The 71,416-nt window shown below is 48.6% G+C and overlaps 2 protein-coding genes and 1 pseudogene across 3 annotated transcripts; 1 reads left to right on the top strand and 2 right to left on the bottom strand.

Moving 5' to 3' along the window:
• Positions 1 to 6,282: 6,282 nt before the first annotated feature.
• LOC306654143 (proteasome activator complex subunit 2-like) lies at positions 6,283 to 7,364 on the bottom strand (annotated as a pseudogene). Its single transcript has one exon. The product of its transcript is annotated as a proteasome activator complex subunit 2-like (transcript).
• A 17,786-nt stretch (positions 7,365 to 25,150) lies between these two features.
• Positions 25,151 to 25,600, top strand: GTSF1L (gametocyte specific factor 1 like; the record flags this gene model as incomplete). Its single annotated transcript, XM_079124690.1, has 1 exon — positions 25,151 to 25,600. One exon carries the CDS (start codon positions 25,151 to 25,153, stop codon positions 25,598 to 25,600), a length of 450 nt encoding a protein of 149 aa, XP_078980816.1.
• A 9,043-nt stretch (positions 25,601 to 34,643) lies between these two features.
• MYBL2 (MYB proto-oncogene like 2) lies at positions 34,644 to 71,133 on the bottom strand. The gene is made up of 14 exons (XM_079129421.1): positions 70,905 to 71,133; positions 67,588 to 67,681; positions 63,143 to 63,214; positions 62,208 to 62,300; positions 60,420 to 60,640; positions 55,334 to 55,496; positions 49,141 to 49,428; positions 47,514 to 47,936; positions 44,740 to 44,879; positions 39,548 to 39,647; positions 38,012 to 38,125; positions 37,003 to 37,107; positions 35,616 to 35,762; positions 34,644 to 35,176 (listed from the first exon to the last, which is right to left on the bottom strand). Exons 1-14 carry the CDS (start codon positions 70,922 to 70,924, stop codon positions 35,048 to 35,050), a joined length of 2,109 nt encoding a protein of 702 aa, XP_078985547.1. The 5' UTR covers positions 70,925 to 71,133; the 3' UTR covers positions 34,644 to 35,047.
• Positions 71,134 to 71,416: the final 283 nt, after the last annotated feature.

Below are 71,416 nucleotides of genomic sequence, written 5' to 3'. Positions count from 1 at the left end.
CCCTTGCTACAGCCAAGGCCAACTGTGGGACGTCCAGACAGCAGCCTCCGCGTAAGAAGTGCCCACCGCAAACTCGCACAGCGCGGCCGGGCACAAATGCCAAACTCCAAGTTCCGGCTTCTGATCAGGAGGCTTGATCTTCTGGAACAGACACGCTTTTCCCCAAACACAGGCAGCGGATCGGTGGTGGCCAACGTGCGGGCGTGGGAGGACCGGGTCCCTGCCACGCAGGGCTGGAGGAAGGAGACTTCGTGCCAGGGGCCCGGGGAGAAAGCCTCTGGGGACAGCTTTCCCTGCTCCACCCTCCTCAACAGGAGAGGGAAACCGGGGCCTAGCAACGCGGGAGGTGGCGCGGGAGGTCACACGCGGCCGTCCACTGCCTGACGTCTAATGGCATTCTCCCCCGGGACAGACTGTGTCTCCCACGGAAACCCTGCCAAGTGGGCGAGCCACTGCAGGCTGGGGACGTGGAGGCCACCAGAGGCTGGGCAGGTCCCCTAGGCTCCTCCGCGCTAGGGAAGTCCACCTCCGCCCTTTCCAGCCGCCCCAAGGCTGTGACGTGGCACCGCCTGCTGCGCACTGGGCGCTGCAGACCTGGGTGGGGGTGGAGGCAGGTCAGACCCACAGCCAGGCAGTGGCCAAAGCCACCCATTCAGCCTGACTCCGCAGGGCTCCATTTCCTCTCTGAGCCAGACGGAGGCAGAAGACAGGCAGAGACATCTGTGGGCCCTTCTGCTCACTCACAAGGTCTCCACAGGTTTGCTAGGAAGCTCACATGTCCCCAGCCACTTCCAGGAAGTGAAAGTTTGCTTTTTGTAAGACACGGTCCCCAAAGAAACCCGACCGCTTGTGTCCAGAACGGCACTGAGGAGGAAGTGAAGAAAAAGTGCCACCCAGGGAAGCTGTCGTGGCAGGAAGGCGGAGCATGAGCGTGGTCTGGGCAGCACCGGCTCAGATCCCCCCCCAGCAGCTTCGACATGGCTCCACCGCACCCAGAGACGCAGCCCCAGAAGCCTCCAGCTAGGGCTCCCGCAAAAGTGTTTATCAACAAAAGTTCCTTCATTCTCTGGATCCTTCAATCAACTCAGCCATGGCTGCTGTGTCCTCCCATGGCCCAGGAGCTAGCCTCGGCTCTAGCCATGTAGCAGGGAATAGGGCAAAGTCACCGTTTTCATTGGGAAGGATCATAAACAGATCCCAGGTCAGGTGGAGATAAAATATGAAGACCCATGAGACAGGAAGGGGATACAGAGTGAACGAAGCTGTGGCATTCCACTTTAGGAAGCTGACACTATACAGAGACCGATCAAGAGGAGCAACTCCAAAGGGGAGAGCTGAGCAGAGGCCTAAAGAGGCAAGGAGGAAGCTGAGCAGACATCCAGTGGGAGAGCAAGTGCAAAGGCCCTGTGGTGGAAGGGATAGCAAGGAGGTTGGAGGGGCGGGAACCAGATGAGCACAGGAGGGACGCTGGCCCTGACTCAGGGTGAAAGGGAAACCACAGACAGGTTGTGAACAGGAACCCCAGGATCTGCACCAGGCCCTGCAACTGCTGTGTGGAGGATCACACAGGGGAAGCAGGTCTGTGCTGGTGGCTTGGGCGAGGGTGTCAAGGGGAAGTGGCGAGAAACAGGTTTGGGATGTAATTTGAAAATCACATGCCCATGTCCAGGGACTCTTCACAGCCACCACCCCTAGAGGACCTTCTTCGAGCAAGGATCTTTTTTTTTTTTTTTTTTTTTTTTTTTTTTTTTTTTTTTTTTAGATGTTGATAGATCTTTATTTTATTCATGTATTTATATGTGGTGCTGAGAATCGAACCCAGGGCCTCACACATGCTAGGCAAGCACTCCACCCCTGAGCCACAACCCCAGCCCCTCGAGCAAGGATCTTTCAGTGGTGTTGAGCAACTTGCAATTTTGGAAATACTGCTTTACATGATGCGTTGTACTTAAGCACATCACTGACAGTACCCAGCGTGGCTGGCATGCAGTTTTGAGTACAGTTGTCATTTTGGTATGAACGCCCCGCCGGCCACCGTCTGCATGGGAGATGACCTGTGACACTCCTGCTATTTGGAGGTGAGGTCTGAGTGCAGACAACCAGTCACGAACTCGAAGGCAGATATCCCAGCGGCTCAGGAGGCTGAGGCAGGAGGATCACAAGTTCAATGCCAGCTTCAGCAACTGAGAGAGGCCTAAGCAATCTAGTGAGACCCTGTCTTTTATTTCATTTTTAAAAATAAAATTCAAAGGGCTGGGGATGCGGCTCAGTGGTGAAGCTCTTTGGAAGACCAACAAAGTGGCTGGACACAGACACCGCCCTACAGGACGCTCTCCCACCATTCAGCTGGTCCACAGGAAGCCTCATGCCATCCACATGGCCACAGCAGGGGCCGGATGCAGCCCCTCGGACAGTGAGAAGTCCCTGCCTTCTGAGCCAGACGGAGGCAGAGGACAGGCTGAGACATCTGTGGGCCCTTCTGCCCACCCACAAGGTCTCCTTGGCTTTGCTAGGAAGCTCTGCCTCACTTGTGCTGCTAATGGCCCCTGCATGGGTGTAAGGGTCCCGGTCCCAGGAGACGCTGGCAGTGTCTGCAAAGCTGGGGAGGGCGGAATGGACAGGCCTGTGAGCAGCCTCTGCCCCTTCCTCACTGCACGGCCTCGGGCAAGCTCTCAGCCCCACCGGCTCTCGGGGGGAATAGGGACGTTGGCCCCACAGGGTCGCTGTGAGGAGCTCGTGGGATCCTCAGCAGCCCAGTGTCCACACTGCGCTTGGCACTTGGAAGCCCCCACCCATCTCTGGCCCCAACGCTAGCTCCATGGCTGCTCCCTTGCTAGTCCCAGAAATGGAAAGTGACTTCTTTTTTTTTTTTTTTAAGTGACTTTACTTTTATTGGTTAGAACAACTAAGTGAATATTTAAATCTAGATCCAAGGCAAGTTTATTTTAAATGGATGCTGACTATCCAATACCTGAAAAATTAAAATGAGAGCTTTTATTATTTTTTATTTTTATTTATTTATTTTTTGCTGGAAAGTAACTTCCGAAGGGCTGGAGGGGCCTTCGGGGCCCCTTGGGGCATGAGCGTCAGAACCCACGCCCCCAGGTTAGACCCAGCAGACCTCGAGTTCCCACAGTGGACCACCACCCCGGCTGGAGCGCAGTGACCTGCTGCATCTCCAGAGGAACCCGTGGACCCTGCGGGGAGAAGCCAGAGGGCTTTGCTCCTGAGGGGTCTGCGGTGGAGGACTGAGTCACCGGACTTGGCCAGGGAAGGGAGCACCATGCAGAGCCACGTGAAGGAGCCTCTCCAGGACCCTAAAATGACCAAGAGGAGACGAGAGCGCCGAGCCCTCCCCAGCCACCCACTGAGAAGCTCCGCAGGACAGCACTGCAGAGGCCCTCGAAGATCACGTCAGCCTCCACTGTCCAGATGGGGAAACGGAGGCCCGGAGCGGAGGGAACTAGCCAAAGCCACACAGTCACAGGGGACAAAGCCAAACCTGGACGGGCTCCCAGACTCCAGGTCGGGGCCCCGCCCTGTGCTAGCCGTCAGGTCAGGCGCCCCGGGCCGCCTGCAGGGCTCTCCTGGGCGCCCGCGAGCCGCCCGAGACACTCTGGGGAGCAGTTGCTGAGCATTTAGTTTTGAGTCACGCCTGTGGTGACAGCTGAGTTAAACAGAAGGTTCACAGTCATTAGGGCCAGAACCCGCGCACACGCTCCAGCCTGGGGTTTCAGGATGAATCAGGGCGCCATGCTCTCCGCCCTCCGTCTCATGGCATGTCTGTATATGGTAACCTTTCAAAATGAGTCTGATAATTAGTCATCTTGGCCCAGTGAAGGAAAACAGAATGTTCTCCAATTTCACTTTGCTTTCAACAAGAGCGCGATGCCAACGGTAATTTTCACCCTGCTGAAAACACGCTTCTCAGCTGGTCCTACAGCCAACAGTGACAGCAGTGGCCGTGCACCTATTGGGGCTCCCCCCCCAGCGGTGCCTCTGCCCAGAAGACCCCCACTTGGTCACATCCAGGTTTGCCCCCGTAGTGACGCCAACTGTGTTCTGGACAGGACACTGGGAGTTTCCAGCTCCTCTTCGCACTCAGTCCTCTTTGCAAGGCAGACTTGACTGCCCCATTTCGAAGAGCAGCCAGAGAACCTGAGCATACGGACTCCGCCTCCTGCCTGGACCCCAGGTCCAGTCACCCTGCCCTTTCTCCTTGCTCCAGCCATGCTGGCCTTCCCCCCAGAGTGAGCGGGACTTTGCACATGACGTGCCTCTGCCTGGAATACTCTTCCTCCTGGCTCTTTGCCTGGTGAACTACTTCTTCACCCTTCGGATCTCCCTTCAAGCATAGTTTCCTCGGGGGAGAATCCCCACACCCTCCCTCCAGCCACTGAACCCCGCTTCACTCACACAGCAGCCTGCAAGGCTGCTCTTCCAAGGTGGCTGCCATAGCTGCCATTTCATATTTAAGGGACATTTGCTATTATCCAGCTCATCCCGAAAAGCAGGGACTGTAGGAGGGAAGGAGTGGTGTCTGTCTGGTTCACCACTGTGGCCCCACATCTAGAAAGAACACAGGCAAGGGTTTAGTTACTACCCACTGGATGGATGGATGGATGGATGGATGGATGGATGGATGGATGGAGATATGGAGGGATGGATGGATGGATAGAGAGATGGATGGATGGATGGATAGATGGAGAGATGGAGAAATGGAGAGATGGAGGGAGGGTTGGAGAGATGGATGGATGGATGGAGGGATGGATGGATGGATGGATGGATGGATGGATGGATGGATGGAGAGATGGAGAGATGGAGAAATGGAGAGATGGAGGGAGGGATGGAGAAATGGAGAGATGGAGGGAGGGATGGATAAATGGAGAGATGGATGGATGGATGGATGGATGGATGGATGGATGGATGGATGGAGAGATGGAGGGATGGATGGATACATGGAGAGATGGAGAAATGGAGAGATGGAGAGAGGGATGGATAGATGGATGAATAAATGGAGAGATGGATGGCAGATGGATAGATGGATTGAGAGATGGTTGGATGGAGAAATGGATGGCTGGATGAATGGATGAATGGATAAATGGAGAGACAGATGGATGGATAAAGAGATGGATAGACAGACAGTGGATGGATGAATGATGGGTGGGTTTTTTAAATGCTTAAATGCTCCCCCCACACACACACACACACTCCCAAAAAATCTGACCCTGTAAGCTGGTGCCCACCTCCCTAGATCCCTGTTCCCAAATGTTTTCTGGCCATAACCCCCAGCCTCCTATCTCACACACCAGGAGCTTCAGAGATGCTAATTTAATGAACCCAAGAGGGTTCCAAAATCTACATTAACAAGCCTCTGGTAATTTTGAAGGGAGTGTGTCCCAGACCTCCATTTAAGGGTCCTTAGGCTGGGGTGAGTCTGGGCAAATTCGTGTTCCCAGCAGGAGCCGCCCCATGCGCGCCCCCGCCAGACGCTGCCGGGCATCAGAAGCTGGGGCCGTGCTGCCCTCTGGTGGCGCGAGGCGGCGCTGCAGCAGCATGGCGCCTGCCGCCTGCAAGCGGCATCTGGGTTCCAGACTCTGACCCTCCAGTGACCTCTCCAAGACTCTCTTTCTTCACAAATGGAACCTAATCAGTGTTTTCCAAGCTTCAGTTCTTTGGGTACCGCCTTAATTTTGGCCCTCATACAGGTGCTACCTGAACTATTTTTGTTTTCTAAATGCACTTGTGTGAATAATTCACTGCATGGGGAACATTAGATTTTGAGAAGTGTGAAGTGTTTTAGGAGGTCGGGTAGAGATGGGCCACAGCCAGAGGCAGAAGAAAGGTTAAAGTTTGTTTTTCTTTCTTTCCTGAAAGAGGTGGGAAAAGAGATTCAAAGTTTAAGAAGCTGAGAAAGAAAAAAACAAAAGCAATGAATCCTCATTAATAAAATATAGTTCATTTTGATGTGTGCATGGGTTTGTCGGGGTGAACCCAACTACTATGTATAACCAGAAAGCTCTAATAAATAAATAATTCATTTTAAAAGAGAAGTGTGAACACCCACCGTAGCTGGGAAAGCCAGTTTCGATGGCCATAAGGGGGAGGGGAGGAGACATGGAGAAGTGAAAACATGAAAAATCAGGATTATCAATATTTTTTTAAAAATAAAAGGATCCCCACTTACAAACAATGGCTTCCCTAGGCGGTGGAACTATAAAGAACAGCAAAGAGATTATTAGTAGCACATACGAGTCAGAGCGTGGCTCTAGGGGCTGAGGGGACAGGGTCACTGGGAAGGGGTGGTGAGGGTCCTGGGAATGGGCATGGCGGTGTGGTGGTGACTGCACGTAGGAGCTGCATGCATTTTCTCCCTAATTTTTTCTTCCATAGTTAGGTCATTTATTTTCCTTCTAATCTTGGGCTTAGTACATAGATGGTTTCTTGTCACCCTTTGGTGACAGTTTTCTCTCGGTTGCTGCTAATGATATGATAAAGCTGAGCATAGAAGGCCCTGAGGTCCAGAACCTCGGCCCTGAGCTCCCCACAGGCTGCCTCATCTCCTCCGAGCACCAAGGCCCTGTGGTCCATCCCCCGGGTCTCCTTGGAGGCCTTGGCCACAGCATCCCCACGTTCTGAGAAGTCTTGGAGAGGGATGTCTGAAAGGCCTCCGCTTTGGTCTTCACAGCGTTCACCCTCTCCAGCACCTTCTCCAGGATTGCCTCTCCCAAATCATTTCCATCCTCAATCTTAAGGATCAGGTGCTGGATCCAAGCGATCACCAGACTGCACTTCTCTTTGAGAGTCCAAACTTCTGGCTTCACTAGAGCAAGCAGGGCCTGGACCTTCTCATTCCCAGGGAGAAAGCCACACTTGGGGATGTCTTTCTTCTGCTTATCTGTTTCCATCTCATTGTCCATGGGTGGGGGGTCTGGGATGGGGATGTGCAGGGGGGCTTGGAGGGAGGTCAGCTCAGCCACACAGAGGGAGTCCTCGTGCACAAGCTGACTCAGGTCTACGATTTTCTGTGGCAGAACTCCGTAGAGGAATTCCTCAGCCCTCTGGAAGATTTTGTCTGAAGACATCCACCTGTTTTCGGGCCTCCCCACTCCGGCACACACCACAAGTCTTGGCCATACTGCTCCAGTACCCACAAGGCTTGGTCATACTGCTCCAGTACCCACAAGGCTTGGTCATAATACTCCAGTTGCTAGATCTCGGCTCACTAGCCTTGGCTTTCGCTTTCCCTCCCTTCTCCCTAAATTCTATAGCACGATTAAAAACGTCATGGAAGCAACGAGTCACCAGTGAAACACAAGTGCCTTACCAAGGTAGAGCTGCCAGCAGCAAGATGAAACTGAGCCTCTGCTGGTCAAGGGCAGATGGCTGCAAGGGAGGGAACGTCTCTGGGTCAAAGTCTCTGATCGTGCAGCACCTCCAAGGTGATCCGGGGTGAGAGGTGGGCTCCAGGGACAGCCCATCATCCTTCCTTCCTCTTCCTCAGGACTCCAGAATCCACGCTCAGAGCCAATGTGGAAAACAACACGCGCTACACACACCCACCCATGGGGAACCCTCGCTCCGCCATCGCCAGCCGGGTGGAGAAACCCAAGCTCTTCTCACTTCAGTTCCAGGCAGCTGGGACACTCCAGCACCTGCTCTGACTGGTTGACCTGGTTCCGTTCCAGTTGTCAAACAGGCCTCCGACCAGCCCTGCTGCTGTGCATTGAGACACGTATGTGGCGGGCATGCAGCTCGGTGGCTGGGCATGTACCCAGCACACGAGAAGCCCTGGGCTCCATCCCCAGAACCACACATGCAAAAAAATATTAAAATCAAACTGTCCATTGCAACGCCATTGAATAGCACACGCCAGTGGATATGACAGACATCCCCTGAGCCGCAGGTGATGCGCCCCATTTCCCATGGCAGATTCTGAACGTGCACAGGGGCAGAGGAAACACCACTTTGCCTCCTGGTCCAGAAAACACCAGGTATTCCCAGTACAGAGCAGAACACGGAGACACACAGGACGCAAGTGGCCCCGCAGGAGCTCCCAAGTCACCTGCTCTTTGCTTGTCTCTCCTCCTCTGCCAAGGAGCAGCTGGGGAGGCTGAGGCTGGCCGGAGCACCAGCCCTTCTCTCCCTCCACCTCTCTACTCCTCTGCTCAGGGTGACTTTTCCCAAAGAACCTTTCCTTCTTCCAAGGAACTCAGTGTGGGCCACACTCGATTCCCAGCCACCTGCTCTCCCTCTGTTCCCCGGAAGTGCATGTGTCCACCCAGAGGGAGGCCACCCGCAAGACCAGACCCAGGATGCTCTTCTCCTTTCTGGTTTCCTTCCGCAGTCAGGTTCGAAAACAGTTGCACGTTAAGGAGACTAAGCAGCACAATAGTGCGTGGCCAGCCAGAATGCAGGGACGAGGAAGCTGGGCCGCGTCCTTCGATGCTCGTGGCCTAAAGCAAGCTCCTCCCCATCTCCTCACCTCTTCCTTCAGAAGGACGCTGGCTATTCCCGCCCCAGGCCCAGCCGCACACTCTTCTGTCCTGCCGTGGACCCTGGAAGGCTGGCCCCTGTGGGCAGCGAGCCCGGACCCCCTTGCCAGCTGGCTTTAGGGGTCTGAGGCTGCGTGCTTCCTTCTTGGGTCTCATTTCTGCCCATGGCTAAGTACCCACAGCGGCCTTCCCTCGGGTGGCCCTGCTTTCAGTCTCCAGTTGGCCTGCTCCGGCAGCACTGTCCCCTCCCCTGCCCTGCGGACTGCGGCCAGGCCTGGGAAGCTCCCTCTACCCCACCCACGCCTCTGTGCAGCCCTTGGAATCCAGTCTCAAATAATGCAGGGCATTAGTCCACGGAGCAAGTAAAGGCTCCCAGACCACATCCTGCCGGGTCAAGCCTGTCCATTTCTCCATTCCTTCCTATCGCACTCCTCTGAGCTCCAAAGCTCCCATTTCCACCAAAGGGGAGAGCGGGAGAGCCTTGTGAACGCAAAGCAGAACAGCGCCCACGTGCAACTCTTCTTCCTTTAGGTAAATGTCCACTGTATTGGGACCTTTCTCTCTCTCTCTCTCTCTCTCTCTCACACACACACACACACACACACACACACACACACGCTCTGCCCAGAGCTGATGCAGCTGGTGGGGGAGGGTTTACCTGCCACACCAGCATCTGGGGTGGGCTCCCCAGCTGGGGTGGTCCTCAGCCCTCCTTCATCTCCCTGGAGACTAAGTCTCTGTGGTTCTTGCTGCTTCTGTCAAGGGTCTGCTGTGGCCCCTGCTAATCTACTGTGGGACCCTGAGGCCCACCCAGGACAGCCGTGCACTCCAGCCCCCTGCAGGCCCTCTCTCGGGCTGAGGACTCTGCTCCGCTCCCCTGCACTGTGCTTAGGCTGGGACATTCTCCAGTGCGGCCCATTCTTCTCCCTCCTGTGGCCTCTGGTGGAATGGGTGTGCTCTGGGTCTACTTGGCTTCATGCACGATAGAGCAAGCCATGCTTGGAAAAGCAGACACAAGAATGTCGCTCTCTCCAGTATCTGGCTCTTAAACCAAAGCCATGGCTTCCAAGAGCACCAAGAGACTCCCCCTCTCACATCTGACTCGCATCTCACTGGCTTCTCTGGGATCCTCCCTGCCCTGGACTCACCCTTGAGGACTACTTTTAATAATAGTGATGTTAATCCCCAGCACTGCAAAAAATGATAATTCCCCCCCATCCCCCCTCTGCCTCCTTCTTCTTCAATGGCACTTTGGTACGGTTTGAATAAGACCCTATACAAAAACCCCAAGGATTGGAAATTGAGTCCCCACTGAAATTGAACTGAGAGGTAGAACCTCTCATGAGGGTCATGAGGGTTCCACCCCCATGAATGGGTTAATGCCAACAATTAAATGGCTTGAGTCTGTAAGTCCCACCTCTTCTCTGGCACATGCCCTCTCTTGCCCTTCCGCCTTCCATCATGGGATGACAAAGTACAAAGTCCCTCACTAGGTACCAGCCCTTTGACCTTGGATGTCCTACTACTCAGAACTAAAGAAAATAAGTAAATAAATAAGTGTATTTTCTTTATAAAGTACCCAGTCTGTGGCATTCTGTTATAGCAGCACAAAATGGACTAAGACACACTTCCGGCTGCAAGCAGCTCTGAATCATTCACTTACAAACTTACTCAGTTAACAAATATTTCTTGAGCACCTGCTGTGTGCCAGATGTTATATTGGGCTTGGGGATACAGTCATGAATTGAAAAGGACAAGGTGCCTGCTTTGGGGGGCTGAGTCAAGTTCTGTGAAGGAAAAGTTCCAAGGCTGTGAGGATGAAGAATGGAGGGATCATCCAGGCACCGTGGTACAGGCCTGTAATCCCAGCAATTCAGGAGGCTGAAACGGGAGGACCACATGTTCAAGACCAACCTGGGCAACTTAGCAGCCCTGTCTCAAGCCAGGGGTAGAGATGCCCTGGTGAGAGTTCAGGGGAGGAAGCTCCAAAGGCCAGGCAGGAACTTGAGGGTGCAGAGAAGGAAGACAAGAGCAAAGCAGGGGATGCATGGATCGGTGCTGGCAGAGGGCAGAGGCCATGGGAGAAGATGGGGGGCGGGGGGTGGCTGGAGTACAGACAGGAGAGGAAACACCTGCCAGGAATGGCCAGGGTAGACAGTCCTCAGGGGTGAAGGGCACCTGAGGGACCCTGACCACAGCAGAGCAGGAAGCAGAGGAGGGACAGTGTGCTGCCTTGCTAGTTGTTCCCTCAAGGTCTGGTCTAGACAAGAGAGGCTCGGGTGAGGTGGGAAGAGGAGTTAGGAGACTAGAACATGAGCCAGTCGCTAGGAGTCGCGAGGACCAGTGTGACGAGGAAGCGGAGATTTGGAAAGATTCCGGTTGTTAAGTTAGAGCAGCAGGACTCGGGGGTGCATGAGCCTGGGGTGGGGGCAGGACTCAGGACTGGTTTGCAGGAGGGAATGAAAACGGGCAGGCGAGGGCATGCTCCGCTGAGATGTTAGTGCATGTGTCACCATGACTGGGCTAGAGGGGGTCCAGATTCGACACTTTCTTGGTGGGTCTGTGAGGGTTTTTCCAGTTGAGATTCGCGTTTGAACTGATGGACTCAGAAGCAGATGGCACTCCCTCATGTGCCTGGGTGTCTTCAATCCAGCCAGGGCCTCACAGCTGGTGCTGGGACGGCTCATCTCCTGCCTTGGACAGGGATTCACACCAGCACCCTCCCTTGGTTCTCAGGCCTTTGAACTTGAATTTAATTATATCACCAGTTTTCCAGGGTCTCCAGCTTGCAGAGAGCAAGTACTGGGACTTCTCAGCCTTCAGGATGACATGAGCCACTTCCTCATGTTATCTCTCCATCTATCTACCTACTTATCTCACTGTCCATCCATCCATTCTATTGGTTCTGTTTCTCTGGAGGGCCCTCACCAATACATGTCAACACGGTAGGGTAGGAAGGTCATTTACAGATTGGTTTGGGGCAGGCTGAATATTAGATACCTTTGCAATGTCCAAGGGGAGCTACCCATTTGCAAGAGGAATTTATGGAATTGTGTTAAGCAGATGGTTTAGATCTCAAGATGTGTACTGGAGACTTATGTACATCTTGACAATAAACGCGAGAAGGGAAAACTGAACCCAGAGACACCAACATTCAATGGCCCACTAGCAGAGCCTAACACTGAGGAATCTAAATAACAAATTCAAGAATAGGAAATAGGGGCTGGGGATGTAGCTCAGTTGATAGAGTGCTCGCCTCGCAAGCACAAGGTCCTGGGTTCAATCCCCAGCACTGCAAAAATAAAATTAAAAAAAAGTCATACAAAGGAAATAGAAAACATAAACTAAAATGTAAAAACATAGACCCGACTACAAAAACAAGACATGAAACTTTCTGCAGATGCTGTAAATAAATATTAAATCTGAAGATACATGATAGTTTAAAATAATGTATTATCAATGAGCTTGATGGCAATCATCTGGTTCTGAAAATTCCAAATAATTTCCCCAAACATGAAATATGTGAAAGGAAATAAAAATATGGGGTGGGAATCAATGCTGTTTCACTTTCACTGTGTGATGAATAAAGAAAATGGTTTCACCAGGCGTGGTGGCTTATGCCGTAATCCCAGCTACTTGAGAGGCTGAGGCAGGAGGATCATGAGTTCAAGGATAGCTTGGGGGTCCTAGCCAAAGCGCATCTGAAAAGAAAAGAGAAAGTGGGTTCAACATTTTTGTATTTAAAATATCCCTGATATCATAAAAACAGGATGCATAACTTCTAATGCACCAAAGTAAACTGTTTTTAAAAAGATATGGCTCACTGAAAACAAAAAGCACAAACAAGATGGTGGAAGTAACGCCAAACACAACCTTATCCCAACAAATGTGAGCAGGTTAAATTCATCAACAACTCCAAGGCTGGATTGAAAGACAAAATCCAGATGGTTAGCTCAAAGTGAAGTTTGGATATTATCCAGGGGCAGCTTACTGGAGGACTCAGAAATACCCAAGTCCCACCCTGCCAATTACCCTTCCTCATGAAGTTCCCAAGGAGCAGATTCTCAAAGAAAACAAAAGAAAATGGAGAAACAGATTTCCAAGTTCATGTGATTAAGTTGGAGCCCTAATAAGAGGGCTCGGTGGAATCCCAAGTCTGCACCTGACACTCAGCAGTTCCGGGAGATTTCCCTCCCATCAACAGCTGCCAGAGAACACAGGTTGCCAGATTTAGCAAATTTAGCACAGAATGCCCAGGTAAATTCGAACTGCAGATAAACACTGAATAAGTTTTAACCTAATTATGTCCCAAGCAACATTTGGGATACTGTGGTTTTAACAAGTATTTATGGTTTATCTGAGATTCAGACTTTTGTGTAACATCCAGCACACCATAGCAGGAGTGCTAGAAAATGAGAGCCAAGAAAGAGGCAGGTGGCAGCCACCCAGATCCATAAGGAGAAGAATGAAAGAGGAGGCGGCCCTCCCTCCAGGGAGACAAAGGGCAGCAGCTTTCCCTCCCTGCTAGTTACAAAAGGCCCACGTCCCATGAAATGCTGTGTGAAGGCTAAAAGCAAAGGGATTTCCCCATGAGTGACTCTGGTATACTTTTAACCACTCCCTGCAAAGTGCCTGCCAAATCAGGCAAAGAAAAACATAGGTGAATCTCCATCCGCATGTAAAACAGGAAGGAAGCCCCAGCACATGCCAGAACCTTGAGGTGAACTGTGAGATAGGGTGGACCCTGTGTGACCCCCCCAACCTAGTGAAGCTGGCTCAAGGTCCCTCTCAGCAGTCAATGGTTGTTAAATGACTGTTCAACCTTGCAATCGGATGTGGCAGGAGAAATTACACCTTGAGAATTGGCAGATACTACCCTTGAGGGATTTTTAGTTTTGAAGGTTGGTTGCTAAACATTTGTTGAACTAACTACTCCAAAACTCACCAAATAAGAAGAAATAAGACAAATAAATCTAAGAGACCCTAAGGCAGATGTGGTCTGTGTCCCACCCATACATATCCTTGTGACCTTTCAGTATGTTCTGGCCATTTCTACCTCATCTCTGCCTGGGTGCTTGAGACCTCTTGTTCCCAGAACGGCCCAGGCTTGCAAGTTGGACGTGCTAAGGAACTTACAAACCCCGGAAACGGCCTCAACAAAAGTCTTGGGACCTGGTATATCAAGGCCCCAGCTTCCTCCCGAGTTGGGTTTTGCATCATTTCCTGGATTTCCCCAAAAGGCCGTCATAGGCCCACCTAGGTGCTGGCTTCATCGCACACATCTTGACCTCTGAAAGTCCTTCCACGTATGTACTTTTCTAAATATAACTTTTGCTTGATGTTTCTTTTTATGGAAAAATACACCCCTTCAAATTCTAAAAAATACAAAAAAAGATACAATTACAAGGTTTTCTTTTTCTTTCTTTTTTTTTTTTTTTTTTTTTTTTTTTAATATTTGTATGTGAGCCCATGGGCCTCACTCCTTCCCCCTCCTACAGGTCTCCTTCACTTCCTGAATAAACTACTTGCACCTGAACCCTTGAGAACTCAAGCATATCCTGGATCCGGCTCCACCAGCCAGGGAGCTCAAAACAGTAGCAACAGGAAACAAACAACACCAGGGGCACTGGGGAGTTGTGCTTGGTGTAGATGCTGTTGTGGGCAGGACTGGCCAGTAGGGCTACAGGTATGGCCGTCTCCTGCCCTCCCCCACTGATGTTGGAAGGAGGCATGGGTTGTTCCTGTGGCCAGATATGCAAAGGAGGACTGGCTAACTCTGGGTATTATGGCACCCAGAAAAACCCTTGAGCACAGCAGTCATATCACCATGCCACCTCCTTCTGCAGCCAGGTCCCTCAGACAGCGGGGCCTTCACGGTGGTCAAGCGAAAGGACAGCAAATCCAACCTGAACAGAGCCTGGCACAGCTGTTATGCAGAGACCACATAGACATTCCCCCCTCCAGCCCCTCCTGAGAAAATGAGCAGAAATACAACTTAGCACTCGCACGTGACTCAGAGGCTCAAAGGAAGAGGTCCTATCTGCAGAATGAGTACTGATGGGCCTGTGTAAATAGTTGTTTCTTAAGAAATAAGAGGAATTTTAAAACAGTTTTCTTAAATATGTTCCAAAGAAAACCAGCTACTAGAAGTGATGCGTTAGTCTGCTTTCTGTTACTGTGACAAAATAACTGAGATAATCAACTTATAAGGAGGACAGGTTTGCTTTGGCTCACTGTTTCAGAGGTTTCAGTCCATAGCTACCTGGCCTGTTCCTTTGGGTCTGTGGCAAAGCAGAGCAGCAGGTGGGAACACATGGAGAGCAAGCTGCTCATCTCCTAGCCAGGAAGCATGGAGAGAGGAGGTGAGGTCCCAATACCCACTTCAAGGACACACCCGATGACCTTACCTCCTCCCACCAGGCCCTGTCTCTTACAGTTTCCACCAACAACGATGGGCTGGCAACTAAGCTTTGGGAACATGTCAGATCCAAACCCCAGCAGGCGGCACTTGATGCAAGGAGGAAAGGCTGGACGGAGCACAGCTGCAGGGAGTGCCTCCCAGGGACTCCCTGGCCCCTGGCCAAAGTGTGAAAGTCCCCGGACAGCGCAGGGTACCATTCCCAGAGCAACTCGTAGGATTCGTGTTCCGAGGAACGCCAGCCTGGAAGAGTAAGCTCCGTTCAAAAGACGTGTACAACAGAAAAGGCGTGCAAGGCAGTGACAGAGACCCATGACACCGTGGGGCCACAAAGGGACCCTCAGCCGGGCCAACACACAATTGTTTTTCAGGCCACATTATCCACAATGCAGTAAAAACAGAAAATAAAAATGAAAGAATAAACACACACACACAAAAAAAAAACCCAAATCACTTGGAAATTTATTCCTTAATAACTTGAATCAAAGAAAGGAAGAATTCCGCAATTATAGGCCACGGGAACTCCACATAGCAAAACTCAGGGAGTGTCACCAAAGTGCTCCAAGTGTTTGTGTTATTAAACAAGAAAGACTCAAAATAAATGAAGCATAGAACCCAAGGAGCAAGAAAATAAGCAACAGGATAAACCTAGGGAGAGAAGTAAAAGATAAAAATCGATGAGCCAGGTGCAGGGGTGCATCCTGTAATCCCAGGGACCCAGGAGGCTGAGGCAGGAGGATCACAAGTTCCAGACCGGCCTCTGCAACTTAGCAAGACCCTGGCTCAAAATAAAAAATAAAAAAGAACTAGAAATGCAACTCAGTGGTAAAGCACCCTGGGCTCAATCTTCAGTACCAGATAACAATAACAGTAATAGATAAAAGAGAAAACATAAAAATCAGTTAACCAAGTTGAGACATGGCTGCTGATAAATAGCTATAAGATGGCCAGCTTTGTGGAAATCTAATTAAGAGAGGACTCAGGAGGAAAGGGATTGAGACGCAAACACTCAGCATGAGAAAAGGAAAGCAAGTTAAACCCACGGTGCAGAGGATTGTTCAGGTCCCAAGAGAACTCTAAGTGTGTGGTGCACTGGTTCATTTGGAGAGCTCGGTGGTGAGCAGGTCTTAGCTCCGGCTGCCATGACTAAATAGCCTGAGTGACTGAGACAACAAATGCATTTCTCACAGTTCAAGTCCAAGGTCCAGGTGCCAGCAGGATGTATTCTGGGGAGGTCTCTTTCTGGTTTGCAGACATGAGCTTCTCCATGTGTCCTGGGCCTTTCCTGTGTGCAGGGTGAGAGGGCTTTGGTGTCTCTTCCTCTCCGGTCCCATGTGATTAGGGCCCCGCCCTTATGACCCCATTTAATATGACCTCTTTTTTTTTTTTTTTTTTTTTGGTGCTGGGGATTGAACCCAGGACCTTGTGCTTATGAGGCAAACACTCTACCAACTGAGCTATCTCCCCAGCCCTTAATTTGACCTCCTTATATTGAAATAGCATCACCTAGAGAGTTAGGGCTTCAACCTATGAATTGGAGAGGGACATAATTCAGTCCCTAACAGGATGCTTTTCTAGGAAATGGAAATTACCAAAAAAGAAAATGGATATTGCCAAGAGAATTAGAAGTCATGGAGTCAACTTTACATTTGACCTTAGCCAAAAGGCCATGAAGCAACTGGAACTGACTCAAATTGACAGGACCATTTCCAAAAAGGGTGTGGATCAAGTAGTTGGCAAGTTAGGAGGCAAGTTTTTTCAGGCTTTCAAAGAATGTATCTGGACAATTAAACTATCCAGAAAACAAGCAAAGAAAAAACTGAATGCAGGTTGGTTCATTTTACAAATCTAGCACAGGTGAGACACCTGCCCTGGCAAAGGTGATCAAACTCCACCCAGTTGGCCTTTGCCAAGATGCCAGGTGAGGAGCATGCATGTCATAGGCAGAGAAACCACGTGATGCTACGCTGAATGTCATACCATGGAAAGAGTTTTCAAAATAAGACCTTCAAGATTAACATCGACAATATATAAAGAATTCAAAAAACACCCCCAAACCCCACAAATAGATCTATTAATTAAATAGGTACTTCTCAAAAGAACACAAATGCCTGGCAAACATATGAAAATTGTTCAACATCCTAGCAATCAGGGAAATGTAAATCAGAACTACACTGAAATTTCATTTCACCCCAGTCGGAATGGCAGTCATCAAGAATACAAACAATAATATATATATAATATCATAAAAATACACACACACACACACACACACACACACACACACACACACACACACACATATATATTTTTTTTTTTTTGGTAGTGCTAGGGATTGAACGCAGGGCCTTGTGCATTTTAAGCAAACACGCTACCAACTGAGCTATATCCCCAGTCCTACAAACAATAATTAATGTTGGACAGGATATGGAGAAAAAGGAACACTTCTACACTGTTGGTAGGATTATAAATTAGTACAACCACTAAGGAAATCAGTAGAATTTTCCTCAAAAGACTAGGCATAGAACCACCATATGACCCAGCTAGACAGCTCCTCAGTATTTATCCTAAAGAATCAAAGTCAGGGCTGGGGAGATAGCTCAGTTGGTAGAGTGCTCGCTCTCGCAAGCACAAGGCCCTGGGTTCGATCCCCAGCACCGAGAAAAAAAAGAATCAAAGTCAGCATGCTATATGACAGTACATGCACACCCATGTTTATAGCAACACAATTCATAGTAGCCAAATTATGGAACCAGCTTAGGTGTCCATCAGTGGATGAATGGATAAAGAAAATGTGATAAATATGGTATATATACACAATGGTGTTTGATTCAGTCATAAAGAAGGAAATTATGTCATTTGCAGAAAAATGGACAGAACTTGAGAAACATTATGTTAAGTGAAATAAGCCAAACTCAGAAGGTCAAGGGTCATAATTTTTCTGTCTTATATGAAAATAAAGAGGAAAATTGAAAAGAAAGGTGGTAGTGGGGGGAATCTCATGAAAATCGAAGAGAGATCAGTAGAATAGGGAAAAGGCAGGGGGAGGGAGGAGAGAAGACAAGGGGAACTATGGTGCAGTGGTATTAGCTGCATTATATTGTCCTGTTGTGCTTGTACAAATATGTAACAATGAAGCCGCCATTGTGTATAACTAAAATGCACGAGCAAAAATATAGAAAAGCAAATAAATAAATAAAATAAATTAAGACCCTCAAATCGAAGGGGCTGTCAGGAGTCCAACAGTTGAGAGCAGGGGACCTCAAGAAAGGAGCAGCCCCCAGAGAAGGGCGGTGTGCAGAAGTCCTGGACCAGAGCTCAGGTGCATGCTGGGGTGGCCTGTGCCGTCCATACCACCTGCCTTGGACACAGCAGGGAGACCATAGAGCGGTCACACCCACCCTAGCGGCACCTCACATGGCGTGGTACTGCCAATCACTGCTTCGTGGCATGCGGAGGGAGGTGAGCTCCTTGTGACTTGGGGCCATCCTCCAGGTGTGCTCCGGAGGGGACACTGGCCTTGATGACATCAGACTTCCTCCATGCCTGAAGAATGCAGGTTCTTCATGACTCGAATCCCCCAGGGGTTCCATCCCACCCACAACAATAATCGCTGTCCCCGCTGACCAGGACACACAAGTTTTCGGTTTTAGAGAACACTGTCTGCATGCCTGGCGACTTCCCTCTCTGTGCCTGCCTTACCACCCATCAGCAGCATCTCTCGGGCTAGAGCTTAGGGCGGGAGGGGTGAGAGGAAAGCAGACCAGACCTCACCTGCATTATTAGTCACATCCACGCAGACAGGCGTCTGTGCATCCCTCTTTCTCTGCTCAGGTTGCCATGGTGAGCAACCAGTCACATCCCAGGCTCAGAGCAGATGCGGGGAGCAGGCTGCCAGCTTGAGGACCTTTCAAGATGTCCATTAAAAGCACCAGCAACCCCGACCTTCTCGCTACATAATGGACTTAATATCAGCTTGCTGCACTAATGGGTGCTTGGCCTCAAAGAATCGTGCAGTGGTTAATGCCTGTTCCTTGTGACGTGATTTCCATGAACAATAAGGAGCTTCCCCTGGCCTCCCTAGGCAGACTCGCAGGGGCCACAGTATCCAGCACGGGCCACCTGAGTGAGCACAGAAAGGCTGTGGAACCAGGAATAAGAGGAGCTTTGGGGTTGTGTGGAAGGATGCGGGCCTTCCCGTTGACGGCCAGGAGAGCCAGGGCCCACTTCCTCCACGCTGGGTGGCAGGTTTGGAGAAAACGGGCTCCCCGTCACACATAGGGCATGAACTACACTCACCAAGGCCACCTTCTCAGCAGAGGGCACCGGGAGCTTCTCTCACCCCGTGGGTGGGCTGGGGCACCACAGGCACAACTCCTTAGCCTCCTTCCTCCCAGAGAGAAGCTGGCTGGGCTGGAGACCCTCAAATCCCACCGGCCTGGGGCAAGGGCCTACCAATCTCTAGAAGGCCCGAGTGAGCCCCAGCTCCAAGCTGGGACTTGGGTTTTCTCCTTGGGGAGGAGGGCATGTGTTATGTGTGTGCAGTGAAAAGGGAAAGGGGGGCTGGAGCAAGCAGGGTGGAAGGGGGAAGTCCTCTGGTAAAGCTCCTTTTCTCTTCTGGGCAAGTGCTAGGTCTGTGCCTACAGGATCCTAGAGGTCAAGTGTAGCCATAGGACTTACTTTGGGAGCAAATGTCAGTGAGAATGATGCTCATCATTTTCTGGGGACAGCTTTAAAAGCCAGTGTATGATTCTCCACATCCTCCTCCTTCTTCAAGAAGGAAGCAAGAATTGCTACAGTCACTCCATCGACCTGGGTCCCACTGACCATGATGAGCAGATTCCCCCCACCCCACAGCTACCTGTTCAGACTTTATATAGGAGTGAACCACAAACATTTGGTGCTTTAAGAACCTGAAGTTTTGGTGCTGTATGTTACTGCAGCCTAACCTCACCTATTCTGACTGGCACACCCAGCATAATTAAATAGCATGGTCATGAAAGCTCCTTTTTCTGGACTTCTCAGTCTAAACCTGGGTTTCCATTACAATTTCTTACTATGACATCAATGACTATCATGTAACTATGTTGTCCACATGTCATATGACAGGAACAAGATACCCTCCATGCAAAGTCACATCACAACAATATAACGATGGGGACAAAGTCAATCCATTCAAGATTCAGGAGGGCCATGCACCATGACCAGGATGTGGCAAAATGGAAAAAGTACCATTTAAAATGGTCAAAAAAGGAAAAAAAAAAAAAGTCTAAAGCATCAAAGATTAGATTTAAAATGAAACAAAACATGCAAGATCAACATAAAGAAAACAAGATGCCTGGTGGTGTAGCTCAATGGTAGATGCCTACAAGACAGGCCATCCTGTGAACCATCCTCTGCATGGGAAACCAGGAAGGAATGAAGGGAAGGAAGGAAGTCACCAAACTAAACCTGAGAAGATACAATCAATAGAGTGTAGTAGGGTTGGAGTTGTGACTCAGTGGTAGCGCACTTGCCTGGCATGTGTGAGGCCCTGGGTTCGATCCTCAACACCACAAAAAAAATAAATAAAAGATTCATTGACAACTAAAAATATTTTTAAAAAATAGAATTTAGTAAATTCAAGGCACTACACACACACACACACACACACACCCTTTACCCAAGTTCACACAGCTGATAAGAGGTGGGACAGAGGATTTAAATCCAAGCAGTTTTTTGAACCACTAGCAAATTAAGAGATTGGAAAAGAACTGACAAGTTGTTTGCAAAATTCATCAAGTTGTTGGCAAACTTTTCTGAAAGGGGCAGTCAGAAAACATTTGCAGTTCTATGGATCATCTGGACTCTGTTGTAATTACTCAAATATAGTTTGACAACAACCAATAGACAGCATGTAGACTTTACTTACAAAGTTTAATTACCGGGATTCAGAACATAGGTCATAGTTTCTTGATACTTGATGCAGAAGAACTTTTTAATGATTATATCATTGTTATTTGTTTCCCGCCCACTGACTTTTCTAGTTTCAATATCTTCCCCTCAAAGTTAAATGAGCCGTCAGGTGGCGCACGCCTGTATTCCCAGTGGTGGGTGGGGCTGCAATAGGAGGATCTCAAAGGAGTTCAAAGCCAGCCTCAGCAAAAACAAGGTGCTAAGCAGCTCCGTGAGACACTGTCTCTAAATAAAATGCAAAAAATAAATAAATAAATAGATCTGAGGTGTGGCTCAGTGGTCAAGTGCCCCTGAATTCAATCCCCAGTACCCACCCCCGCAAAAAAAGTTAAGTGAAAAAAATCAAAATAAAGTCTAAAACTGGATCGCTTGGCCCTTTCTCTTCTTGTCGCCTCCGGGTTCTAAAGGCTCCTCTCTCCTGATGGCCAGAGTTCCCTTGGAGCTGCAGTTTGTCCCAAGACATTCAAACCTTAGCACAATCTTCTTCGTGGTTTTAGCCTTGGCCGCGCTGCTTCCGGTCACGGCTGCTTTCCTTGGGTGTGGAGGGGCTCCTTGCCCTTCTTACGCGGGTCCCTCTGTGAGGCTGGTGCTCGCTCGCCATGCTTTCCACAGGAAGTCCTCCAGGTTTTATGTCCATTGACCATGTTTGCGGCAGGTGTCTACATGACAGAAACTGCAGATCTCGAGGCTGCAGCACACCCCTCTCCACACTCGCACCTTACAGGACAGGGAAGAATGGACTTAAAGGACTAATTCTTGAAGATAGTCAAGCTTTAAAAAAAAAAAAAAAAAAAAAAAAAACCTGGAGATTTAACTCAAGGGTACTCTGCCGCTGAGCCACATCCCCAGCCCTTTTTTGTTTGTTTTGTTTTGTTTTTTGAGATGGGGTCTTCTAAGTTCCTTAGGCCTTCACTAAGTTGCCGAGTCTGGCCTTGAACTTGTGATCCTCCTATCTTAGCCTCCCAGGTTGCTGGGATTACAGGCGTGACCACCACACCCAGGATTCAAGCTTTTTCTCTTTCAATAAATAACAAGCAGAGACTTGGTAGGCATGTGCTCTACCACTAAGCTAAAACAAAACTACTACAGTTAATTGTTTAGAACTGCATTGTACTTATATATATTAATTTACATTGACTATATAATTTATATCATTTGAAGAGGATGCTCATGTATTATCTATGATTCTGAAGTTCCCAATCAGGAATATGGTATTTCTACTACCACTTAGATCTTGAGAAACAGAAACAAAACAAACAACAAACAAAAAACAGTTTAACTCTGGAGAACTCAAGGCCAATTTATCGATGAAAACTTGAAACTAGGAAGGTGAGCAGAAAGTCAGCACACCAAAACCACTTACACCCAGAGACGTCGCCAGTAGTGTGCATTTGGACTTTGGTTCAGTCCTGTGTGGGGCAAGAGCATCAAAAGTAGAGCCACCCAATATGAAGAGTTTCATGAAAAAAAATCTTTCTCACATTAAGCTGGGACACCAAAGGACTCCATCTTCAGGGCTCTGTGGATAGATTTAAATCCTTCCTCACCCCAAAGAGACTGTGAAAAGTCACCTTGGCTTCAGCAGCACAGCCGGAGGGAGAAAAGCAAGCCTGCCAAGCCTGCCTGCAGACCAGCCCTCATGCCAATTCAGACCAGGTGCAGGAGCCTGGCTTAGCTAAGGAAGCATGAGGTGGGTTAAGGAACCCTCTGCCTAGCAAAGCCCTTCTGAGGAAAGGCACATCTACCCCAGGTTTTGTGAAAACCCCCTAAATAAATTCTCAAGGACAATAAACAGTAAGTCATTAAAGATAATCAGTGCACAAAGGGACAGTGCCCATCAGTGAAAACCTGCAGAAACAGATCTACAGGGGCTCAGACACAGACTGAAAAACAACACAACTTACCATGCTTTACATAAGTTACAAACTTGAAAATACTTCAGGGAATGAGAAACTATACAAAATGATGTAGCAGTTTTGAAAAACCACCAAACTGGGATCCTAATTAGAATAAGATGTCCTCCATGTTTGTTACAAATATGTCAAGATACACTCTACTGTTAGGTATAAGTAAAAAGAACAAATAAAAATGCAAAAGAAAAAGAAAAGCAACCAAAACCTCTAGAAACACAAAATATAAAAACCAAAATTCAAAGACAATGGGCATATTTAACAGCGGATTGGCCTCTACAGAAGAGAGAAATAAGTGAACTATAGATCAGAGGAAATTATCCAAAATGAAGCACACAAAGAAAAAAATATACAGAGGAGAGGGTGTGAGAATAGTGAGAAGGCCTAACACTGGGGGCTCCAGTTTGAAGGGACAGTGGATACACATTTTCAAAACTAATGAAAGATACCAATCTACAGATCTAAGATGTCCACAGATATATAAAAAGAAATTTACAACTCAACATCATGATGAAACTGTAGAAAAACTAAGATAATAAAAAATTCTTGGTAATACTCATAAAGATAAATATTACCTTCTAAAGAAGTTAGGCAGCTGGGTACACCTGATGGTGCACACCTGTAATCCCAGGGGCGAGAGGCTAAGGCAGGAGGATTATGAGTTCAAAGCCAGTCTCAGCAACTTAGCAAAGCCCTAAGCAACTCAGTCAGACCCTGTCTCTAAATAAAATACAAAAAAGGGCTGGGGATGTGGCGGTTAAGTGCCCCTGGGTTCAATCCCCAGTACCATGAAAAAAAAAAAAAAAGAAAGAAAAGAAAAGAAAAAGAACGAAGAGGGTGAATCAGACTTCTCCAGACGAACAGAATCAGAAAAGTTCATCAATAGGAAATTCTAAATGATAAACTAGCCAGGCATGGTGGTAGCATTCTGTGATTCCCAGCTACTTAGGAGGCTGAGGCAGGATGATGGCAAGTTCAAGGCCAGTCTCAGCAACTTAGTGAGATTCTGTCTCAAAAAATAGAAAGGGCTGGGGATATAATTCAGTAGCAGGATATTCCTGGGTTGAATCCCTAGTACTGTGAAATATAAATAAAAGTTAAGCTTTAAGCAGAAAGACAGTGACCCCACATGATAGGTCTAAGTGCAAGGAAAAACATAATAAAAAAGATAGGAGGAAATATGAGGATAAATGTAAACAAACTTCTTTTAAAATATTTTTTTAGTTGTCAATGGACCTTTATTTTATTTATTTATATGTGGTGCTGAGAATAGAACCCAGTGCCTCACACATGTCAGGCAGGTGCTCTACCATTAAGCCACAACTCCAGTCCCTGTAAACAAACTTTGACAATACAAAATGACAATCACAATAATATCTACTTAAGTTTTTTAATTAAGTTTAACATGGAATAGAATCATAATAAGTGATGACGATTATGAGAGGATGAAATAAATAAAAAGCCCTATATTACCCCAGAAGAGGGCAAAATATTTAAACTTTGAACTTTAATAAATTATCTATGAATGTTTTAATTTGTAATTACCAAGCCATTAGAGCATAGGTAAAATAGTTGGGGGAAATGGAAAGATTTTTTGAAGTATTTAAAATAAGGAAAGGAAAAAAAAAAAGGGCTGGGGATGTGCTCAGTGGTAAAGCACTCCTGGATTTAGTGGTAAAGCACTCCTGGATTTAGTCCCCAGTACCAAATAAAATGAATAAACAGCAAAATAAAGTAAGGGAAGTGGGTGGGGCATAGCTCAGTGGTGGCACTTGACTAGCGTATACCAGACCCTGGGTTTAGTCCCCAGCACTGCCAAATAGGGGAAGGAAGGAGAAAAGATAAACCCAAGAATGGGTTAGAAAGTACAAAATAAGATGGTAAACATTTAGGGACTTTTATTAAACTAAGATGGGAGGTAGAAGACTTAATAACAACATACATGGCACGAACAATTTTGAATGTTTTCCTCCAAAGCCATGCCCCCCTCCCAAGCAATGGACAAGAAGTTGCCTTTTCCTGATGACTTCAGCTGCCCATTGTGACTGCTCATTGACATCACACAGCATATCCTATCCCTCTGAGTCAAGGGGGGCGGCCACATAGCTTCTTCACCTCCCTGTGCGGCTGCTGTGATTTTGGCTCTTGCGTCTGCTTTGTGTAGTTCTTCTGCTCCACGGGCCTGTGTGAACTCTGTTCTCTGCAGAGCTGTTTCTGACAAAGCTCAAAGGTTCAGACCTTCACCTACAGAGTTCTAAGGGCCACCACTGGGCAGAGGACAGCTCCACCCTTCTTACAAAAGGGCTTTTCCACAAGGGGTATTTCATTTAGACTCTGGGCAGTGGGATACTCAACTTCAAGTACAACATCTCATGGAGCCAGAAGCCTTAGAAATCTGCCCTTACAATCCTCACCACCGAATCCCACTCAGCAGATTCCAGTACCACCTGGCATCGTGCAGGAGAAAGAACCCCAAGAAAGCCAAAAAGATGGCCAGCTGCAAATACAATGCCTGCCACGTGGTCCCCATCAAAAAGCTGGAGGAGCACGAGGCTGCCTGTGTCAACAGGAGCTCTGTGGAGGAGGAGGACACCCTGAGCCCTCTGAGAGTGAGTCTTCCGAGTGCACAGCCCAACGACGAGCCCCTGCAGGTCTCTCCCTGGCTTTCCAACCCGGATATCTGGAATGTCGATGGCGCCAACTGCCACCCCATGTTTGTCCTTAAGACTTTTGTTCCCCAAAAGCTTGTTTGTGAAAGTGACACAAGAGAGTCAGAGAGAGAGGAGACCAACCCCCAGAAGATCCTCAGACCGGGAGAGTAAACTACCAGCAGGAGGAACAACACACATCTCTCAAATGCATGAAAGGATATGCAGCTCATCAGAATAAAAGGCATGCAAAGTAAAAGACCCTGGATGCTCTTTCTCCCCCAGCACCTAGTAGATGGTTAGCATTAGAATGTAAGTTGACCCCACCTGCAGGGAGGGCAAGGTGGCAATAGCTACGTGGGCTGTGATGGAGCGATTCTGCTTCTAGGCCTTCATCCTGGAAATGCACTCACGCAGGTAGAAAATGGGGTAAGTACAGCTATTCCCTGAGCTGTCTGGAGCAGCAGCCAAAGGTCAGGAGTGACCTGACTGTCCACCAGGTGGGGCTGTCGAAGTCAGTTATGGTGCAGCCTCCAATGGGAATACGCAGGCTGCTATAAACCAAGTGCCGAAGCTTTGGTACTGACGCGGCTGGGCTGGATGAATAGCTCCATCAAGGGCTTTGCTAGACTAAACCAGGCAACAAACAATTTGGCCCTGGCCATAGCACGAAAGCAGTCACAGATGGGGCATAAAAGAGGGAACAGGGGTTCCAATAAACCTATTTACAGAAACAGGCAGGCGGTGGGCTGGATTTGGCTGGTGAGGAACAGTTTCCCGATCCCTGAATCTAACTGATGAAAGTCAAATCCAGGGCCATCTGTAGATATGCCACCACTTTTTCAGGGTTGAGGGGGGAAGAGGTGACTGTCTGTGCTTATAGGTGCATAAAATTAATCTTCAAGGATACACTAGAATAGGGCTCTGCTCACAAGGTCTTACGTGTTTACCATCTGATCCTGACAGGAAGTTTGCTCACCATGGGCTGGGGGCCTGGCTCAGTGGTGGAGCACTTGCCTCCTGCGTGTGAGGCACTGGGTTTGATCCTCAGCACCACATAAAAATAAATAAAGGTATTGTGTCCATCCACAACAAAAAAACAAAAAGTTTGCTGACCTCTTCCCAAAAACTCAGCCCAACTGCCTCAGGGAGAAGTAGGGAACTGCAGGATGGGAAGAGAATACATGTGTATGTGTCCTCTGGTCAAAAAATTAAAATTCGTATTTTTAAAATAGCAGACGGAAGCCAGGCACAGTGGCCCATGACTCTGAAGTCTGAGGCAGGGAGATATCACAGGTCCAAGGCCAGCCTGGGCAACTTAGCAAGAGCCTGCCTCAAAAAAAAGGGGTGGGGGCTGGGGCTGCAGCTCAGTGGTAGAGCACCTCTGGATTCAATCCCAAATACTAAAAACAAAAAATGCAAAACCCCCAACAGATAGAAGACTTCCTTTTGAAAAATTTTCAAGTGAAAACCTTAACTGCTATTTTTTAAAGAAATAATCACAGGGGCTGGGGAGGTAGCTCAGCTGGTAGATTGCTTGCCTTGCAAGCTCAAGGCCCTGGGTTCAATCCCCAGCACCAAAAAGACAAAAAAAAAAAAAAAAAAGAAAGAATCACAACTTTCCCACTACTCCACCCTTACTCTTACTCTTTCACCTGTTTCCCTTAACATTGTTTTTCCAAGAAGGAAATATATCTTCTTGCGGTAGAGAGAAAGTAGTTCTGGGCATTGGCCGTAGGAACTCCATGATTTTAAAAACAGTGCATGAACTAGAGAATTGCCTGAGAGGAAGCAGAGGAAACAGTGATGTGGAGAATATGTATCTGCACACTATGAGCCAACAGGACCAGGAGAAAGAAATGAATCTTGTTTGGGGTAAGAATGAAACAAATCAGCCATGAGCTAATCATTGTTGAAGATGAGTGACAGATAAATTCTACCATTCTCTCTACTTTTATATATATATATATTTTTTTTTTTTACTCCTTTCCTCTTCTAATTTATTCATTTATTTACTTATTTTGGTACTGGGGCTAAAACCCAGGGCCTTGCTCAGGCTAAGCACACACTCTACCACTGAGCTATACCCCAGCCTTCTACTTTTACAGACATTTGGAATCTCCCATAATGAGAACTGTTTTAAACGTATATGCATATATACAAAATGCCATGGTGTCTTCAATTGGATCGTAGAACAGAAAAATATGCAAGTGGAAAAACTGGAGAAGCCGAAAGTCTGACGTTTAACAGCGGGCTTCTCGGTTTTGCTGATGCACCATTGTTCCCTAAGATACGAATGTTCGGGGAAGCTGGGTGAAGGGTACACGGGTACTCTGCACGTGATCTCTGCAAGTTTTCTGTACATCTAAAATAATTTCAAAATAAAAAGCTTAAATGCAGAGAATGAAGAGCAACAGGACAAGAACGGACTCTGCGCATGCTGTCTGGGTTGAATCCCAGCTCTGCTGCCTGCTGGCTGCTGGTCTTCAGGGAGGTACTTAAGGTCTCTGATGGTTTCTTCCTCCACAATTTAGGGACAGTAAATTCATATGATTGTGAGGTGGAACAAATGATTCAACATATGTGAAATTATCAGACAAGCCCTCAATATTGACAACTATTATAATAGTGGTATTATTCAGCAAAAAACGTAAGGGGTAAGAGACAATGATGAATAAGTGAATTTATGAAAGAGTTAAGCAAATTTAATCATCTGGAAAAATAATCAAATTTTGCATTTAAAATGATTTTCAAAACTTTTAGACAAAAAAAATAAAAGCTAGGGGAGGATATCATCAGGATAGAAACATTGAATAACAAATGCATATATTAAAAATGTTAGTTTCTAAAATATTTAATATTTCCAAAACCAGGCAAAAAGAGAAATGGGACCAGAAGATTACAGAAAACTTGATAAATTCAACAAAAGAGAAAACACCGAATTAAATGGTAAAAAGAATCAATCCAAAAATATCAATATATCATATAAATGTAAAAGGGTTTAACTCACCTATTTGAAAACATTCCATTTAATGCACTAAGTCAAATACAAGTCCATTCTGACCCATAATAGCCAATTCTTTTGAACCAGAAATAGTAGTAAATATCACCAACCCCACCGGCCACAACTAACCAATCACAGCTCTCCGTCCCGAGCCTGGACAATACCTTCAGAATCCTCAACACGATGCCCCAGGCCACCACACACAGTGACAGGAAGCGCCATCTTGCCCAAGCTCCCTGTGAGCAGGCTTCTACCCAACCCACCCTCACCCTCCAGGCCTGACACAGGCTGTTTCAGGAATGACCTATCAAGAAAGGAATGTCAGTTCTAAAATTCCTGAGCTGGGAATTTTCCCTCACCTCTTCATTCTTCATACTGTGGTCCACTGATCACAAAATCCTAGCCGTGACTGGCCATGGCCAGCAAGGGCTGAGGCTGCCCCTGGCTGAGCCACAAAGGAGAGCAAGTTCTCTAAATTGGGTTCCTGGTGGAAATAATCTTGGGGAAGAGGAAGGAAGAAAGAGGACCTCCCCTGGGGCCAGGTGTCTTGCAAAAATTATTTTATGAAGTCCTCGTCCCCAATACTTGAGGAGCAGGTTCCAATACTCAGATATAAAGAGTGAGTCTTAGCAGCTAAGTAATTGCTGTGGTCCACAAAGCTGGAACCCACCCCAGGAATTCCACTCTGAGATATGTAGAAAGAACAGAGAGATGAGCACAAGAGCTTACCAAAATATGAGGACAGGATGCTCACAGGAGCGCTATGTGTAACAGCCAGGCTGGAACAATCCACACAGCCTGGGGGAGCATGGGTAATTTGGGGAAAAGTCATATGAAGAATACTAGGCAGTTTCATCTATTTCAAAACTAAAAAAAAAAATAATAATAATTTTAAATGTCCTCACCACACACCAAAAAAAGATAAGCATAGGCGTGTGAGGTAACGAATGTTAGCTTGATTTAATCATTCCACATGTGAAAGCATACCATCATACCCCATGAATATTTACAATTATTGTCAAAAACAAAACGATGGTCACGAGAATGAACCATCGACTCAGATAACTTGACTGAACTCACATGGTGTGAAATTCAGTTCACATGCCTTTAAGAAGAAAAGGAAATCTATGGCATTGGAAGTCAGGATGGTGGCTACCCCTGGTAGGTGGGGGGAGGGTCCCTGGGCACTGGTCCAGTTCTGGGTTTTGGTCTGGAAGCTGTTACATGAGTCTGTTCACTTTGTGAAAGTTTACTCACACCCATTTGGGGTTTGCGCTGTTTTCTGTATGTTGCACTTCCACGGAAAGTGAACCTTTAATGCCGTTTTCCTACTGCACCGGACTCCTTCATGGTTGGTTACTACGACACAGGACATGGAACAGGGCACACTGGGGTGCTGGCCTTGAAGTCCAAGACTGGGCTCAAGTCCTGACTTGCCACACTTAGTACTAGAAACCCAGCCACTCATTCCTCCTCTCCCGTGTAGGGCTTACCGTGTACAAGAAAGAAATAAGAAAGAATTTCGTAATAACTGAAGAGCCTGTGTTCATCTGAGCACCAAGTGTGTGTTACTGTTCTAATCTCTTTGATGGCTCTGAAAATTTAGGGATTTTCCATTTTATAGCAGAGGAACCCTAGGATCAGAGCAGTAAAAGAGACACACAACTAACAACAGCCACGCTGCGATTTATGCCTTGTCTATGGGATCCAAAGTTAGAGCTTTAGCCAGGACTACCAGGAGAAGCATGGAGGGTGCCAAGATGCCAGGCCCCCTGCTTCCCCAGGTGCCTCCAGCCCAATGGAACAACCAAGACACAGCATAGTCACAATGGCTCTGGATTCCAGAATCCTCCACCCAACTGGTTTCCAGCAAAGTTCTGGAATCCCCAAGGTTCTTAAGCTCCTCCCCCACCTGACTGAGCCCAGGACACAGCCTTCATTTTCCTCAGGGTTTTATAGTAGACACAAGTCGCTCTGCTGTAATAACTAGTTATTATCACAAAAATGCCGAGTAACAAAACCATCTTAACATACAGTGGTTTAAAACAATGTTCTTATCATGTATCATTTGGGGTCTGGCTAATCTAAGTCCACAAACAAGCAACCCCAGGACATTGAATTTTAGGAACATAGTGTGAACAAATGACCTAACTTAGAAAAAAGGGGACACTTCCCTAGCCACATTCTTTTCAGAGGCAGAAGACATTTAAAATGTTGATCATATGCTTGACCATGAAGCGAATTAACAAATTTTAAAGCTTGGAATCCAAACAGACCATGTCCCCTGACTATAGTAGAATTAAATTAAAAATCAACAATAAAGAAAACAACAAAGCCTTCCCTACTCCTTTGGTCCCAGCTGCTCTAGGATTTTCTCTGCCCCATTGCTTCATGGCAGGACAGAACAATTACTGAGCACCAACTGTGTACTAGGCTTGTGCTGATGCTTGCTGAGCAGGGTGCAGGGGCTTTTATGGAGAAGATGGACATCCTTCCAATTACCCCTTCCCAAGGGGCATTTGACTCAGGCTTGGCACCCATCCTTGGTAGAGACCAACATAACTTTCACCTGCAGGTCAGCACCGGTTAATACACAAGTCACACCTTCGTCCTGACCAGGTGAGACCACTCATCAATGAAAAGCTTGATTCCCAACTCTGAAACTCAATTTTAATTACTTTCAAACACATCTGACCAGAAGTAAAAACATAAAACTCTTCTTAGGGGGGCTTAAACCTACATTGCTATGATCTCTAGAGACAATAAAATAGACCAGACTTGCTCTGGGGGCTGCTGAGAAAGTGGCTCACTCTGACCCTCAAGCAATTCCTGGTCTATTTGTCCTTGCAAAATCTTGCAAGCAGATTTTTTTTTTTCTTTGAGAAACAATTCACAATTGCTTCCCAGAAATGGACTTGACCATCAAGTAACAGTCACCTCTCCCATTACTAGAAGTATTAAAGTAAAGGCCAGAAAAGTGCTTGGTAAGGATGCTGAAGAAGGGGCCTAAAATTCAGAAAAATTCCTTCTATGGCCCATTTTATCTGCTGCAGCAAAGCCACCAGTGGCCACAAGGTGGCCTGAGAGAGGCACCATCAGGGCACCAATCCACCAGCATACTGCTCTTCCTGCAAATAGAAAACCTAATTGAAACAAAGCATAAACTATTAAAATTAAATATACAATTGACATGTGACCCATCAGTCCACTTCTTATTGCCAAGGGAATCACAAGCAGCTTCTTGAAGACATTTGTGAGCTCACGCTCATAGCAGCATTATTCACATTGGCCTAAAAATGGAACCAGCCCAAGTGCCCATTGACAGATCAACAGACAAAAAAAAATGTGTTGTAGCCATACAATGGAATAAGATTCAGCCTTCAAAGGAAGGAAACTCTGACACATGCTACCACAGGAATGAACCTGGAGGACACTGCTAAGTGAAGTAAGCCAGTCACTGAAGGACAAATTCTGTGTGATTCCCTGTACATGAGGTTCCTGTGATAGTAAGTCAGAGACAGGAAGTGGGGTGGTGGTTGCCAGGGGCCACGGGGAGAGGGAGCAGGCACTGTCTAGATAGGTAGTTTTGATTTTGCAACAGAAACATGATTTTGAAACATGAAAATGTTCTGGAGATTGGTTGCACTGGGTTCTGCTGAGCTAGACTTAAGAAAGAGTAAGAAGGAAGCCAGGTATGGTCAGTTTTCCTGTGATCCCGGCTACTAGAGAAGCTGAAGCAGAATTGAAAGTTCAAGGCCAGCCAAGGCAACTCAGTGAGACCCTGTCTCGAAATAAAAAATTTAAGAAGGGTTAGTAGCTAAGTTGTAGAGCACTTGCCTCAGATGTACAAGGCCCTGAGTTCAATCTCCGGTACTAAGGGAAAAAACCTGTTTTATGTGTTTTTAAAAATTTTTGTTATGTGCTTTCACCACAATTAAGGAAACAGAACATAAACCTGGCACAGTGGTGCACACCTGTAATCCCAGAAACACGGGAGACTGAGGCAAGGAGGACTGCAAATTCAGGGTCAGTCTCAGCCACTCGGTGAGTCCCTAAGCAACTTAGTGAGACCCAGTCTCAAAATTAAAATATAAAAAGGGCTGGGAATGTGGCTCAGTGGCTAAGCCCCTCTGGTTCAATCCCAGCAAAGAAAAATAAAAGAAAACAGAACATAAACAACAGAGCCCAGCCTGCAGAAGGGATCTGAGTCAGGTCTGCAGGGCCACTGCAGGACCTTGGCACCCCAGGACAGTAAGCACTCAAGAAACGCGTCATTTGATGTGGGACAGGGAATCCTGCATCTGGGGTGTGACTGGGCTCCTGGAGGGGTCTATTTGGGCACTGCAGTGAATGAAGTAGCAGCTCCTTCTATCAGCCTCAGATAAAGTGCATCCCAAGAGGACGTTCTGTGGGGTGGACATCACCAGGGTAGTGGCATTTGTGATCAAAGGTGCCTTGAATCTGTCAAACTGACTCCCTGGAGAGTGAGGCTGTGGGAGATGCTATGGAGACCTAGGAAGAAGGAAAGATGGCCCTAAATCCTCCAAATAATGTATTTGAATAAACAATATGGGGCCTGCTGTTCTCATCCTGTGCCAACGAGCACATTGGCTCAGTGAGCGCCGTGCCCAGAATGCACCACCTAAGGGCTTCCTGGAAATGCAACGTCTCGGGCCACCTGAGACGGAGTTGCAGCCTGCATTTGACCAAGGTCTTCAGTCATTCATCTGCACAACCCAGCAGCTCTCCACTAGCCCATTAGTGCTGGTTCCCTCTGAGGAAAAGAGGCATAGGTGGTTAAGAGGAAGCTGCTCCACTTTAATTTCTATATTTATGAATGTCATTTAAATGCCATGTGTTTTTTAATAATTAAAAAAAAGACAAATACAGAGGAGTGGTGGGGTAGGCTGAACATACCAAATGAACAGGTCTGGAGATGTGGCTCAGCGGTACAGTGCTTCCCTAGTATGCGTGAGGTCCTGGGTTCGATCCCCAGCACGACAAAAACACTAATAGAAAGACATACAGCATGGCCATTAAAGGGGAGATAATGCAAGTAAATGTGCTCCTGCGTCTCAAACTTTACCCTAAGCCCACGCCCTGTGCCTTGACCTCTATCCCCAAGAGCCTCCCTCAGTGTCACCTACCCACTTCACCAAGCCCTGTGGCTCCCTCAGTGATACCATTCTTCCAGGCAAGCTTCTCCCGGCCAAGCCTCCTCCTCCACCCTCATGTTGGCCCAAACCCAGGCTCAAGCCATTGGCTGTGACCTCCCCCTGCCCGTCCCTGCCAGCCAGGACACTTGATTGATTGATCCTGGACCACAAAACCACTCATGCACCCAGCTCCCTATGCCAGCATCTGTCAACTTCTGCTATGTGACAAGCCACCCAAAACTTCATATTTCAAAACAATACAGATCTACTCTTTCTACCAGGTCTGTGATCAGCTGAGCAGTCCTTCTGGCCTGGGCCGCATCAGGTGAGGCTGGTGGTTTGGGATGGCCTCGCTCCAGTTCTCAACTGGGACAGCTGAGAATTCTTGTCACCTTCAGCAGATTCCAAGTCACTGGGCAGAACAAGTCATGTGACCCACTCGAGCATGTAGCTATAGGGAGTAGTGACTCACTGGGGGCCACTACTGGAATAACCCACCCCAGTCTTTGTGTGGGCTTCTGCTTCACCCAGAGGCCACCATCCACGATCTTACTGAAAAAGCACCTTCCCAGGCAGCCCCCAGCACTCCCACCCGTGCCCTCGTCCTCTGCCCCTCCGCACTCAAGCTGGCGCATCTCACTGATCTAGGAAACACCGACCCTGGACCAATCCCATGACCAAGTTCTCTCATGGCTGCAGAGCCCACTAGAAAGAACTCTGAGGTGCCCCAAGGTCATGATCAAACAGCAGCTGGGCTCGAGGCTCAGCTTGAGGCAGTGGTTGGTGTGAGGCCAGGGGAACCCACGGACAGTGTCACACAAGGTTCAACTGTGTCATCCCACTGCACCTTCCCACCAGTCGGTCCAATCTCACCCCATTTATGGCCAAGAGTTCTGAGAGCTTTGCAGAGATGCCTGCTGGGAGCAACGCCAAAAGAACCTGCTGCCCGATCACTGGGCCCCTCTGGGAAAAAGGGCCCGGAGCACCTCAGCCAGAGATGTACAGGCAAGACTTCATTCCAAGGATGAGGGACCAGGAGGAAGAGTCCAGAGCAGCACAAGGAGAAAGGCATTTTTATTTTTGCAAGAAAAGGTACCAACAGAGGTTGAGAAAAGGAGCACCCAGCCCTGTCCCCTGTCCCAAGCAGGGGTCTGAGATGAGGCCAGCCTGACCCAGAGCTTAGGAGAAGCCAGTAAGGGTTGCTCCCTGTGGCACTGGGGAGGGGACAGGCAGGCCCAGGAGTGGGACTTTGTTCTGTTAGCACCAGGAACCACCTGCAGCTGGACTTGGTGACAGGACAGTGTGTGGCCCTCCTGCCGCCACCTGAGCAGTCAGTCGAGGAGGGGCTGGCAGCAGAAGGCTCCCTGCAGGTAGTCACCTGAGCGTGACTCTTGAACCCAGACCCCTCCGCCACCCCCGACCCCTGTAAACATGAGAACAGGTACGTGTCCTCCAAGCCCTTCAGGACAAGATGAGGGTCCGCGACGTGTGGCTGGGCTTCAAGCGGCCCAGGAGCTGCCGGGCTTTTTCCTGCATGAAGAGCTGGTCCCTGGTCCCCCCGCAGGCCACCTTCTTCCAGGCGCTGGTCATCTGGGAGGAGGCAAGAGGGTTACCAGCCAGGTAGGAGAGCCAGCTCCCAGCAAACCTTGTGGCCCTGGCCAGGGAGGATTAGTGACATTTCTATGACCCTCCCTCTAGAAGCCAAGACACCTGTCCTCTCTGAGACTTCCCTGGGTGGCCCTCAGGGAGCTGCTCCCCGTCTGTGGCTTTAATTGTGAAGCAGAGGCTGGTGAGGACAGAGATGCACTAAGCAAACCCACAATGCCTTAGTTAAGTGAGACCAGGTCGGAGCGAGAAGCGGGGGACAGGGGAGTCTCTCCACGTGGGGTCGAAGGCTTCCCCGAGGAAGTGGTGCCTGGACTGAGGTGACTGACAGCAGGGGCAGCATTCGGGGAGAGAAGAGCCTGTGCAGAGGCCCGAGGTGAAGGGGGCAGCAGAGCAAGGCCCAAGGAGGTGGACCAGCACTCACAGGGGCGGGGGCTGGAGAGGGGCCTCTGGGCTTCTGGGCGGTCACCTTCCCGGGCTTGGCCTGTAGGAAGCCCTGGTTGAGCAGGCTGTTGTCCTCTTTGACACCTGGCAAGGTGAGGCTGGAGGAGCCGGATGGGACATTTGTCGGCTGAAATCAAAACCAAGTCAGTCGCACTTAGCTACAAGATCTTAGTGGCACCACCACCTTCGGGCTGCTGAGATTCTGGAAAGGACGCTGGCTTCCCTAAGCCCCTGAGCCCTGGCATCCTCCTTCAAATGTGGAGTGTGATGAACTTGCCCAACCTTCTAAGGATCGAGCACGTCTGCAAAGTGCCTCTCAGAGGCTGCGCCTACCCCGGCAGAAATGCTGCTCCTCTTGTGGAGCTCCAGGGCCAACATGGCACCTAGCTTTCCTGGTGCCAAAAACGCCCACCAATACCAAGGAGATGCAGCAGATCACGGGAGAGGACACCAAACCCTCCTGCCGCCCATCCACCCTCCCTGCTCTGCTCCGCTTGACAGTCCACCAGACCTGTGCCCTTTCACAATGAGGACCCCAGAGAGTACGTGGTGGCATCAGGGCTCAAGCCCCACCCACCCTGCCCCTGCAGGCTCCTCACCACCTGCAGTAACATTTTCCTTTGGGGTAACTACTTCACAGGCCTCTCTCAGCACAGAGAACATGCCTGGTGTGTATGAGGCACTAGGTTTGATTTCTAGCACTACCAAAAGGGAAAAGAGACATGCCCAGCCTGGTGGGGTCCAGACACAGTAAGATTCTCCACCAGGAGAGCACAGGAGCAGCAGTCTAATTTTAAGACAGATGGCTATTAACCTCTACTACTCCTCTCACCGTCTCCCTTCTGGAGGTCGGGACAAGCCAGGCTCACCCTGTCCTCAACTGCAAGGGATCACCTGCACAACATGGTTTCTGGGACCCACACTCTGTGTGGGCACTGATCGCCCATCTGAGGTCAGCCAGACCTAGCACAGGAAGCCTGTTGGTCTGGGAGCTGGACGGCACCCGCCCCAGGGTTGATGTGTCCCAACCACCTGGCTGTGCCTTGAGACACACCACTGACCCTCTGTGGGGTGACATAATGCAAGGAAGGGTGCTGGGGACCCAGACCCACAGTTTGGAAACCACGGTGTCCTAGCAATGCCACTCCCGCCAGATAAAACCTGTGAAAGACAAGCAGAGCTGCTGAGGGAGGCGGGCCACCCCTCCCCGCTGGGCCGGGCCCTGCAAGTCCAGTTGGAGCATCACAGACCACCACAACCGACACTGGCAAAACAGCTGCAGAGGCAGAGGCTCCCAGGGAGATCACCTCCCTGGGCAAAAGAGCCTCTGCAGTCCTGAGGCAGCACGGCCACAGCTGACCCCTTACCAAGGACAGACCCTTGGGCAGCGTAGACATCACCAGCTTCACATCCTCATCCACTATGTCAAGAGCCAGAGACTTTCGCACCTTCTTGATGGGGCTCCTCCGCAGCTGGGTGGGGAGGAAGGAGTGGTTAGGGGTTCCTGTGGCCTGTGCGGGGACGGCCCTGCATAGCTGGTCACGGAACCGGCCCTGCCACAGCGGAGTCAGTGAGGTCTCACTGGTGGGGACTGGCTGTTGTGGACATGGGGAACCAGGACCCCTCAGCCCTGGTACCAACGGCACCAGGGTGGACCCTGTCCTGCAGGACACTGCAATAGTGAGCAGGACACAAGATGAACGTCTACCCACTAAGAAGCCTGCTCCTCAACCCCAAGTGGACCACACGCAGCCCCGTCACCCCAAGCTTTCATCACACTAAACATGTCCCTAAACATGACTGGCAGAGAAATCGCCCCAAGTGATGCCAAAAACATTTGCCCACAGGCAGTGCAGTGGGAAGGAGGCTGGCTGAGCTTGGCATCTGTGCCAGTCTGAGGACAGCCCTGCCCTCACCCAGGTGTGTCCACCTGCTCCGCCTCACCGAAAACCACTCCCCCAGCCCCTCACACGCCACACTCTTGCCCGGCTAGCTCTTCCCACCTGGAAGAGTCCCTGGGAACCCGAGTCCCCTTTCTACTGCCCTTCATCCCCGTGGATTCAGACGGTCATGGGATGCCTGCCGAGTACCCATCACTACCCGCTGAACTCTATGAAGGGGTGACGGGGCCCTGGCACACTGCAGCCACCACAGCCAGCCCAGGGCCCACCTCAGGAGAGTCCAGTCACAACACTGGGTCAGTAAGTTCACCATTCACAGGGAGAAGGGAGGGTCCAGGTAAAATACCGGGCCTCTCGTCAGTTTTCTCAATGAGGCCCCCCACTTTCGCCAGCTGTCCCCAGGCCCACGTTCCTCCCTATGTCTCTGGCTCCCCTGCCCAGGCTGTGGGCAGGGACTCGCACCCACTCCACTCACCCCGGGCTTCCTCTTCTGTTTCTCGGGCCTCGTGTCGTCCTCGATGATCAGCTCGATGCCGGCCTCAGAGCGCAGCACCTCCTTCAAGTCTTCCTCCAGGTGTGGGGTCTGGGGCTGTGGGCAGGGGCAGAGGTGGTCCACGTGAGGTCTTACACTCAGGCTGTCCGGGTACAGGACACAGCCTGCTCATGGGACAGTGCGGCAGATCAGTCACGGCTGGGCCAGCCGGGAAGCAAGCCTGTGCTAGGACACTGACCTCACATACATCGTTCCCAACAATGGACAAGTGGACAAAGACCTCAGCTCCCAAGGCTGCCATGGCTGGAGCAGCCCCATACCCCACAGCAACTCCCACAGCCCTGGGCAGTAACTGGTCTGCACAGCAGAAACTCGGGCCTGGGGCCAAGCACCTGCCCAAGGCCACCGACTGCTCTAAGAGCCTGGATTTGCTGAAAGCCTCTGCTACACACTATCGGGGACTCTTGGACTTGCCCAGGCCTGGAGTTTTGGCAATCTCTCCAGCCTCAGGGGAGGGAGGGAGTTCCTGGAAGTGGAAGGTGTAAGGCAGTAAACACATGCCTATGACCCCAGCTACTGGAGAGGCAGGAGGATCACAAGTCTGAGGCCAGCCTGAGTAACTTAGCAAGACCCTGTCTCAAAATAAGAAATAAAAAGGGGATGGGGACACGGCTCAGCGGTAGAGCACCCTCAGTTCAATTCCTAATTCCACACACACACAAAAGAAGAACAACAACCAACCCTGCGCTTAGATCACAGCTGGCAAAGCAAAGCCTGTTTGGACAGCCACAGACATTCAGCATGGCCCAGTGTCTCCACTGCAGCAGGAAAGGGCGGTGCGACTCATACCTTGCCTTGACCACAGGCCACGTGGTCCCTAGAAATCCCATCTAATTCAGAATAGCGCCACTGCAGGCCGGGGACCCCGGCCACGCAGAGGGCAGCACGCAGTGGAGGCCCAAGGCACGGAGGCTGTTCAGACTTCTCTGCAGCCACGCCTTTCTCTCCCCCACCCCCCCAGTTCCCAACTAGCCTCCTGTTTCAGAGGGTTCCTGAAGGACACCTGCTCTTTCTTTTTCCTCAGGGAAAGCAAGACCTTGCCGTCAACTAGGAGGACGGGGAGATGCCCAGCGGAAGCTTCCTCACCTGCCCCCCCAAGCCCTGGTGGCTTCCCTATGCGCTGCGAGTCAACAGGCTCCAGGGTGAGGAGCAACGTGCCACTTTTCAGAAGCAGGCACGGGACCTGAGACACCCTTCAGCTTTCCAGCACCCGCCTTCCGCTTCCCAGCCCGCACCATACACTGAAAGCAAAGCAGCCACTGGTGTGTGCTCCGCCATCCACTCGCTGAGCAGCACCTGCCCAACACGCTGGAGGAGCTCAAGGAAACGCCAACCAAGTGATGAGAGACAGCCTGGTGTCCTCATTTGTAAAAACAGGACACCTGCACCTCAGAGCGGAAGGGCCCTGTGACCCACGCGCTGGATGAGCCCAAAGACCCTCAGCGACCGCCCACGTACCAGGGGCTTCAGTGGTCCATACTTCTCCAGGGCGTTCTTGAATGGGGTTGGCGTGTGGGGAGTGTTGTCCATGGAGTACTTTTGATCTGGGGTTACGAACCTGCCAGGGACCAGAGGAGCAGGGTCAGTGGTGGGCCAGACTTCCACCTTCCTTAGGCTCAGGGGCTGGAGTCCCGCCCAGCTCCCTGCCCCTCAGGTCTAGGCCAGGAGCCCAGAGGAATGGCCACCCTCAGAAATAGGAAGGACAGGAATGAGTTTTAGGGGCCAAAAGACCCAGACAGTGACACAGAATGCTGCTCAGTCACAGTCCATAGTCAGACTGGGACTTTCCAGGAATAGAGTCTGTGCTCATGCTTCAGGCTCGGCGGTGGTTGTGGGGACCCGGAATCTAGGAAGACCACATCCCTCTGCAGCCTCTCTCCAGAGTGTGGAGAGCAGCCTCAGGTGCACGGTAAGGCCAGCACCCCACTCCCAATCATCACAGCGGGGTCAGAAATATGGAGGGAGTGTGTTCGCAGTGAGAACCCAGAAGAGCCTGGCCCAGAAGCAGAAGCACTGTGGCCCCTCCTCAGACACAGCACCCCGAGAACGAGACGGAGAAACCTGCGGGGAGAGAGAGGGGAGGGGACAGAGACGAGTGGCACCTCACACCCCGGAGTGCCAGCAGCAGAGGCCAGGGTGGGTCACGCAAACTCAACTCCGGCAGCAGGAACCAGGCTCCCAAAACATGATCCCCTGTGCAAAGCCCTGGGCTGGCCTGGGTCACCTGCAGGCTGCCCACTGATCTCAGGGTAGAGCGGGATAGCTGTGGGGACACACCCATCACCAGAACAGGGGGCAGAGGCCCCTGGATGTGGCCACCGTGCCTCACTGGCTCCTTCCCTCAGCCTGAACCAATCCATGGGAGAGGACAGGTAGGCCCAACGCAGGTCATTCTTCTCTTCCTTTCTCAGGACTCGGGGCTCAAGCAGGGAGCCACCATGAATCCCCTACCTCTACTCTCCCCCACGCAGAGCTCCCCTCTGGAAGACAGACTGAAGACAGGGAAGCCTGGACAGGCGTCAACACCTGACAGTGCAAACCACAGCTCAAGGGGGGAGCCTGGGAAATGCCGGGAACTCCAGTCTCCCCAGCCCACCACGTCAGCAAGGCTCAGCAGGCGGGGGTGAAAAGGAGCCCCGCTGGGAGTGGAAGATGGAGTTCTGGAGGCTGGGGGCTCAGTGGTGGGAGGCCACAGAAAACCACAGCAGCAACTCCAGAGACATTCCACGCGTCCCCCCTGCAAGGGCCTCAAACAATGAACAGGAATATGAAGGTGAAATGGAAGGTGGAAGGGGCGGGGCCGTGGCCCCTGGTAGAGCACTCGCCTCGCAGGCAGAGGCCCAGGGTCCATCTCCAGAACGGGTGGAGGTGGGGGCAAAAGTAAATAAACACAAACCCATATGCAGCTTAGCAAATCGAAGAGATAAAAAATTCTGAGCCTGTGGCACTGCCTGTAATCCCAGCTACTCGCAAGGCAGAGGCAGGGTGTTCAAGTTTGAGGCCAAACTAGGCAATTTAGCAAGACCCTGTCTCAAAATAAAAAAGGCTGGGGATGCAGTTCAATCCAAAGTGGGGAGGGGAGGGGAGGGAAGGGGAGGGGAAGGAAGGAAAAAAGAAGAGAAGGGAGAAGAGAGGAGGGAGAAGAGGAGAAAGGAAAGAGGAGAAGAGACTAAAAAAATAAAAAACCTATAAGGAAGGATTGAGGCAGAAAAAGACTCTACGAAGGAAGCACCTGGGTGGATATCAGCTTTTTCCACTGCCTGAATACTGTAAGAAAATGAAGGACAGGCCACTGTTTGAGGTCATGTCTGTTCTCAAGATTTCTGCCTCCAGCTTCATTGCTGAGAAACAGGAAGAAGGCCCAGATCTGAGCACAGCCCTCGCCCAGGCAGCCTGAGAACTCTAAGAAATACCTGGAACAACCAAGGAAAACCAAATTTTAACCCAGGGAAGTCCTGCTCTCATGAAGCAGTTGAACCTTAGGGCTGTGTGACAACACTGTCAGGGACACCACAGCAGGTCAGAGACCTCTCACCTCCTTTTCTCCATCTGATCATCCCCAAACTTTACTGCTGCTCCATACACACAAAAAGCACGTTTCTACCTTGGAACTGTTTTTTCCTCAGAAATTCTCACAGGGATCTCTAAGAGGCCACCTTTGACCTCCCTCAGTCAGAAGCCCCTCACCACTACCCTCCTCCTCAGGCCTGTGGTTTCCCTGGTGCCTGGCTCTGCCTGAAAGACCACATGCTGGTTTATGTTTAGAGCAGGGCCCTGATTCAAGACTGCTGATTTACAATTTTTGGACTTTACCACGGTGTGAAATTACACCCATTCTACTTTTTAGAAATAATGACATACGCAAAACTTTATTGTAGAATAGGCTCATGTTAGATTCTGCCCAACCATCTGCTCAAGAGCTCCACCACTTTTAAAGCAGGTGGAGCTCAGCTGTCATGTTCAGGAGGCTGGGTGTGCAACTCGCACTGGGTGTAAAGGGGTCACAACCCCTAGTCAGTCAAGAAGCTTCTAAATTTGTTAGTGAACACTCCCTTTCAAAAAACCACGACCTTTTTTCTTCTGAGAGCAATAAAGCCAAAAAACAATAAAACTAGGAAGATGGGATATAAGATCAGAGGGCAACAAAATACCAACAAAGTCTGGAATTTAAGTGTAAGTCGTTCTTGCCTGTATGTCTTGGCAAACATCAAAAAGAAGTTTTGAGGGGCTGGGGACACAGCTCAGTTGGTAGAGTGCTTGCCTTGCAAGCATGAGGCCCTGGGTTCGATTCCCAGCACCGCCAAAAAAGAATTTTTGAGAGAGAATACAGAAAACCAAAAATTCTTTAGTGATGATAACCTGAATGAAAGATGAAACACCAAGCTTCTACTTCTGCCCAAAACAGACCATCAGGGAGCAGATGTACCCTCCCACGTGGAAGAGCAAAGAAACCAAGATGCAACAGATGAACAGACCCCAACACCAGGCAACAAAGGACAGGGACCCCTGAGACGGGCTCATGGGGGCAGGTCAGCAACTGCTCCAGCAAACTGCAATGGGACTGCTGGCCACTGCACAAGCAGGGGACACTCAGGTGAAGCCGGCAGACCCTGGAGTTGCAGATACTGAGAGTCCAGGGAGTCCTAGGCAGCAGCTAGAGGTCACAGGGCATAGCACCAGAGAGGAGAGGGAGGCAAAGGAGAGGCCAGAGACATGCAGAGGAGCCCTGGTGTACTCAGCAGAGTGCTAACCTGCACATTCCTGTCAGGAAACACCAGAGACCCAGGGAATGACCTTCAGAAAGATTAGAGGGGCTAGGTGCACGAGTGCACACCTGTAATCACAGCGGCTCCAGAGGCTGAGGCAGGAGGATCATGAGTTCCAGCCTCAGGAACACAGCAAGGTTCTAAGCAACTCAATGAGACCCTGTCTCTAAATAAAATACAAAAAAGGGCTGGGGACGTGGCTCCTAGGTTGAGTGCCCTTGAGTTCAATCACCAATATCAAAAAGAAAAAAAATGATTATAAGGGAGCAGCACAGCACACACAGGCTACGAATAATGCTCATTCTCACCAGTCAGAATGGACAAGCTCTTCATTCACAAGGCATCTGGTACAGCACTGAAGGATCTGGAACTGAACTGCCCTATCCTGTTCTCTAATTTTTTTTAAGTTGTAGATGGACACAATACATTTATTTATTTAATTTTATGTGGTACTGAGGATCGAAGCCAGTAACCCTGAGAGACCAGGCGGTTGGGAGATGGGGGTGAGAGCCAGCGACTCATGGGCAAGGCAAGCGCTGCACCACTGAGCTAAAACCCCAGGACCCCATCCTCTCTTAATATATCTTGAGGAAGACCCTTAGGATCAAACTTTTTAAGTAACTCAACTGCATCACAGAACAAAACTCTAAAAATATGTAGGAATACAAAAATATACACCATTTCTGGACATGGTGATGCATGACTATAATCCCACTGGTTTGGGAGGCAGAAGCAGGAAGATCATAAGTTTGAAGTTAGCCAGAGCAACTTAGTTACATCCTCAGAAATTTAGTAAAAAACTTAAAAGACCTGGGTGTGGTGGTGTATGCCTATAATCCCAGGCTCAGGCTGAGGCAGGAGGATCTCAAATTCAAGGCCAGCCTCATCAACTTAGGCCCTAAGCAAGTTAGCAAAACCCTGTCTCAAAACAAAAAATAAAAAGAGCCAGACATGTACCTCAGTGGATAAGTACCCCTGGTTTCGATCTCCAGTACCAAATACATACATACATACATACACACAGCATCTCACAAAATAGAACTGTGCCTGGTATGTAACTGGATACTCCTGGGCTTGAGAAGGGAAAGAGGGGAGGCATCAATGCCTTCTGGGGTTTGGCATCTCTGTTTAAGGGCTTAGATGTAAAATCTAGAATTCTGGTTTGAATGGAGAATCATTTCTCACAAAACCTATCTTTTCATTGTGTGTGTGTGTTTACCTACTGATTTACTTGTGGTACTGGGATCCAACTCAGGGCCTGGCACATACTAGTACTCTACCCACTGAGCTACATCCCAGTCCTAAAACCTATTTTTTTAGATCTACTGTTGAGATTGATTTCTAACCAAAGGATGCATGAATTGTTTCTGAAATCACCTGTCATCACATGGGGCTAAATTCCTGAATTGGTTCCTGAACCACACAAACTTCTTCACGGGACACCAGCAAACTTCTCCTGCATCAAAGGCAATAGGCAAAAAAGCAGGGAAGCAACTCCTTCTGGAATTCAGTTACCTGACCCATAGGGAAAAGACCAGAAAGCTCTTCCAAAAGACAGGCGCTGGGCAGCCCATGCAGGCTGCAGAGGCGAGCCGCTTTCAGCCCACATGCAAGGCTATCAAACACTCCAGGTCTGCACTCGGAGTTTGTAAAAGGGGAAGAGATCTCAGTTTGTGTGTCAACTTGGACTCTGCTCAAGTTAAGAAATAATAAAAATGAGGGAAGAAGGTAAACAGCAGCCTAAGCTGACAAACATGAAGAGGTGTGGTGACCGAAGGGAGAACACTTCCCAAGACTGATGTGCTTTCCCAGGAGCAGTTCCCCACTGCCCCAGGACACGCACTGGCCACTGAGCGGGGAGGGGCAGGTGGAGCCAGCACTCACGCAGCATGCTTCTGGTGCAGGGGTGTCTTGTCCCGGTGTAGGGGCGTGGTGACTACCACCTTCTGGCTGCACACTGGAGTGGACGTCAGTGAGGGGCTCTCCAGCTCTAGGGTGTCCTGTTTGTTCCAGAAGTTCAGAAACTGCCAGGGAAGAAAGAACACAGAACAGGATGACTTACAGGTGGCTTCCTAAGGCCCTGGGACTAGGGCAGCAACTTCAGAAGCCCCTCCCCCAATACAGCTGCCCTAAGGCCGAGGTACCCTCTTGAGCTGCTGGACACCAGCAAAGACCAAGACAGGTGGACAGGACCCATAAGTAGTTGTGAAGACCCCAGGCTCACCATCACCCAAATCCTAGCTTTGACACAGTGCAGTTAAGTCAGAGAAAGCCGACTACAGTCCTTTACAGCTTTGAAGCAGCTGTGAAGCACAGAGGCGGCCATTTGCAGGACCAAGCGCTCCAAACAGGCATTAGTCCCTGTGAATCCTGAGACACAGGTACCCCCAGCCCTTTCACAGGAGCACGTGGTGTTCAAGTCCTTGCACCAGGTGTGTAGGCCAGGTTCACAATCTAACTAGAGCTGGCATCTGCACTCTACACCTGCACCTAAGCCCTCCCTGCCTGGGGGGTTGTTCACCGGCTGTCTCTGTAGGTAGCCTTAGGCCCACCAGCCCAGGCAGCGTCTCTGGGGAAAGCGGCCACGCTCCCTATCCCTCGGGGCTATTTGGGTAGCCCAGGGCTCTGCTGTCGTCCTTCTCCACCCAGGCCCCCACTCAAGACAGGCTGCATGTCCCTCTCAGGCTCACACACTAACATCCAAACCCCAGCACCTCAGAATGGGATTGTATTTGGAGACAGGGACTTAAGTTTAGTTTTTCAATTCTGGGGACCGAACCTGGGCCTTGCATAGGCTATGATTGAGTCCCCAGTCCCTGGATATGTGGATTTGAAGGAGGTAATTCATTTAAAAAGTCATTAGGAAAAAGGTACACTCATACATTGCTGGTGGGGCTGCAAATTAGTGCAGCCACTCTGGAAAGCAGTGTGGAGATTCCTTAGAAAACTTGGAATGGACCCACCATTTGACCCAGCTATCCCACTCCTTGGCCTATACCCAAAGGACTTAAAATCAGCATACTATAGAGATACAGCCACATCAATGTTCATAGCTGCTCAATTCACAATAGCCAGACTGTGGAACCAACCTAGATGCCCTTCAATTGATGAATGGATAAAGAAACTGTGGTATATATATACAATGGAATATTACTCAGCCATAAAGAATGATAAAATTATGGCATTTGCAGGAAAATGGAAGAAATTGGAGAATATCATGCTAAGTGAGATAAGCCAATCTCAAAAATCCAAAAGGCGAATGATCTCACTGATAAGTAGATGATGACACATAATGGGGGGTGGGAGGGGGGCAAGAATGGAGGAAGGAGGGACTGTATAGAGGGAAAAGAGGGGTGGAAGGGAGAAAGAATAACAGAATGAATCAAACCTCATTACCCTACGTAAATGTACAACTACGCAAGTGGTATGCTGTTACTCCATGTACAAACAGAAACAACACGTATCCCATTTGTTTACAATAAAAATAAATTAAAAAAAAAAAAAAAAAAAAAAGTCATTCGGGTGGGACCTAACCTAATGATTGGTGTTCTTATGAGAAAATAGGGATTGTAAGAGAAAAGACAAACGATTAGGACAGTGTCCCACAAGGGAGGACAATTAAGACACAGGAGACCTCAGAACCAAGGCTGTTCACGCCTTGACCCTGGGCTTCTTTCTACTATAGGAAAACATTTCTGCCATCTAAGCCACCCAGCTACAGTACTTTAATATGGCAGACCTAGCAAACAGGATCCCCCCAGGAAACACCATTAGCCATTTCGAACCACAGGCTGAGCCTCAATCCTCCAGGACAGAAGCCCTCCTGCATGTGCCACTGCTGGGCCTGGCCCCCTCCACAGCCGCACAGAACAGGCAGTCACACTGTGGGAGATGGGAGATGCAGGACCTGCCTGAGCAGTTACAGTACTCCTATCCTCCCACTGCCCAGGGGGCATGTAACCTAGGCTATTCCCAGGCTCCAAGGCCTGTCCCGCCCCCAGTCAATTTCACTCTTGGTCAAGGTGATGGAGGAAAGGAGACCCAGCTCAAACACTGCTTTCCAGGAAGCTTGGGTGCCTCTCCAGGCCCTTAAAATAGGGCTGGCATCTTTCCTGGCTCCCCCAACACCAGCCCCTAGAGGCAGACCCAGGAGCTGGCTTGCTTTCTGTAAGCTCCTGATGACCCAGCAGTTCCCATTTCTACACTGAAGTCTGGCTAATTCACCGTGAGCCTGCCCCCAGGACTGACTACCCCACAAGGGGGCTGCAACCTACAGCTCAGCTCCCTGGGTACTGGCCAAGTGCTGTGGCACAGATGGTCAAGGAACAGGATATTCCAGCAAGTAAGACGGAGTCCTCTTCCCCTCTTCACCGCTCAGCGGTCACCTGCGGGTTGCTCCACCTCCCGAGTCCTCGCGGCCCCCAGCCTAGATGCACGCACAGCACCACAGGCTGCCTCCTTCACACCTCTTATCACATTTGAGCCTCCTTATTAACAGCCTTCCTGCCACAGCGGAAGCTCTACACAGGCAGAGCCAAATCCAGCTGCGTATCGCCGAGTCCCGAGCATGGAGCACAAGGCCAGCTCACAGCAGCAGCTCAGTCAATACTGGCTCAACGGTGCGTGCTTCTGGGTGGGGCCTGAGCTGGGATACGCACCTGGGAGGGCGAGAAGGGCAGGGTCTTGACAGGCGTGCTCTTAGGGGTGAGACTGTTGCAGGAGTCCAGGAATGACAGACTGGCACTGTTCTCTGTGACAGGGGACAGGGCCACTCGCCGCTTCTTCTGCCGCTTGAGCACGGAGGGTGGTGTACCAATGCCCAACCCCCCAACCTCAGTGCTGGGGGAGATGGGGATCAGTTCGCCCCGGCTGCTCCGGCTGAGGTCTGAGATAGTGTGGCCATCCAGGCGGTACTCCGTGACATTGGGTGCCGATGCAGTTGGCGGGCGGGCTGGCAGTGCCTGCGGCTGCTGCTGCTGCGATGAGGCTTGGGACTGCCCCGGGCTGCTACCAATACTGCCCTCCACAGAGGGCTCCTCGGGGAGGTCGAATTTACTCAGGTCACACCAAGCATCGGGGTCCTGTCAGAGAGGGAGGTTAGGAACCACTCTACTTTTAAAGCAGAAGGACTCACTCAGAAAGGAAAATACACATGGTCCCTCAAAACCAATCGTTGACATTTCCATGCATTTCCTCAAAGAGTTTCTGGGGGCCCAAGGGATCGAACTCAGGGCCTCACATGTTAGGTGAGTGTTCTATCGCTGAGCCACGTCCCCAACCCTGTACATTTGTATTTTCATAGTTACTTTTAGAAATCAAAATATAGACAATGGAAGGGATGCCTGTCCCTCATAGGTGCCCCCCTGGGGCACTCTGAAAGTTGTTTCAATCCCAACAATCCCACTGGGGAAGCAAGACTTCTCCCATTTTCAGACCAAGGAACAGGCACTAGGCTTCTGAGAACACACCTGAGAGTCACCCCAGGTCTTTCCACCTTTACCCAGAAAACGACAGTGCAAGCCCAGAGGCTCCTGGAAAGAGGGCTCTGCTCAGTCCTGGAGGCGCAGCCCTCAGTAGAGCCAGGCCTAGCAGCATTTCTGGTCCTTGGGACTTGCTGGAGGTGGAGGAGGTTCATTCTTAAGGGTGGAAGCCAGCTCGGGGGCAAGGTGACCTCAGGCCCACGTCCCAACCTCAGGGAGGTCCCGGAACTGACAGCATCTGGTAGATCAGAAGCACATCCCACAAAAACAGACTAGAGCCAGGGGGACGGCAGGTTTCTAACACACCGCAACTCCCCTTCAGCAGCAGAAAGGAACGGAAAGAACCCGAGTTCTGGGCCAGACAGCCGGCCTGATTCCGGGACGATGAAAGAGATACAGACCCCAGCTCACGCAGCAGCCTCGCACGGATGCGGGCTGCCTACCCTGAGCAGCAACAGACCACTTACCACTCTAGAACCAGCCCCCAAACTGCACTTTCTGGGTCTCTCTCCAGGGAAACCTAACCAACCGTGTGCCCTCATCCTTGTGGACTGTTGCAGCGCCCTCCTCTGGAAGGCCTTCCCACCCCACCCGGAGCTGCGGAGAGGGGTCAGGTCACCTTGCACATGCCGATGCTCATCCCAGAGGGCAAGAACCAAGTCAGTGTCCTAGGCCCTGCCCAGGGTGGCTACTCACATCAGGTCAGTAAATGGTAGTAGGATGACAGAGTGAAGAGAAAGACAGGTCCGTGAGGAAAATGTTCCCTGCCGGGGGTGCTCTCTGTGAGCTGCTCTGGCCAACATACCGACTCGATCAAGTCCAGCGCTTCAGAGAAGCTGGACCCCACAGCAGGGATGAGGAGGTTTGCTGCCTCCACCACCCACTTGTAGGGCAGGCTGGTTTCTGGAGGGGAGCCCTCCTGGTCTTCATTCTTGGGGAACTCCTCCAGCAGCTCTGGGGTGCGCACCCCATCCAGCTCTGCAGTGACAGGCTCCTGCTCCTTAGACATTGCAGCTGCCACAGCGTCACCCTCACTGCCCTCCTCTTCCTTTATAGCGGTGGATGTTGGCGGCCAGCTGGTCATGAGATTTTCCTGTTAGACACAAGGGTGCATTTTTGTTACGAGATATGGACTATGTAGTGGTTTTCAGCTAAAAAATACACAACTTGAATCTAATAATAAGCAAACTCAAATGAACCACAAATGAGAGACATTCTACAAAATAACTACCCATACTGCACACTTCAAAAAGTATCAATGTTGTGAGACAAGAGGCCTAATGAAAGCAACGGAACAGCTAAAGGCACAGTCCCAGAATGATTATGGGAAAAGGTGGCATATGGACTGTGGATGAGATGATAGCCCAGAATTAATTTTAAAGTATGGATGGTCATACTAAGGTCATGGAAGTGAATGCCCTTATTCTTGTAAAATCCACACTGAAGCGTTCAAGGGCGTAAAGGCACAGTAACAGACTTTCAAATGGCAGATACATAAAAGACACACAAAAAAAGAGGAAGCAACTGGCAAAATGTCAAAAATTAATGAACCCAGGAAAGCATGTACGGGAGTTCACTGTACTATTCCTGCAACTTTTCTGAAAACTTACTGTGGAAAACTTGAAAAATGTATGTACAGTGTATTAAGTCTGTGATAGGAAAGAAAAAAAAAAATGAAGGCAAATCCTTCAGAGCGAAAACTCTCCCAGCAGAACCCTGGACACAGCTCAGCACGTTTCTATGAGATGCTAAAGCAGCCTTCAAAAGGGCACATGCAGCAGCGAGAAGGCTGCCTGACAAATAGAATTACCACCAAGGAATAACTATAACTTTTTGTTGAATCTCTATTTCATCTTTTGTTTATTTTGTTTTTGTTGTTTATTTGGGGGGCAGGTACTGGGGCTTGAATCCAGGGACAGTCAACCACTGAGCCACATCCCCAGATTATTTTGCATTTTATTTGGAAACAGGGTCTCACTGAGTTGCTTAGCACCTCACTTTTGCTGAGGCTGGCTTTGAACTTGTGATCCTCCTGCCTCAGCCTGAGCCACCAGGATTACAGGCCTGTGCCACTGCACCAGGCTTCTATTTCATCTTTTGTGTGGCAAGTTTTTGACATAGTTGGCATCATGCTGTATCCTCTTTCACAAGGATTTTTTTTTTCATTTTCTATCTCATTACAAGTTTATTACTGACAGTTTTTGATAACTGGTTAAGAGTCTATCATGATCTTAAGAAATTACTTGTTCAAGGAATTGCAACTATGCTTTTAAGGAAAAAAAAAAAAAAAAAAACCTGTCTCTTAAAGATACATCCTTAAGTATGTGAAATCTAGGGGTTAAAATAATTCAATACAGGCGAGTGAGCAGAAGTACAGATGAAAGAAGGGTAGCCACGAGTTAGCAATTGTCGGGCTGGGGTTGTGGCTCAGTGGCATAGTGCTTGCCTAGCATGTGTGAGGCACTGGGTTCAATCCTCAGCATCACATACAAATAAATAAATAAAGGAACTGTGTCCATCTACAACTAAAAATATTTTTAAATTAAAGAGTTAGCAATTGTTGAAGATTAAAACTGAATGTTGGGTGCATGATGGTTCCCGGTACTCTTCTTATCATCTACAATAAAAAGTTTTTGAAAAATGAAAGAAAAAATAGTACATGGGATTAATCAAGGCCATGTGGAGAACAAGGCGCAAGATCTCACATTAACAGGGGCACAGTGGGGCTGGGGGAGAGCACAGGCCTGGATTCAGACAGAGCACTGCCACTGCGTAGCTGACTCTGAGCAAGTATATAACCTCTGCCTATAAAATGAGGACACTAAGGTTTACCATGCAAGGATATTAGGCAGATCAGCAAGGACCTGTGAAGTACCTGACCGAAATGAGAGCTGTTAATGTCACTGCTGTCAGGTGGATACAATGAAAATGGTTTGACACACACACACACACACAAAGAAAGGAGACAGGATGGATTAACACATCTGATTGAAAACTTTTAACTGCTACCTATAATGGGGCAGGTGGATGCCAAAAACACTATTTAGAAACTACCAATAAACCACCGCCACTTAGGTCAAGCACACAACTGCAATCAGTGAATCAGGAGGCTGAGGCAGGAGGACTGCAAGTTCAAGGCAAGCTTGGGCAACTTAGTGAGATCCTCAGCAACTTAACAAAACGCTATCTCAAAAGAAATACAAAGGACTGGGGGTGTAGCTCAGTAGTAAAGTACCCTCAGGTTCAATCCCTATTACCAAAACCAAAACAAACAAAAAACCAAAAGAGAGAACAACCAGTTTTAGGAAACCAGTTTTGTAGCTTTTTATAAAGTTAGGAATACAGTCACCATACTTACATAAAGAAACGGAAACACATTCAAGCAAAATCCTGTACATGTGCCTAAGGATATAGCTTAGAGGTAGAGCACTTGCCTACCATACGCAAAGCCCTGGCTTCAACGGATGGCTCAGTTAAAACAAAACCCATACGGTAATGTTTACCATAGCTTTATTTGTAAATACTACCTGGAAACGATGTCCCCTCAGCTGGTAAATTGATAAACTGCAGTACATCCATACAACCGAATATTATTCACCAATAAAAGGGAACATACTACAGATAAACACAACATGGATAAATCCTAAATATATTATGCCAAGTGAAAAAGTAACACTATGTATATGGCTCCATGTATACAACCTTCTTATAAAGACAAAATTACAACCCAAAAGAGCCAAAGTAATCCTTAGCAAGAATGAAGTAGGAGGCATCACAATATCAGACCTTAAACCATATTACAGAGCAATAGTAACAAAAACCACATGGTACTGGCACCAAAATAGATATGTAGACCAATGGTACAAAACAGAAGATACAGAAACAAACCCACATGAATGCAGTTATCTCACACTAGACAAAAGTGCCAAAAATACACATTGGAGGAAAGATAACCTCTTCACCAAATGGTGCTGGAAAACTGGAAATCCACATGTAACAAAATGAAATTAAACCTCTATCTCTCACCCTGCACAAAAGATCAACTCAAAGTGGATCAAAGACTTTAGCACTGAAACCCTGCCCCTAAGAGAAGAAAAAGTAGGCCCAAATCTTCATCATGTCAGCTTAGGACGGGCCTTCCTTAACAAGACCCCTAAAGCACAAGAAATAAATTTAAAGAATCAAAAAATGGGATGGATTCAAACTAAAGAGCTTCTTCTCAGCAAAGGAAACAATCAATAATGTGAAGAGAGAGCCTACAAAGTGGGAGAAAATCTTCACCACATGCACCTCAGATAGAGCACTAATCTACAAGATATATAAAGAACTCAAAAAACTTAACACCAAAAAAACAAATAACCCAATCAATAAATGGGCTAAGGAACGAAATAGACACTTCATGGAAGAAATACAATCGATAAACAAACATGAAAAAATAAATGTTCATCATCTCTTGCAATTAGAGAAATGCAAATCAAAACTGCTCTAAGATTTCATCTCACTCCAATCAGAATGGCAATTATCAAGAATATAATCAATAATAAGCGTTGACAAGAATGTGGGGAAAAAGATACGCTCATACATTGTTGATGGGACTGCAGATTAGTGAAACCACTTTGGAAAGCAGAATAAAGAGTCCTCAAAAAACTTGGAATGGAACCACCATTTGACCCAACATTCCCACTCCTTGGTTTATATCCAAAGGACTTAAAATCAGCATAATACAGTGATGCAGCCACGTCCATGTTTATAGCAACTCAATTTACAGTAGCTAAACTATGGAACCAACCTAGATGCCCTTCAACAGATGAATGGATAAAGAAACTGTGGCATATATACACAATGGAATGTTACTCAGCCTTAAATAAGAATGAAATTATGGCATTTGCAGGTAAATAGATGGAACTGGAGAGCATTATGCTATGTAAAAAAAAAAAAGCCAATCCCAAAAAACCAAAGGCTGAATGTTTTCTCTGATAAGTAGATGCTGACCCATAGCAGGGGGTAGGTAGGGAAGAATGAAGGAACTTTGGATTATACAGAGGGGAGTGAGGGGAGGGGTAGGGTAGGATGGGTGGAAGAGGAAGGACAGTAGATTGTGAGATAGACATTATTACCCTAGATACATGTATGAAAATGATTTTTTTAAAAAAATATTTATCACTGTCAGAAAAGTTAATGAAAATAAATAAAAGTTAGAAAAACAAGATTACAGACAGACAACAGGCAAAAGTCTTCAGAGGACAAGGGCAGAGAGAGTGGGCAATTATACTTTGGAATCTGGGAGGTTAATAAAATGCTTGGTATTAATTGTGACGATGGCTACGTAACTACATGCACTGTGAAAACCAGCAGAACTCTCAACTCAGGGTGACTTCTGCTGTGTGTAAATTTGACCTTTCAACTTTTATAAAATAAACAGATGAGGAAGCTACCAACACACTGGGAAGAAAGTTACAAGATAAAGAGGCAACATTTTAATATACAGTATAAATATATTTGTAAATCAAACAGCACTGGGTATGGTGGCAAAGGCCTATAACCCTTGTGACTCAAGAGGCTGAGGCAAGAGATGACAAGTTTGAGGCCAGCCTCAGCAACTTAGGGAAACCCTAAGCAACTTAGCAAGCCCTTGACTCAAAATAAAAAATAAAAAGGGCTGGGGATGTGGCCCAGTGTGTAAAGCACCTCTGGGTTCAATCCTCAGAATCAAAAAAGAAAAGAGACAAACAAAAACAAGTGAAGGCAAATGATACATTAAGAGAAAACAGTCACCCTCACCAGTCAGAACACTGCATTGTGATATGTGCATAAAAGTTACTATGCCAAACAAACATTCCACGGCAGACATTATAAATATATGAAATTTGTATCTGCTAATTATGTCTTGTTTGTTTGTTCTTGTGGTGCTGGGGCCCAAACCCAGGACCTCACACATGCTACGTAAGTGCCACACTCCCAGAACTGTCAATTATGTCTTAACAAAGTGGGGGGATAAAGATCAACTCAAAAACTAAGCATAAAGTTACAATTAAAGCAATGATAATGTATTTGGTGCTCATAAAACTGGCAGATCTTTTATGTAACCACAGTCAGCACGAATAGTAACATGTGCAACGAGCAGTCCCACGCTGTCACCATAAGGTCAAAATGGCGCCCAGTGTGGTGGTACACACCTGTAATGCCAGCTACTCAGGATGCCAAGGGAGGAAGATGGCAAATTCAAGGCCAGTCTGGGCAACCTAGCAAGATTCTGTCTCAAAATAAAAATTTAAATAGTGCCCCAGGGTTTGGTTTCCAGTACCACCCCCCTCCCTCTAAACATCACCGGAGGGACAGGTAAAAACAGTTGCTCTGGGGTGTGGGATGGGGGTATATTAACATGTTCATATATTGGTTTTGTTTTTAAATTTTAAATGGAAAGCTTTATGATTTCATATGACTTTCTAAAACAGGTAAAATTACAGAGATGAAAAATAGGAAGCGCGGGGTAGGAAAAAGGTCCTCCAACAGCAGCACAGGGGACTTGGTGGTGGCTGAACATGACTGCATGCCCTTTTTTTTTTTTTTTTTTGCGGTTTTGGGGTTTTGAACCCAGGGCCTTGTGCTTGAGAGGCAAGCACTCTACCAGCTGAGCTACATCCCCAGCCCTGTTTTTCTCTTTTTTTTTTTTTAACAGCAAAAATGCTTTCCATCGTAGGACTGGAAGGAGCAGCAGGTGAGAAGGAAGCTGCTGATGAGGACAGGAGACTGAGCGCCTCCTCCCCAGCCTGTCTCGGCATCCACACCAGACGCTCTGTTCTCCTTCACCTGCGGGCACACAGGTATGTGCGGTGCCTATTACAAGAAAGACCCTAGGACACCGGCTGCGTGGAGACCCGTGGCAGAGCCCGGGGACGCAGTGGATGAGCAGCGCTACAAGATGGTGTCAGATAATCGTGAAACGGAACCAACTGGAGGTGAAGCCCCGAGGCTGGGCTGCACTGCAGCCACCTCACCTGGCCCTCTGCAGGCTGAGCACTCTGGTGGCCATCCTTGTCCTCAAGCTCCAGCAGCAAGTACACAGGGGGCTTGCAGTCTTTGGAGTCGCTGAGGAAGCCTCCCGTGTCCACCTTCCTCTTGATGGTGGAGTTCCAGTGATTCTTCACGGCGTTGTCTGTCCTGCGGGGGAAACCAGGCACCTCTGAAGCCCCAGCTCTGGGCTGGCGCACCCCGAGGCACACCGCAACCTCCCTGAGCTGAGCTCCACTTCGGCAGACGGAGGTGCAGCAGGATGAACTCTACGGTGTCACAGCTCTAAGGCAATGTCTGTTTCTAGCCCTCAAAGAGGATTTCTACCCATCTCTACGAAGTAAGCAAATGTATTATTTAGGCTACGGTGAAAACGGCAAAATCTAAAATGCATTTGGAACTCACTGCCCCCACTGCCATTGTGAACCTGCAGAAGCCATGAGCAAACTGCTGACCCCTGACAGCAGTCTCACAATGACCTTGCATGCAAGCCTTGCTGAGCGTGCAGACTTGGAGCGGCTGGAGACGGTACAGGATCCACCTACTGTCTACCTCTCTGAGCCTCTTCACCTGAAAGCACGGAAGACTGCTTCGTGTTCCATCACTTGATGGATACCGAGCACACGTCAACAGAGGTGTTAACAGTACACAGAGGACAGCGGTTGTGGAAAAGCACAGAGCAGGATGGGGTAGTACAACCAGCATGCGGAGGCACAGAAGCACACAGCGTGGGCGTGGAGATGCAGGACACTAGAGAAGCAGGCAGGGTGTGGTGCACATGGCAGTCCAGCCAGGAGCTAGGCCACAGCAGTGCAGAGCTGCCAGCACACACTAGGCACCGCCTTCTTCCGGGCTCTGAACAGAGAGCTTTTCCATTGAGACACGACCAGAAGAGAGTAACAGCTCAAGTCAGCAGTTCAGGAGGAGGGTCTGTATCTCTGGCCATTTGCACTCCGGCCCTTCAGGACACAGTACTGACAGGGCAGGGTGTGGGGCACAGGATGTTGGTGCTTTGCCCAGATCCTCAAAGTGCACGTGTACCCAGCTCCCCAGCTGCTCTACATGCTGTTGTCAACAGCTTCTACTTATGACTTTCTCTGGAGGATGGCCTTGGAAGACAACCAAAGGTGTCCAGGAGCTACCCAACCCTGCATGCACGCAAGCCTCTGCCTGCTCATGCACCCACCCACACACCGTGGCCTCATTCAGGCCCAGACCAGACTTCACCAGAGACCCCATGCTTGCTCCACCCTCTCCCTGTTCTTCTCCGCTTTTTCCTGCACAAGTGGCAGCCCCTCCTCAGTAAATTCCTTGTACTTGGATCTCTGTGTCTCAGGTTCCTGACCACTAGGAGGCCCGACCTACAGCACCTCCCCAGTCCTCCACCCACAGGTTAGAGTCCAGGGTGCTCCAAGCTGAGACTCGTGCCTCTGCTCACAGACATTGATGAGGCACCCACTGCACACCAGCATCGTTCCAGGTACTGGGGAAACACAGCAAATGAGACAAGTGGTTGTCATATAGTCTCATCTAGTGGGGGAGACAGGCATTAAATCCACTTCTGAGTACAATTACTCAGAAGAAAAGTAGGGCACTGCACTACAGAGGTCACTGGGGACTAACCAGTCTGGAAGGACAGAGAGAACTTCACTGAAGAAATGAGACCCTCACGGAGAATGAAGGGCAAGAACCCAGAAGTCACACAACAGGGACAAGACAGCAGAGGCTTCCAGGCCCCCAGAGCAGCACGGAGCTGTCAGGAAGAGTTCACGGTGTCTGAGGGACTGCAAGGAGGCAGAGTGGCTAACGACTACCAAGTGATCAAGGGTGACAGCAGATCAAGGTGAGGCTGGGTGGCGTCTGCAAGGCCAACCAAGCTAACGAGGGTAAGAGACCTGCATCTCCAACCCAAGTGTCAGGGAAGCCCCCAAAAATGACACAGTCGGGCTTTGAGTTGTGAAAACACATAATTCCAGACTTCAGGAGAAACGTCACCTGGAATTTTCTTCTCCCTCCCAGGACTGTACTGCCATGACAGAGAAAAGAACTAGAATGAAAATAAATACTGTAAGGCAAAAATGCGCAAGGACTGAGACCAGGGTAGAAGACAACAACAAACAGATTTTCACAAGTACTTGCAAGCGGAAGGAAGATTTATTCTTAGGGAAGAAATGACTGGGCAACCCTGGCCACAGCAGAGGGCTGGGATGGTGCACTAGGCTGAAATTGGAACTGACAGAAAATCTGCATACCAGATGGGAGGCCCCTGCCGCCTTCTTCATGCCCTGATCTCTAAGTCCTATCAGGCATCAGTCTGAAGGACTCATTTATCTCTAGGAAAAGTAACCACCCAGGGAAAACTGATCAGTTCTTGGAATATCCTTCTGAAAGGCCAGTGGCTACTCAGTCACATGCAGCAAAGTCCATCAGCAGATACGCACAGTCTGTGTGCAGTGGGCTTCCGAACCATTTTTAGCAACTGGTTCCTAAAGATGAATGGCCAGTCAAGAATCAGGAGACTATCAATGGAGCCTGCAAAATGAAATGATACTTGCAAAACAAACAAAAAGAAACAGGGAAGGAAAACAATGTAGGAAGGAGGAAGTATTTTCAAAGAACATAAAATTGTGAAAAAAGTTATTACAAATATAAAATAAAAATAGGGCCAGAAAAAGTGAGGAAAAAGTGTGACCTTATAAAGTAAAACTTCTTAAGTCAACATAATTTCAAAAAAAAAGGCTGAAAAGTAAGATCGAAGTGTATACACAATGGAATAGTACTCAGCCATAAAGAATGAAATTATGGCATTTGCTGGTAAATGGATGGAACTAAACAATATCATGCTAAATGAAATAAGCCAGTCCCAAAAAACCGAAGGTCAAATGTTGTCTCTGATATGTGGACGCTAACACACAACAAAGGAGGGTGGGGGGAGGAAGGATAGAAGTCCATTGGATTAGACAAAGAGGAAAAAAGGGAGTGGGGAGAACAGGAAGGACAGTACAATTAACGGACGTAACTTCCCTATCCTTGTATTTGAATACATGACCAGGGTAACCCCACGTCATGTACAACCACAAGAACAGGAGCCTAATCAGAATACGTTATAGTCCATGGATATATAATAGGTCAAAATACACTCTACTGTCATGTATATCTAAAAAGAACAAACAAAAATAATGGTAATTCCTAAAATCCATAATTATTTATAAGCTCATAATACAGTCATTACAAGGTTTCAGGTGCTTCTCGTAAATTTCTTATTTAATCCTCTAGAATGTTCTCAAAAGAGTTTACTATTATATCTATTTTATACATAAAGAAAAAATAGATAAGAGATTTTTGTTTTGTTTCACAATGCTGGGGACTGAACCCAGAACCTCATGCTTGTTAGGCAAACAAGCATGACCATTGAGCAACATCCCAGCCCCTAGATGAGGACATTTAAAACACAGGGAAGAAGAGGGAAGAGTAGAACTCAGTTTTATTTACCATAATGCTTTTTCTCTAAAAGATTTCTAACTAGAATACATTGAATGTGATGCAATGAAGTATTTACCAAAATACATTGTAACCCAAATCCACCAATAAAACAATGCTTGTTATGGAGATTAAAAAAGAAAGAAAGAAATCTCCCAGAAAATAAAACCAAAGAGATGCAAAATAGGTCATATGTGAGACAGTACAATAAGGTTTAGAGGTGAAATGACTAGGTTATGATAGTTTTAACCCAAACAGTGGGTTAATCCCGACAGGGATTAACTAAGTGACAACTAAAGGTGGGCAGGGTGTGTCTGAAGGAGGTGGGCCCCCGGGCATGTAATTTTGTTAGCTGAGCTTAGCTCTCCTCCCTCTGCTTCCCAATCATCATGTCTTCAGCCATTTCCCTCCATCGCTCTTTTGCCATGATGTCCTGCTTCTCCTTGAGCCTCAAGGAATGGAGCCGGCTGTCTATGGACTGAGATCTCTGAAACAGTGAGACCCCAAATAACTTTTCCTCCTCTAACACTGTTTTTTCAGATCTTTCAGTCACAACAGTGAAAAAGCTGATGAGAACAAATGCTTTAAATGTTCTGAAGGAAATTATTTCCAGACTCTTTTCCTCCAAGTCATCAATCAAATGTGAGGTAGAATGAAGATGTCTTTGGACGTGCCGTTACCAAAAATTTACCTTCCTTGTACTTATCTCAGGATGCTAATAATGTGCTTCACCAAAACAAGGAAGTAAACAAAGAAGAGAAAGCTAACAGAGGAGGGAGGCAAAGGAATGCTCCAAGGTCACATCAGGGCGATAGTCCTGGAAAGAAACTGGCAAATGAAAAAGAAAAGATCTCCAGGATTGGCTCACTAAAAAAACAAAAAAAAAAGTCAAAAATATTGCCAGATACATGATAAGCATTTGTAAAATAGCACTTATGGATGCTCTGAGAACAGGATGGGCCACTGACAAAGACTTAAGAGCTATAAGACTTAAAAAGTGTGAATCAAAAAAAGAGGCAAAGATTAACTCCAGGAAAGCAAATATCAGACAAGAAGGAAATACCTTAGATATCAGTTCTAGCAATTGAGTTATATTTACAAGGTAGTAATACTACAAGCACTGTTATTTTAATTAAAAATTTTTGTAGTCTATTGGGCAATAGGTAGGTCAGGAGGGTAGGAAAGTCTAAGAAAGCTAAATGTTCTCCTGTAACTAAAAACCAAGATTAACAAGACATCAGCACACCCATTTATAAATATGGAGGTAAAAACCAGAAACTAAAAAAAGGTGTCGATTTCAATAGGAAGTGGAGACTTCCACTCAGTACAAAGTGGAGAGCTGATGTTTGGATCATAGCACAGCACAAGCTGATTTTCTGGCTGTAGCCTCCTCGGCACGGTCTGTCCTCCGTGGTCAGGAAGCCTGGGGCACCCACCTTTTCCCGACAGTGTGCCTCCGGGCAACCTGGAGGCAAGGCTGGACGGAAAACGGAGAGCAGGGTACAGGACCACAGTGCCCTCAAGGAAGCCCGGGCTTGCCACCTGGACCATCACCCCCTGCCCCAGTCTCCAGGCCCCCAGGAGGCAGCTCACCTCCCGGGCAGCATCTTGGCGATCTCGGCCCATCGGTTGCCCAGCACCTTGTGGGCCTCACAGATGATGCGGTCCTCCTCTTCCGTCCAGCAGGACTTCTTCACCTCAGGGTTGAGGTGGTTGTGCCAGCGCTCGCGGCACTGCTTCCCCAGCCGGCCCTTCAGGTGCTTGGCGATCAGCGTCCACTTCTTCGTGCCATACTTCTTGACCAGCTCAATGACCTTGCAGAAAAGCCTCTGTGAAGCAGGAGGTGCAGCCCCGCCACACTCTACCTTCACACCCATGCGAGCCTCACTGTGATGCTGAGAGGCACCACTGGCCACACCCCCTCAGGAACACGGGAGTTATTGGGGACGCAGCTCAGAGCATGACTGTGCGGTCCACGTCCATGTGCCTGTCAGTTACTGCCTGAATGAACCAGGGCCAAGAGCAACTGAGGCTCTCTAAAGTGGAGATCAAGCAAAGGAAAAGTACCCCAAGGTCCTGCCTTCCTCTTTAGGGCTCAAACCAGTCAATGCTCTAAAGAGAAAAAGGCCCAGAAGCTGCCTACAGGGCTCAAACCCACAGCACCTAAGGCTCACTCCCCAGATGCAGAGCCATGAACACTAAGCATAGGAGACGTATCTTCCTACTCCCAGACACATGCCAGGGTGCCACAATCCCCTCGAGCACTTTTGTAGAAATCAAGAGGGTACAGCCCCAAGTCACAACTGACCATGGCTTGATTTTAGTTCCCAACTGCCTCTCGCCAGGCCCTGTTGCTCAGAACACAAACCACAACAAATGCAGCCACCAGAACCAGACCAGGCCCCTCCTGAATTCTAAATACATACGTTCTCATGTACACATAGGCCACAGCACACTGGGTAGAGCTGACTCTTCTGGGCAAAGGGATTTGGTGAGGAAATATAAAATTTATTTTTGTGTAGTTTAGCAACCACACATCATTCTAAGAAGGAAAAAAGGAGCTGAACATGGTAGTACATGCCTATAATCCCAATGTGGGAAGCTGAGAAAGAAGGATCGCACATTTGAGGCCTGCTGGGCAACTTAGCAAGACCCTGTTTCAAAATTTAAAAATGAAAAGGGCTGGGGATTTAGTTCAGTGGTGAGGCAACTCAGGTGAAATCGCCAGTACCAGGAAAAAAAAAATTTAAAAAAAGGGAGTTTAAAACCAGTGTAAGCATTTCCAGCTCTCTTCACTTCCCTGTCTTCCTGGGGCTGTGCCTGCCCCCATGGAACAGCACCTGGGCTGACATCAGCGAGAAGCACCAAGATGAGGAACTCCCGCAGAGCCGCCCAGGGCGGTCAGGTGCTGCCTTCCTAATGTGCACACATCCTCACCCTCTCTGAGCCTTGGCCTTCCTCTTCTGCCCACCTCAAAGGACTATGAGGCTACAAAGAAACAAGGCATCCCGAAGCTCTGAGCTCCTTTATGTCACAATAAAGATAGGCAACTGCCGCCTGCTAAGCAAGCCCCTAGCATGCCACCCGCTCACTGTGAGTCATTAAGCAGGTACCATTGCAGTTTCCTCTTATGAGTGGGAAAAAGCAGTCAGGCAACTTGTCCAACAGCCCTGAGCACATAAGTGAGAAATGGGGAGACCTGCAGACACTCTGAGACTCAGAGCCTTGGGGCCAGTGTGGCCACGTCTGGACTGACAAGCAGGATGAGTCACACCCACCATTTAGCTGGACACTCCTGCCAGCAGGCAGAGCAGCCTCACAATGCCCAACTCACTGGCAGTAAGTAAAGTCCCACTCTGTGTGCAGCCTGTGCCAAGTTACCTTCTGGTCTTCCTCTTTGGTCCAGGGCCCTTTGACAAGGTCCGGATTCAAAACCCTCAGCCACCGGTACTGGCATTGTTGGTCTGTGCGGTTCTGGGAAGAGAACAGGAAGAACAGGAACCTGTGAAAACTTCTGGGATAAGGACATTGGACTCTGGATAAACACTGGGCTCAGGACCCTGAGGCCTCAGGTGGCTGCATCCTATCCCACGCACCCATCACATGCCACAATCCCACATGACAGAACCTGGGTGCGTTCCCTGTACTACAGAGAAGGACAAACTCAGGCTCTTGTGGAAAGCCACCTCCCACCACCTGAGCCCAGGGGCCCTTCTACAGAAGCCTTCTGGGGCAGGAAGGGATCCGTTTTCTGTGGAAGCAATTTTATTCCTTGAAGTATTCAGATTACATATGAGAGAGGGAGATGAAGGGGGAGAGGGGTCTGCTGACTCTGCCCTGGAGTTGCCTGAAGGACCCCAACAGTCAGCCAGATGGCAGCTACAGTGACACTCCAGACACCTACAGGCCAGGGGGTGGGGTCCCAGCGGAAGCCCTTCACCCTCAGAAGGCCCTCAATGCTCAGAGGTGGGACCAGCCAGCTCTCGGGGCCCTCACTGTGAAGCCTGCTGCAAGTATCACTTCCCCTCTGTAGAGACTGAGCATCTATTCTCTCCCAGTTTGCATAAAGAAATGCAAATATGCTGGTGACCACACGCTACAAATGTCTCCAACCCTAAAGGCTTCCAGGCATCTGAAGCAGGTATGAAACATTTCTGGGAGGCTTCCTCACACTGGTATGGAAAGAAAGGTCCTGGGCAGGTAGTTTTGTTGGGGGCAGCAGCAGGTGGGGAGGGGGTTGGTAAAGAACCCCCTTTTTTTTTTTCCCTTGGCAGAAAGTCTATCCCAGCAGAGGGGCTCCAGAAAGGCCTACTCACGGGAAAGTGGCTGGCCAGGAACTTCCAGTCTTGTTGTCCAAACTGCCTCACCAGAGCCCTCAGCTGCTCGTCCTGCCAATGAAAGGAAGACCCGCTCACATTGGCAGGAACCCTCACGGCCACCCCGATGGAGCCCCTTTTATCCACTCTTCATCAAGCGAGCACTTACTTTGTGCCAGGTGTTAGTCCTAGCAACAGCCAGCGACAATTATGTCCAGACCTCATGGGGTTTACAATTTGGAAGGAGGCAGATGCTGATCAAACTGCCCCATTACAGGGGGATCCCCTTACAGGGGACACAGTGATTGCTTGTCCAGAGAGACCAAGAAGTTCCAAAGAAATGAAGTATAGTTGGAATGCAGGAAGGGACAGAGGGAGAAAGATGGTTCTGGAAGGGATGGCAGGGGCCAGAGCACAGGGAGGATTCACTTAGGCCTCTACCTCAAACAAAGCCACTGGTACATTTGGGCAAAGCACAGTTAAGGTTCCATGTGTTTGTTTCAAAGTTCCCTTTGGATGCTGCAGAAAAAACTTAAAAGAAGAAAAAGTGCATATGAAGGCCATTATCACACCAAGGCCAGAGCTCATGGCAGAATCAAAAGTAGCTCAAAGGCAAAACAGAAGCTGTAAAAATATTCTCCAGAAAATTAAACAACGATTCACACAGCAACATGAACCTCAGCACCATGATGATGAGTGAAAGTCAGACATCACAAGTCACTACATAATCACATGAATGAATTCCAGAAAACATAACCCAAGGTAAAGGGGCAAAAGGTAGTCAGTGGTTGACCCAGGCTAGTAGTGGCAGGAGGACATTGGGAAAAATGGAAATGTTCTAAAACATGATGATGCTGGTAGTTTCATGGCTGTAATATAAGCATCTGTGGAAACTCACTGAATTGTACTGTAAAAGCTTGTGGTTGGTTTTACATTAAGTATTCCTCATATTGATTTTTTAAAAATCTGCCAGGAGTGGTGGTACACATCTATAATCCCCGAGACTTGGGAGGTTGAGGCAGGAAAATTCCAAGTTCTAGGCCGGCCTCAGCAACTTAGTGAGACCCTGTCTCAAATTAAAAAATAAAAAGGACTGGGGACGTAGCTTAGCACCCCTGGGTTCAATTCTCAGGACCGCTCAACAAAAAAATAATAATAAAATTAAATTAAAAATAAGTAAAACTTCCCACGGCTCCAAACTGCAAACTGCACACTCCCAGAGTTTCTGAGTCCAGAATTTAAGGCCCTCTAGGAACTGATCTCACTCTTTCACCTCACTCAACACTTCCCCTTAAAAGCCGAACTCCAGCCAAACTGGACTCCAGCACTCACTTTTCTTTATCTACAACCACCTGCTCTGAGTTACCCAGTTTTTTCCAGTTTGTCTTCCCTCACTGATGAATTTCAAAGGTCCACTCCCTAACCTCAGGCAGGAGTAACCTCTCCTTTGAAAGGTATGCCGACATCCCCTCATCCAACAATCAGCAAGTGCCTCCTACGGAGAGCCTGGGGCTAAGACAGTGGAGACACAATGGTGAGCAGCCAGACACCAACCCTGCCCACGGGGATGACTACTCTCCAGCCAGGGGAGCCGCTGCCCTGGGTCAGGAACTCAGTCTTGTTTATTCTGGGTCCACAAGAGTAGAACTCAGTGCCTGGTCCACAGTGGCAGGAACAGAAAAGGCATGTTTAGTACCTGACTGAAGAAACATCAGGAAGGACTGAAAAGGGAGTTGTAACTTGTACAGAAAGGCTTGTTGGTTGGTTGGTTGGTTTGTCTGAGATGAGCAACTATGTTGCCCAGTTTGGCCTTATACTTCTGGTTTTAAGAGATCCCGCAACCTTAAGAGTAGCTAGGAACACAGGCCCGGGCCACCATGCCAGGTTTTAAACAAGCAGACCTAGAACTAAACATGTAAGGAAATCAGAGGTGGAATGAAAAGACAAGACCAGGAGTATAATATGGAGCAACCAATTAAGGCGAAGGTCTGGCTGGAGGGTGCTGCTCAGCGACAGAGTATGTGCTTAGAGTATGCGAGGCTCTGGTTTCAACCTCCAGTACCAAAAACACAAAAAATAAGGAAAAGAAAAGGGACAGTGGTTTCTATAAAATTAAACCAACATCCATCCTATGAACACTATTTATGAATCTTCCCAAGAGGAATGAAAACATATTTACGTACATAAAACAAAACAAAAACTTATAAAAGAATCTTCATATGACCACTATCCACAATTACCAAAATCCACAGTAGTCCAAACATCCATTAACACAAATATTGGAATAACCCTGTAATAAAAATGGATAAATTACCCAATCATGCCAGATACAAGCCAGGCAGTGGTACGTACCCATAATCCCAGGTACCTCAGGAGGTGGAGAAGACTGTAAATTCGAGGCTAGGCTCAACAATTTAGTGAGGTCCTAAGTAACTTAGCAAGATCCTGTCTCAAAATAAAATATAAAAAGGACTGGCTACATGGCTCAGTGGCTGAGTGCCCCTGGGGCATAATCCCTGGTACAAAAAAAGAAAAAGAAACTGTAACAAGTTTGAGGCCAGCCCTGGCAACTTAGTGAGATCCTGTCTCAAAATAAAAAATAAAAAGGGCTAAGGGTGTAGCTCAGTGGTAGAGCAACCAGTTCAATCCCGAATAGTAGGGAAAAATAAAAATAAAAAAAAATACAGACGAATACAAGTGTTATGATTCCATTCATAGAATGTTCAAGAATAGCACACACTGAGCCTGAAAGTGGGGGGTGGGAAGTGCCACACCTGACCACGAACCCATGCCAGAGAACTTCTGGGATAATCAGGATCATGTTTACATGAGTTTGTATTTGTCAAAACTGATCGAATTGTTTCATTTAACAAGGTGCATCTGGAGCGGGGGTGTATCTCAGTGGTGGAGGCTCTGGGTTCCCACCGACCCACCTCCCCCACCAAAAAACACAAAAACAAAAAGCACCTGATTATATACAATGTGCTTAGCCTGCCTGAGGCTCTGGTTTCAATCCCCAGAACCAAAAAACAACACAAAGAAAGAAAAAGAAAAGGTCTGGCATGCCTATAAAAATCAAACCTTTATACCCACCCGATGAACATTACCTATGAATCTTTCTAAGGGTAATAAAAACATATTACCCCCCCAAAAAAAATCTTAGGCAAGAATCTTCATTTGATTGTACACAAATTAAACTTCATTAACATGATTAAACAATAAATTATATTTTCAATACTTCTTCTAAAGAATAAAAAGATGTAGCTACTAGAATTCAGAGTTTCATGTTACAAGATTCAATGATTAATTTAAAAAATAAAGAGGGGGTTGTAGATGTGACTGAAGCTCCTGCAGTCCAAAGGTGCTATGTTCAGATGTTCCCACCAAAACTCACATGACAATTTAATCCCCACTGTGAGGTATGAAGAGATGATTATATCAAGTCTCTGCTCTCATGAATGGATTAATTCATGAAGGATTAATTCATTCACGGATAAATCAATGGGTTAATATCTTGATAGTGGATCTGTCAAAAAAAATTGGTTATTTAAAACTCTTTCTCTCTTACTTTTTTTCAGCACTCGGGAGTGGTACATACCCTGTCCTTTTTCTTTTTCTATTTTGAGACAGTATTTTGCTGGTCTTGAACTTGAGACCCTCCTATCTCAGCATCCTGAGTCACTGGGATTACAGGCATGCACCACCAAGTCCAGCTGATTGTCTCTTGTACGTGATGCTCTGCACTGCCTCAGAGCATGCAAAGTCCTCAGAGCAAGAAGGCTGTCACCAGATACAACCTGTCAACTTTGGATCTCCCAGCTTCTAGAATGGTACAGTCGACAAATCTTTATTCTTTGTAAATTACCTAGTCTCTGGCTATGAGGTTAGAGCAATGAATTAAGATAAAGAATATCTGGGCAGGGTGTAATCCCAGCAATACAGAAGGCTGAGGCAGGAGGATTCCAAGTTCAAGACCTGCCTTAGTGACTTAGCAAGATCTAAACAACTCAGGAAGATTGGCTCAAAATTATTAAAAAAAAAAAGGTCATGGGATGTAGCTCAGTCAGTGGTAAAGCATCCTTGGTTTCAATCCCAAGTATCACAAAAAAGAAAAAAAAAAAAAAAAAGATAATAAGCACAATCAATATTCATAATATCCATGATGCAGAACACACCAGACTTTCAGGCAGCACAAAAAGAACTGTTGGCCCTGAGGTCTGAGACACATACTCCACCCCACAGTGTCCTCAGATGACAGTGCCCAAGAATGTTCTGAGAAGAGACTCGGGAGAAGCAGAGGACCCATCCCCATCTTCCTTTGGCTCCTCCTCTTCATCCCATCAGTGGGGACATCAGGCAAACAACCCAGGCTCAGCTCTCTGGCCAGGCCCCCAGGCGCCATCAACCCTCTTCACCCAGTTCTAAGGAGTCCCTGTGTCACTCACCTCCTCATGGGTCCATTTGACCTTGCACTTGCTGTCTCTCTGCTCCAGAACATCTGAGTCAATGTCCTGGTAGTGCAGCTCATCCAGCTCCTCACTGCAGGGAGAAGGAGCTAAAGGTCAAGGGCAGTGTCCACATGCTTTTACATCACGTGTAGACTGTGTGTGTCCAGCAACCAGACAACTCTAGGGAAAGGTTTGGGGAGGCAGCCTTTTACTTATTCTGCTTTTTAAAAAGTAGGTACACTTTTGCCTTCCTCTCTTTCTACATTTGTTAATGAAATGAGGTTATGGGGTTTTTTCTTTTCTTTCTTATTCTTTACTGTTAGGAACATTCTAATGATTTCAAAAGCTACCAGAAAAAAGTTAAGGTTGGAGATGTGTTTTGCGAAGCATGAAGCCTGGGTTTGAGGCCCAGCACCACCAAAACAATAAAAAATTTTATGATATTCAAAACCAGATTCCTAGTTGTGTGTTGAGGGGGCGGGGTACACGCCTATAATCCTATTGACTCTGGAAGCTGAGGTGGGAGGACCACAATTTCCAGGGCAGCCTGGGAAATTCAGCAAGACCCTTTCTTGAAATAAAAAATGAAAAGGGCTGGGGATGTGTGGCTCTGTGGCAGAGAGTCCTCAGTTCAATTCCTGGAAACACACACATATACACAAGATTTCCAATCAATATTTTCTTTTCAATAAAATTACATTTGCAATGGATATTTTTAAAGATAATATATGCGATCATCAAGCACCAGAATTTTAAGAAACATTAGTTACTTGGGAGCTGGGCGTGGTGGTGTACACCTATAATCCCACCAATTTGGAAGACCGAGGTAGGAGGATTCCAAGTTCAAGACCAGCCTCAGCAAGCAGCTAAGCACCTTAGCCCTAAGCAACTTAGCAAGACCCCTTCTCAAAAAGTAAAAAGAGACAGGGATGCCACTCAGTGGTTAAGTGCCCCTGGGTTCAATCCCCAATACCCCCCCCCTAAAAAAACTATTAGTTTTATTAGTTACTTGGGGAAAACATTTTAAATACATTCTCACTAACTATGATTTATCTATTTATTGGCTACAAATTTGGAGATGATACTTATCTCCAGGTTATGTCAGGTGTTCAGAGAGGACTGGTGACCTCCCCTGGCTCCACCCAGGACCTGTCTTAAGTTACCTTTGTCAGATACATTCCTAGGTCAGGCATTTGTAAACTGAAAAAAAGCCTACAGATTTCCAAACAAAGCAAGCACAGGTCTTGTCCCCTAAAAGAAGGCTTCCTTTGGCATCTCCACTCCTTCCCCTTCTTCCCCAGAACTCAGCATTGCTTCCTAGCTACTCCTACAGTTCATAGGACGCTAGAAACCCTCAAATGCAACTGTCTGTCTTGACATCAACCACAAAGGTTAGCTCCACTTGTGTATTCTGGAGTGTGGCACTAAAAGGCCTTGACTATTTGCCCAGGGAATGACTGGATCTAGAAATGAGTAAACAAATGTGTAAACCTGCTGTCTCCTGGTCACTAAGAAATGCTAATGAAAGAGGAAGAGAAGTGTGTCTAAACCCAGCAATATATTGGTCACAGAAGGATCTGGAATTCAGTCTTGTCTCGTCATTCCTGACCCAATTCATGAGTCTACCACCATTGTGAAGGGAACAAAAATCTATAAGATTCTAGTAACAGAATGAAATTGGCTTTAAAAATCAACTGCCCACAAACACCTTGCAGAGAAAGAAATAATCTTTGCTTCTCCAGTACTCAGCACAAAGCCCAGCTTCTAGGAGAAGCTCAGCCAATGTCCCGTCCAGGGTGAAAGGTAGTAGGCACACCCTGGTGACAGTGTCTCAGAGCCAGGAGAAGTCTGTGTCACCCACAGGTGCTGGCCATCTACTTCCATTCTCATTGTACCCATGTAACAGATGTGGAAATTCAGGCTCCCAGGAATTATGCCACTTGCCAAATCCACAACCAGGCTCTGAACCTCCTTAACTGCACAGTCCTCACCTTATAACCTCAGCTTTAAAAGTAAAGGCCCGTTTGGGGTGACAACTACATTTTGGTGCAATATACACTTTCTCCTGCCCTTGGATGAACTGGGCTCTGCACCAGGGCCAGATGAGTAAGGCTGAATGAGAAATGGGGCAGTGAGGAACAGGACAGTCACAGCAAGTGGCCAAGAGCTGAGGCTGTGGAACGCCCAGGTGCAGAAGCCATCCCTTACATGCAAGGGGGTTCCTCCACTGAGTTCCAGGGACGAAGTTGCAGAGGACCTGGGAATGGCCAAGGGAAAGTCATTCCTGGAGTAACACTTCCTGAAAACTCTTCCTGGGCATTAGAGCTGCCCTAGGAAACTGGGGACTGAGGACGACAGTCCCTGTGCCAGGTGTCCTGACCACTGCTAGGAACCAGATGCTTCCTGGTGGAGAGGAACTCTGGGGAGAGGCAGAAAGAAGGGCTTCTCAGATCTGTAACGTCAGTCTGTGAAGGCCAGCATCACCATCTGAAGACCAGACCAAAGTTATTTGGGTTGCACAGACCCAGGGCGGGAACAGGGCTGGATCACACGGGCCCCACCCCCAGACAAGATGAAAAGACCACAACTCAGGTCTAGGCTCAACTCTGTCATTTATTCTCTGGGGAGTAAGTAAAATGAAGCCGCAGTTCCTCCCTTTGCCCCAGGGGCTGCTGGCAGAGCGGTCCTGATACACATCAGTTTCTCTACCTTCAACCCCAGCTGCCCAAAACTCGTGTGGAACAGGAAGAGAGATCTCTGAAACTAAAGCGAGGCAAGCGCGTGACCCAAGTGGGAGAGACAATGGAGCCCCCGCTTGGCACACTCCGCAGTCGGGGCAGAGGGCTTGGGGGTTCTGTACTTCCCGGAATGTGAGAAGAAATACCTACGGGCAAATATGAACCATAAGCGGGCGTGAACGACAAGTGTACCCCAGTCTTTGGCCTCCCACTCGCTGTGACTTGGATAAGCACTTTCTTCCCATGGGTGGCCTCCCTCCCCAATAAAGGGCTTTCCAGTTTATCGCCGGGCGTCCCACCCCCACCCCGAAATTAGGCGGGAGACAAAATGACATCACGCAAGGCTCGGTCCGGGTCTCTGGAGACCCGCCTGTTCCGGCTCCGAGGCCCAGCAGGCCCGAGACCGAGCTAGGGGTCCCCAGAGCCCCCCGGCGTTGCGCGCGACCCAGCGGCGGCTGGACGCGGACGCAGCATTTTTCGCCGGCACCCCTCCACCACCATCTCGTTGCGCTCGTAGGGGCCCCGGCGAGGCAGCGAGGAGAGGAGGAGGACCCCAGCCCACCCGGGTCCGCTCACCCGCGAGTCCGCCGAGACATCCCCCCGGCCCGGGCCGCGCCGCGCTCGCCCGCCCGCGGCTGAGCCCGGAGCGGGAGCCGGGCCGGGGTCAGGACGCGGGCTGCTCCGGCCGCTCCGGGCCCCGGGCCGCGCTCCGAGGTGTCAGAACGTCCGCAGGTCCCGCCGCCCGCTCGCTGGAACTGCGGCCGCCACCGGCGCGCACAGAAGCACTTTCCTATCTCCCGCCAAGCGCGTCGGCGCCGCCCGGGCCTGGCGCGCGAGCGCAGGGGCGGCGCCTGGAGCAGGGGTGGGGCCTGTGGGGGGCGGGGCCTGCGGGCCGGAGCCTCAGGGAGGGCGGGACCCGGCCAGTGCTGCGCACGCCCCGAGCCCGGAGGGCCCGGGGCAGCGCCTTGGGAGGCGTGGGCCGGCTAGGCGGCCACGTGACTGAGACCTGATTCGGGCCACGTGTGGATCCTGGGCGGCTCAGGAGTAGCCCACGGAGCAGAGACCCAGAGACAGTGAGGTACCAGGGT

This window comes from Sciurus vulgaris, assembly GCF_902686455.1.
Source record: "Sciurus vulgaris genome assembly, chromosome: 2".
Lineage (NCBI taxonomy): Eukaryota > Metazoa > Chordata > Mammalia > Rodentia > Sciuridae > Sciurus > Sciurus vulgaris.
Note: the sequence above shows the minus strand (reverse complement) of the source record. Positions and strands in the feature narration are given on the sequence as shown.

Coding starts and splice junctions, on each gene's coding strand:
- MYBL2 (XM_079129421.1), bottom strand. CDS start 70,924: ATGTCTCGGCGGACTCGCGG. Junction 63,215..67,587: donor TCAAATGGACCCATGAGGAG/GTGAGTGACACA, acceptor TTTCATTGGCAG/GACGAGCAGCTGAGGGCTCT. Junction 35,177..35,615: donor CCTCTCCAGCCCCCGCCCCT/GTGAGTGCTGGT, acceptor GCCTCCTCCCAG/ATGACCAGCGCCTGGAAGAA.